A 72,089-nucleotide genomic window follows, 5' to 3' on the forward strand; every position below is an offset into this window, starting at 1 on the left:
GGAAAAAGGCTATAAAGGAAAACTCTATATTTCTAAAATGTACACCAGATGCTGAGTTTAGGAGCAGTGGTTGTTTGTACATTTCTCAATGCATGGATACCCATTTTGACACGTGTTTTAGAGGGCACTTTATAAAATGTCATCTTCGTTACACACTTGCTCACATTTGAAATTCACATACATATAGATATTCAATGGGTAATAACACGTTTTACTATTCTATATTCCCACGTCTCCCTATATAAAGGGTACCCCACTTGTGTAGCTGGGCCTTGCACTTGTGACACAAAACACTCCAATACGTAACCTAAGAGACATGACATTTCCCCCACAAGAATCCATGTGTTTTTTTACAAGGTGGATTGCTGTGGATTTTGGGTCTCAGTTCAGCCGGCACCTAGGGAATCCTATAAAACTAACACATCTTTGAAAATGAGATATCTGTGGGAGTCCAGGGTGGGGTGTCGTGCATGGCTCTCATCAGGTTTTTTTACCCAGAACCCCTTGCAAATCTCAAACTTTGCCTAAAAAACAAATTTTCCTTGCATTTCTGTATCTCATGGAATCTGCATGGAACCACAAATTACCTAGCACCCAGCGTTCCCCCAAGTCTCCCAAGAAAACGGTGCCTCACTTGTGTTGGTAGGCCAAGTGACCACAACAGAAAAAGGGCAAAACGCAACATAGACACATCACATTTTTCCACTAAAATACAGTGGGGCTGATTTACAAGGAACTGAAGCATCTGCATAGATGCATCGGTTTCCTTGCGCCAGTGCCAAATGTCCTTGCGCCACCATGGATGCGCTGTATTTACAATACAGTGCTCCATGGCACAAGGATTAACAGATGCGTCAGAAATAAAGACGCATCTGTTGGCACAAAAGTGACGCATTGCTGGGGTTGCTCATGAAAGTGACGCAACTCCATCAATGTGCCACAACAGATAGGTGAGTCCCAAACAAAAAGCTCTGCTTCATTTCTTATGCCTGGTCTCAGCAGGCGTGGGGATTTTAACGCAGTGAAGGCATAGAGTGATGCAGTGAAATGTTGTAAATTTCACTGCAAAAGACACACAATTGATGGACGGAATGCAGAACAAATCAAAACATTCACCCCCAGTCAAGAGATCTGGGTTAAATCCATCATTCTTTTGCTCACCATGCCACCCCAGTTTAGACCTAGCCATATGCAAATCAGTCTTGACCCTGTGCCTCATGGGAACAGTCTAGCCTGAACTGCCAAGAGAGCGAGGAACAAGATGACTTGTCCTTTTCCCATATAAGATATAGATAAACACAATGGACAAGTTCTATAACGAGGTATGTGCGGTCAAAAGCTTTTTGCCGTTCCCTTCACAAAGAATGAGAAGGAGTGCAAACAACTGTAGATTGTTTTAGGAAACCCCTCACCCACCTACCTGGTAGGTGGCATGTTTCATTATCGGGGCCCAGATGCAATCCAGCTGTGCTACAATGCCTGAGTTACAGCGGAGCAGGTTGTTTGGTGAAGATAAGTGACGTGCTATGTGAAGTGCAGTTATGAGCTAAAAATGTCTCTAGGAATGCCCTTTTTGAAAAAATGTTAATGGAAGGGTCCTAGGACATAAGTAAAAACAAAAGCGGGATCTCTCCGATGATGAAGCATGCCACCTACCAGGTAGGTGGGCGAGGGGTTTCCTAAAACAATCTACAGTTGTTTGCACTCCTTCTCATTCTTTGTGAAGGTAACGGCAAAAAGCTTTTGACCGCAGATACCTCGTTATAGAACTTGTCCATTGTGTTTATCTATAATCTTTCAATCTAGCCACATCCTCTACCACTCCAACTCTAGGAACACTTGCCTGCTTCACTACAACAAGGCTGAAACTGAACAAAAGTATTCTTTGACTCTGGAGAACAAAACCATTGAAGGTTGCCAAAAAAACAAATGGACAGCCAAATTCTTATATCAAATGTATGAACTTATGAAAAGCACCTTAAGGCTCCAATGTCTGATCTACTCTATCTACACCACCCATGTGCTTATTGTAGTCTAAAACGCACACTGATTTGTGCACTTCAGAAATCTGACCTCAAACAGTCACAGGTAAAGTACTTTCATCATGAATGGTTGTCAGTATGTGAACATCTCTCCTGTTCGAAGATTTCATAGCTAGAAGGTCATCACTATGCAAGGCACTGCACTGTCCACTCTCAAGTTTTTTACATACAAGCTCTTTAGGGTACCCTTTACGGTTAGAGTGGATTGTGGCACATGCAACAGTGTCCACTTTGAACAATTCCTTGAACAATTGCACACCAGTGTAGAAGTTATCTACTTATAAATGGTGAGCTTTGTTTGAAAGTCCTCTACCAAGTTCCACTTTATATTCTCACTGACTTCAAAAAAGGACAGACAAACACGGGGGTCAATAGAAGAATCTGTACCAGCGTACACCCTGCATATGCATCTTGCTAGGAGTGTACTGCCTAAAAACCAAATGGCCCATGAACAGGACAAAAGACTCATCCACAGCTATATCTTTCCCTGGATCAAAAATCGCTGAAAAGCGATTTACAAAATGATCAAGAACATGCCGAATCTTTAAGAGATGGTCACAATCAGGGTGATCCCGTGGCAATGCTGAAGCATTATCAACCAAATGCAGCATCCAAAGCAGAAGCAAATATGGATTACGACTCATGGTTGCAGGAAATGAATATATGAAGTTACAACAGATGCCATTACAACGCATGATTTTACAAGGCAGTCTTTACATCGCAACTACCATTACATTGCATGATTTTACAACGCATGCCATTAAAATGCATTTTTTTAAACTACCATTACAATGCATCCCATTAAAACACATACCATTACAACGCATGATACTTATAGGGCAACTGTAGGGTAAGTGTTGGATAGTGTAGGGGTAAAAATGACTATTCCCACTCCAGTGAGTGCAACAGTAGGGTAAGTGTTGGATAGTGTAGGTGGAAAAATTGCTAAGTGTTGGATAGTGTAGGGGTAACAATTACTATTCCCATTCCAGTGGGTGCAACAGTAGGGAAAGTGTTGGATAGTGTGGGGTAAAAATTACTATTCCCATGTGCCCCAAAACCCATACCCACAAAATACTAAAAACAATTCCATTACTTACCTTATAATGAGTTGTAATGGCATGCATTGTATTGGTATGTGGTGTAATGGCATGCGTTGTAATGGCATGCATTGTAATGGCATACATTGTAATGGCATGCGATGTAAAGGCAGTTGCATTTTAACAGTTGTGCTGTAAAGGTAGGTCGTTGTAATGACAGCGCTGTAATGGATCTTTCCTGCAAGAAATATAGCAGTTTCAAGGGACTAATAGAGCAATATAAAGACAGCAACAGCTTTCTTATCAGTCCCATCAACAAAATTAAACCCCAAAACTTCTTCATCTCATGTAGATTTTTGGGAGTTCACCGGCTAGCTCTAGAGTGGGGCTCAAGTCTGGTGCTGTTGTCCCTCAAATACTGCTCAGCATACAAATTAGTCTGGTCAACAATCTCATCCAAAAATACATCGTCTGAAACTGAAAGAAATTTCTTTTTATTTATTTTATTTTACAGAGTTTTATATAGCGCGAACTTGACCCGAATCGGGTATCAGAGCGCTTTACATAGCACCAGTTGCAGTACATGAGGACACATTCATTTTTGTTAGGCACAAGGAGATTAAGAGATTTGCCCAGAATCGCAGGATGTTCAGCGTCATTGCTGAGACTCGAACCCAGTTCCCCGGAATCGAGGTCGACCACCCTAGCCGTTAGGCCAACTCCTTTCTCCATATAGGCAAAACATTTTCTGTATTGACTCTACACCCTCTGGCATCACTAAAGGCAGGAAACGCAGACTGCACCTTGTTTGGGGCAACCCAGAGTTCAGTACTTCCAAATGGAAGCCTTGCAGCCCCAGGTTGCAATCCACATTCCTCTTCCTTCACTACTGGCATATCAGTGTCCTCCTCTAAAAGAGGCACTTCTTCCGCACTGATAGTTGTTTCATTATCATATGAATCCTCTTGGACAGAAAATTCACCGCCAGAATATTGGACTTCGTCATCTGCCTTAGATGCAGAGTCAGCCTCAGAACCATGATCAGTGGAAGATTTGAAAAGCAAACCAATAACCTGCTGAGGGGTCAACCTGTGGTTAGTCATAATCCTTACTAATAAAGTGACACAATAAATAAATCAACAATAACAAACACTGTGTAAAACAAGGAATAAACAAACTGTGGCTTTATCAAACAGAAAGTGAAACTCCTGGCATATGGTAATCTAGAGGGGAAAGTCAATCAATAAAAAAGCAAACAAAGACCTATATACACAAAAACGATACCACTCACTTGCTAGAGACAGAAAGACTAAGGATGAACTGCACCTACTCTACACAGACGCAGCAGGCACCAAAGAAGTCCCACTGGAAATGAAAAAAGAAACAAATTACATATATCACAAGGCAGCATAGAGCGCAAACAATACTTTACTTCGAAAGACAATTACACAGAAAGTTAAAGATTCAAACATTAGTACAGCAGTCAAAACAATTATACAAACAGGCCAAGGATACACATTAGATAAAAGATTACAAAATGAGTTGCTAACCAACCACAATGACACAAACTATAGATCTGCCAAAGCTGCACCCACAAATAGGATTCACCACCATGACAAAGGAAACGATTGGCTGTACAACAAAAAAAAAGAAAATTAAAACACAACTCAATATGATATAACACAATTTCAATCAAAAGACACTGACATTCCCCAAAAAGATAGCATGACAAAGGAAAAAAAAGACACCACCAGATGAAAACAAACCCTACCCCAGAAGAAGATCCCTCACCACATACATAACCTTATTCACAGGTAACCTAAGTGTTGCCACTCACCCTGAGGCCCCATTCATTCAAAAAAGACGAACCCCCCAAAAAAATATTATGACTTCCAAGGGGACGATCCCATACAAAATCCCTAGTGTCTAGTGGCTTCCGCCCCCGAGGGCAAATCAGCCTAAAAACAGCCAATCTGCACTCTGAGGGGGGTGGAATTCCAGAAACAATATCCTCCAAGGGGAGCAAACCCTTGCCCAATGGATTGCACACCTTCAAAATAAATTTCCCTGTGTGTTTAGTGGCTTCTGTTCCCCCCCACTCCTAGAGGGCAGATCGGTTTAAAAACATCCAATCCGCCATCTGAGGGGGGCGGAATACCAAAAGAAATACTCCCCAAAGGGAGAAAACCATTCCCAAGGGGTCGCTCCCTTTCAAAACAAGTTTTCCTGGTGCCAAATAGCTTCTGCTTCCCCATCCAGAGGGCAAATTGTCCTAAAAATGGTTGATCTTCCCTTTTTTGGGGGGGGGGGAGGAGGGGGTGTAGAATTCCCCCAAAAAATTATCCTCAAGGGAAGCGACCCTTGCCCAAGGGGTCACTCCCCACAATTAATTTTAAAATACCACTGTATTCTGTCACACTTTCGTATATGCCAGTTTACTGGTCGACATACACTGCACTGCTCGCAAACGTACACTATTTTATTTTGTAATCTTTGTTTTTTCAGTGAATATATATATATGAACATATATAATATATATATATATATATATATATATATATAAGCATACACTCCTCACTCAGAAAAGGAATGACGACGCCACGTCTTGACAATCTATATTAGATTTTAATCTTCGGCAGTGTCGGACGCGTTTCGCCTGAACCAGCAGGCTTGTTCACCAACAAAGTTTTGTAAAAAAAAACACCATTTTAAAGCTGTGCATATGACAAGTCACATGATAGACTACAAATGTAGTGCAATGGAGAACAGACTCGCAGTTCATTTAAAATTCACCATCAAAGCAAGAACAGACATAACGGAATTTGTGTCAATAAAAAATCAAGATAGTTCATGTACTCTTAAATTACCCTACGTAAATACGCAATGAATACTATACTCCTTATTATTTAATTCAACACAAAATACCGCAAGTATTGCCCTAGTGGGCATGCACAATGGTTCTTGCTACCGTCTGTCATATTCAGCCCTAGTGGGCATGCACTACACATATTTCTGCAACCTCTTATAGCAGATATGAACTCATCTTTTTCTATATAATACTGTGCCACCCAGTGTAAAACTCACAAAACATTACAATTATACAAACATATATAAAAAGAGATTATGAAGAGATAGCAGCAGTAACATCATACTCATGACCTAATTGATACCTTATCTCAGTCCCTTATAGATGTGTATACAGGTCCTCTTGCATGTTATGGCCTGACGGGGCTCTGCTGTTTAGTTCCAAAATATAGCGGGATTCTAGTTTTCTTAGGTTTTTTTCCCTATCACCCCCTCTAATATTTGGAGCAATAGCATCAATGACAAAATATGTGAGGCCTGATACAATATTCTCATGGTTTTTTGCAAAATGCCGAGCCACAGGGTATGCCTTATCCCCGTTTTTAATGGCTCGAAGATGCTGCAGAATTCTTTTATGGACTGGAAGAATTGTGCTGCCCACGTATAATAAATTACATGGACAGCTAAGTACGTATACAGCAAACTCAGTTTTGCAATCAAATTGCCCTTTGATGTTTTTTTCAATTTTAGAGCAACCCGTTACATACTTTGTTGTATTTTTGCCATGATGGCACGCTTTGCACTTAGTGCATTTGATAAAACCATTCTTGCGTTGCAACCAAGAAGCTTTAGGACGTGCAGCTATGGGTTTGGGTGCCATATTGCTCACAAGCATTTGTTTGAAGGATCTAGCTCTTCGGAAGGTTATTAAAGGTCTAGCTGGAACTATCTTGTTTATCACAGGGTCATTGCGGATCAGGTGCCAATGTCTTGCCAGAATATTTCTTACTTGACCATGTTGTTTATTATAGGTTGTTATCATTCTACACTCATTCGATCCCTCTTCCCTGCTCTTGGATTTCTTGCTAGATCCTGTTTTTTTGAATAACATATCTTCCCTTGTTTTATCCTTGACCTTGTGGACAGCTGTTTGAATACACTCATCCCCGTAGCCTCGGGATTTGAAGCGGGAATATAAATTTGCCAGTTCAGTCTCCCTAACTTCATGCTCACTACAATTACGCATGGTTCTCAAGCATTCCCCATAGGGGATGCTTCTGATCAAATTATGCGGATGAAAACTTGTTGCATGAAGCAACGTGTTTCCTGCCGTCGGTTTCCGGTAGATTTTAGTATGCAGCTTAGCATCTTTTACATACACTGTAAAATCAAGGAAATTGACTTCTTCATCACTGATAGTACTTGTGAATTTCAGATTTAGATTATTAGATTGCAATTGTTTGACAAAATGCCTGGCTGATGATTCAGAACCTTTCCAGATGACAAATAAGTCGTCTATATACCGACTCCAATGGAAGATGTTATTATGCCATACCTCCTGGTACTCATGCCGGATCACCTGCTCCTCCCACAAGCCCATATGCAAATTCACATAACTGGAGGCGAAGCAGGTGCCCATTGCAGGTGCCCATTGCAGTCCCACACAACTGATGAAATAGTTCCCCATTAAAAAAAAAAAAATTGTTTTTTAAACAGGTGCCTATCATTGAGATCAACATTTGTGTATGTGACCATAAAGATATTTGACGTGTGCCTAAAAAATGTTTAATGGCATTCAGGCCATCTTCATGCCTGATACTCGTATAAAGTGTTGTGACATCGATAGTTATTAAGAGCATGTCTTTTTCCCACGGTAAATCATAAATGCTTTTCAAAAAGTCACCCGTATCCTATATAAAAGAGGGTAACAATTTTACCATTGGGCATAGAAAGGAGTCAATGAATTTGGTGGTATTTTCCAAGGCACTTCCAATAGCCGAAATAAATAGCCTGCCCGGCGGATTGTTTAGATCTTTATGTACCTTGGGTATTAGATAAAAAACTGGTACTATTGGATTATTGATCTTCAAGTACAAAAACTCCTCACGTGTTAACAAGCTCTGATCATACCATTGTTGTAGTTGTGTATTGTACAGCTGATGCCTCGATATCATGGTATTGGAAGGAACTCTAACATAATTCACTCTGTTCAGTTGTTTATATGCTTCGTCCAGGTATTTCTGTCTGCCCCACAGGACTATATTCCCACCTTTATCAGCGTTTTGCACAATACAATTATCATTTGTGAACAGTTTTTTAATCAGATCCATACACTCTTTCTGCTGTTGTGACCATTTTTTATATCTTGCGCCAGTACATTTCTCCAAGTTTTTTAAATCATTCACTACCAATTCATTAAAGACGTCTATCGAGTCTCTTGCAGACATGGGAATGAATTTTGAACGTGGCCGAAAGTTCGTGATCTCACTTGCGCCGATATTGATCCCTTGTTCATTTGCAATTTCTTCTGTGGTTAAATGTCCATTATCTGATGGCATACTTTTGTCGTTGGTACTACTGGATCCCATTTGTTCCAAATCACACATCAAATCCATATCATGTACTTGTAGATTACAAAGTTCTCCTTGCAAAGCCACACTTCTGTGTACACCTGTTGTTTTATATCTCCCAGGGTCTGACGCAAAATGTTTTTTTAACTTTAACATTCGTGTATATTTAAATGTGTCAATTCTTGTTGACACATAATCAAATTCTTGTGGTGGGCAGAAAGACAATCCCAATTGTAGAAACTTTTTTTCTTTCTCAGATAGGGGAATAGGCGTTAAATTGATCACTGCTGATTGATTCATACTCTGTAATCCATCATTTATTTTCTCTTGTTCTTCCCATCTGTATTGGCGTTGTTTGGCCCCTTTCCGCCTCTGTTTCCTCTGCCTCTTCCCCTTCTTGGTCCTCCGTAGTTTGTCATGGTTCTTGGTCGGAGGTTGAACCTCAGTTCGTCTTGTAAAAAACCAAACTCTTCTATAACGGAAGGTATTTTGTTGCCCATACTACTACTTGCCCCTTCATCTGCTGATGTTTCCACTTCTGAACTTAGAAGACTGCTAAGTCCTGATTGCATGTCGCCTGTCGTTCCAAATTCAGGATTCAATTTTTGCCTGCGGACATTTTCGAATTTCTTGGCGAACGTATATATTTGTCCCCTCCCATAGTCGCCTTTGTCTCGCATACATTTTTCAGCTTTCCGTTCCTTGATCGATATTTCTAGTTTACGCAACCGTTTCATCATATCTTTCTTGTATTTCGTTATTAGCTCTTGATCTAGTTCCTTGTCTAACATTTCCGTTATTCGTCCAAATTCCTCCATTATCTTAATACGGTCTATGTCTGCGTATTTTATCACTATTGCAAGCATTCTGCGTGAAGATTCTTTATTATTTTCCGCCCACTCGGCTAGCATATTGGGGTTTGGGTCTTCGTAAGTTGGGGCCACCAAGATTCTTAACCCTCTTGGGATTCTTTTGACTTTCAAATACCTTTGCAGGGATTTAGCTTCCCACCAATTTGATAATTCTCCACGTTTAAGTTTTTCTAAGCGTTTGAGTCTTGCCATCACATCAGATATTTTGTCATTATTCACGAAGTCACCCGTATTTTTTGTGCCTTTTTTCATGAATTGTTTGGTATCATCAAAAATTGATAAAGCTGCTTCTTCTCTTTCTTGCATCTCTGCAGCCGACATGATAAAATCCAAAGTTTTTTCCGTCAAGAACCGCCAGCGTCCACTTAACTTTGTGAGCGCGGATATAGTATATATACGCTAGCTTTCCCGCTTCCCTTCACGTATCTTCAAATATCTTGAGGACCGCTCACCTGGGGTTACGCTGCTTCCGCGGGCCCTCCGACTCGTCCGGACCGCCGTTCCACACAGGCTAGTTTCCTCGTTCAATCGTATACAGAGTTGCTCACATGAAGGGGGGACGACGGCAAACCAATACTTCCACAGAGTTTGCGAACAGCCACCGCACTCCTGATCAGCGGGCGCGTCGTCGAGCAGACCTCGCAAGCTGGGTCCGTAATATAAGCATACACTCCTCACTCAGAAAAGGAATGACGACTCCACGTCTATACATGGAAGAGGACCTGTATACACATCTATAAGGGACTGAGATAAGGTATCAATTAGGTCATGAGTATGATGTTACTGCTGCTATCTCTTCATAATCTCTTTTTATATATGTTTGTATAATTGTAATGTTTTGTGAGTTTTACACTGGGTGGCACTGTATTATATAGAACAAGATGAGTTCATATCTGCTATAAGAGGTTGCAGAAATATGTGTAGTGCATGCCCACTAGGGCTGAATATGACAGCAAGAACCATTGTGCATGCCCACTAGGGCAATACTTGCGGTATTTTGTGTTGAATTAAATAATAAGGCATATAGTATTCATTGCGTATTTACGTAGGGTAATTTAAGAGTACATGAACTATCTTGATTTTTTATTGACACAAATTCCGTTATGTCTGTTCTTGCTTTGATGGTGAATTTTAAATGAACTGCGAGTCTGTTCTCCATTGCACTACATTTGTAGTCTATCATGTGACTTGTCATATGCACAGCTTTAAAATGGTGTTTTTTTGACAAAACTTTGTTGGTGAACAAGCCTGCTGGTTCAGGCGAAACGCGTCCGACACTTCCAAAGATTAAAATCTAATATAGATTGTCAAGACGTGGCGTCGTCATTCCTTTACTGAGTGAGGAGTGTATGCTTATATTACGGACCCAGCTTGCGAGGACTGCTCGACGACGCGCCCGCTGACCAGGAGTGCGGTGGCTGTTCGCAAACGCTGTGGAAGTATATATATATATATATATATATATATATGTTCACTGAAAAAACCATAGGTTTCAGGGATGTTATGGTTGGTTGGACATTTGAGTCATATAAAACCAGAGAAATAAATTCATCAGTGATGTCATTTGAGATGTCATCAGTGATGTCACTGACCATGTCATGAGTGATGTAATATGTGACGTCATCACCAGTGCATTACGGGCGTGCGAGTTATAGTTAGCTCAACTAACTATAACAGGCGAATTTCTCTGGTTTTATATGAGTCAAATGTTCAACTAACTATAACGTCCCTGAAACCTATGGTTTTTTCAGTGAATTGCTAAGGTTTTGTAAATGCTAATTCCCAACTATAACGTCTGTAAAATTTAGATTTTTCACAGCCTGGTGGGCAGAAAATCTGGATTTTATGGCATGACACGGAGGCCAACATTATGCAAATCTCCTTTATTGCGCAGCTCACAGCAGCAACAATGAAGAGATCTAGAACTTCGTAAACATTCCAACACAGTATAAAGTCCATGTGCACGTAGTCATCTCCCTTCTTTGTGCAGCGAACAAGATAACTTTAAAATTCTTTTCAAATAACATTCTTTTCAAATACCATTCTTTCAAATAACTTTCTTAGAGAAGACATCAGAAAGGTCTCTGAAACCATTTAATCTGAAAGAAAAAGAACAGAATCATATTACAAGGGTGGGTTTAAATGTGGAGGGATAATACTGGCCTCCGTGTCCTTAATAAAATCCAGATTTTCTGCCCACCAGGCTGTGAAAAATCTAAATTTTATGGCATGACACGAAGGCCAACATTACGCAAGTTCAAAGTGTATTCAACACATTATCAATAGCATTTGTTACAGGTTTAAAATAACAACTTTTGAAAATCCATTCATTTGACCAGTCTGCGGCCCTAAGGATATCTTGAAGGCCGCCACCCAAAACAAAAGCTTTTGAAGCTGAAGCACCTCTAAGAGAATGAGCACCAAAAATGGAAGTATCGATCCCAGCTTCTTTCATAACATCCTTAACCCATCTAGCTAAGGTGGGGGAAGAAACCGCTTTATGATGGGGTCTATGAGATATTAATAATTGGTCAACAGAATTTCTTACCCCTAAAGTTCTTTCTTCGTATTCTACCAAACACTTGACAACACACAAGCTTTCGTTCTGAGGAAAAAAGGGATAGAAGACCGAAGTTGACATAGTTTTAGTTCTTTTTTTAAGGAAGAAACAAACTCCCTCAGGGGGAAAAGCCCTACTAGAGATGTCTAGGGCTTTGACGTCCGATGTACTTCTGAAGGAGACAAGACACAATAAAACAGTGAGTTTAGAGGAGAGTCTCTTTAGAGAGAGGGAAGAATTCTCACCCCAACTTATAATTAATCTGAGAACGTCCCTGACATCCCATAATGCAGAATACTTGGGTAAGGGTGGATTTAGGACACGCATACTACGCATGATTTTTTTGGTTAGAAGGTTCTGACCTACCGGGGTACCATCTACTAAGCAGTGGCCTGCTGCAATGGCTGATCTATAGACGTTAACGGTACGATAGGCTAGGCCTGAAGCGAAAATTTCAGACAAGAAATTAATAACTTGAATTAGGTCGACTGAAATGGGATCGTAATTCCGTAGAACGCACCAACAAACCCATTTACGCCAAGCCAGTCTATCAGCTTTCCTTGTCCCAGGTGCACAGGACTCTGATATGAGTCTGAAAGCGTTCTCCGAAATTCCTGGGAGGCGCCATTGTCTCCTGAAATCCTCCAGGCCATCAAAGACAGGAGGCCTTGAATCACAAGGGGGTGGCGTTCTCCGTGAGGACCTGAGATTATCGTCTCAAACGTATGAATGAGTATTGGAAAGTCTATGGACATTTCCATTAGAATTGAGAACGAAGCTTAGGATCTCCAAAGTGGGGTTACTACTACCACTGGATCCTTGTTTCTCCGGACTTGAATAAGAAAGCGAGGGAGCATGGCAAAAGGAGGGAAAGCATAAGGGTTCAGACCAAGCCAGTTCTGAAGGAAGGCATCTACCGCCAATGCCTGAGGGTCTTGTCTCCAGCTGAAGAAATTCGGTAGTTGAGCATTGAGTCTGTCTGCAAACAGATCTATTCCAAAGGGACCCCATAAAGATTGAATGGACAGGAAAACTTGTCTGTTCAGTTTCCAATTGCTGGAATCTTTGAAATTCCTGGAAAACCAGTCTGCGACCCCATTGTTCAGGCATGGAATGTGTTCTGCAACCACTGAGATGCCTTTGTTGAGGCAATAGGCCCAAAAATTCTTGGCCAGGTCCAAAAGACCTTTGGAGTGAGGGCCCCCCATTTTGTTCACGTATCTCACGGCAGAAACATTGTCCATGCGGAGCATGACTGAACACTTCATCATGTCCTTGGTAAAGCTCCGGATTGCAAAGGATCCTGCCAGTAGTTCTAGGCAGTCAATATGTAGCTGTTTCTCTTGAGGAGTCCAAAGGCCCCCTATTGACGAGTTGCTGCATGTGGCACCCCAACCTACTAGGCTCGCATCGGAATCTATTATCAGGTCCGGTTCCTCCCCAAAGATGGCTCTGCCGTTCCACGCTTCTGCATTCCTCAACCACCAAAGTATCTCTTTCCTGGAGTCTAGGTCCAGGTACACGATCTAAGAGTAGAAAGGATTGCTTCTCAGGGCTTTTGCCTTGAGTCTCTGAAGTGCCCGGTAATATAATGGGCCTGGATATATGGCTTGGATAGTCGAGGACAGGAGGCCGAGTATTCTGGCTAGGGATTTTAAGGGAAAGGATTGATTCCTTAGAATTTTCCTTAACTCTTTCCTGAGTTTTCTTAGTTTCTCCCCGGGGAGTTTTAATTCTGCCTGAACTGTATCTACCGTAAAACCAATGAATTGAGTGACTTGGGTTGGAGTTGTTGAAGATTTTTGGGTGTTTATCACAAAACCCAAGTGTTCTAAAAGTTTTATAGTCAGAATTGTGTGTTGAGAGGCTACTTCTTTGGACTGTGCCATTAATAAAATGTCGTCCAGATATAGAATTAGTCTTATCCCTTAATTACTTAGCCAAGCCGCTACTGGGCGGAGAATCTTGGTAAAGCACCAAGGGGCTGATGATAGACCGAAGGGGAGGCTTGAAAACTGCCATAGCTTTCCTTCCCATAGGAATTGGAGGAATATTTGGTGTGCGGGCCATATGGGAATGGTTAGGTAAGCGTCCTTTAGGTCGAGACGAGTGAGCCAATCTCCCTTCCTTAGGATGTCCCTGAGGAGGTATATCCCCTCCATTTTGAAGTGGCGATAGACCACCCATTGGTTTAGTTCTTTTAGATTTATCACAGGTCTCATCTTCATGTCTTTCTTTTCTACTAAGAAGACATTGCTGATGAAGCCAATCTCTTTCCCTTCTCGTATTGCCCCTTTTGTAAAAAGGTTCTTCACCTCTTGAGAGACTAGAGCGGAGTCTTTTTTTGAAAAACGAATTTCCCTGGGGAATCTTTTCTGAATGGGTGAATCTATGAACTCTATTTTGTAGCCCTTGACAGTATCTAACACCCAAGGGTCTTGAGTCACCATATTCCAGTTCCCATAAAATAGGGCTAGTCTCCCTCCCACCTTTATAGGGATATCTAAATGGTCTATGGTTAGGCTTACCTGCTGAGAAACCTCTTTGTCTTCTTTCACCACTGAAGCCTCTTGAGCGGAACCTCTGTCTCTGTGGATAGAATGAGGACTGTCACGTGAAGCCGGAATGGGGGAATCTTCCTCCCCGTCCCATGAAGGATCTTGAAGAAAAATTTCCTTGGCCGGGGAATCGACCCCGCATTCTCCCGTCCCTGTTAAAAACTCTACTATTAAAGACTTTTTTGATGTCCTTTTGGGACTTTTGGATGGAGATGAATACTCCTACATATTTGGCCATTTCTTTGATAAATTCTTCTCCAAAGAGAAGCCCTTGGGAGGACGCTCCTCCTTCTTTATCAGCAAGCTCGATGAGCTTTGGGTCGATCTTTAAGAGTACACTCTTGCGTCTCTCATTAGAAATTGCGGTGTTTGCATTGCCTAACAGGCAGATTGCCCTTTGTGCCCATTGGCGCAGTTCTTTAGGGTCTATGGGACTGTTATTGACATAGGCTGATTCGGCCAATTCGAATATCTTAGTCAGGGGACCGGTAATGTCTAATCGTCTATCTTGACAAGATCTAAGTCCCTTGTCAAGACCTTTTCTGGGGTCTCGTCCTGTTTTGTCAATGAATGCCACCACCTTGGTATCAAGGTCGGGGGTCATAGCTATCTTGTCGGGGAGGGAGGGCCGAGGGCATTCAGATCTAAGTCGTGATCTTACTTCTTTGGGGATCTCCTTACGGAACCAAAATGAGAGATATTCCCCTATGTGCTGGGAGGGGACCCATTCGGGGGAGAGGGGATGCTTAATAAGAAGTGGGTCAAACATGCGCTCTCCAAAGGGATCGAGGATTCCCATGGTAGACCCTGAGGCCTTAGATGCCTCACCTGGTGTATCCACAATTTTGCCTTCCTCCTCGGAGTCAAAGTCTGAGGAGTAGGAAAGGTCGATCTCATCGACCTCTTCGTCACTATCAATGAGGATGGCGTAATTTGGGCCTTTATTCTGCCCATCTGTTTTGCCCAAGGCACTGTCATTATCACCGCCAGCGCGTGAACTCTGAATATTTACGCATTTTGCTTTTTTGTTACCCTTAAGAGGGATGTCGGTAATTGGCCTTTTTCTTTGTGACGTCTCTTTCGGGTCGTGAGTGGATGCCCAGCTCCTATTAGATAGGTTCTCAATTTTTTTGTTAATGGTGTCGTCCAGTGACCCTATAACCTTGTCAAGGGCCTTGTTGATTAGTCCCTCTATTTTCTCCTCCATTGAGCTGGATGAGGGATTTGACGACATGGTAGGATGAGGGGAGCACAGGTCTAGGAAGTGAGTGGAGATAGTTAACCGTGAAGACGGTTTGAAAATATGAGGAATATAAAATGGCTGTTTGAGCTCTTAAAATGGAAGTTTGTACCTAATAAGGGTCTTTCTTCTAAGGAGTTATACATTTGCTAAGGGTCTTTCCTTTAATATGAGAAAGGAGGGTTCTGGGTAGTACTCCCTTTTAGTTTGAAGGGGTTAGGAAGCTCCTTTTTTTTTTTATTTGTCTAGATTAAGGTTGTTGTCTCTGTCTCTCCTCTCTTTTTTTTTGTTTATTTATGAGTATTAGGCGGAGGCAGAAAAAAAACGGCGTTTGAAAGACGCCGGTCCCGTGCGAGAGGGAAGATCCCTCCCCGGCCTTAATGGGCTGAGGAGAGTGGAGAAAAGGGAGCGGGCGGAGGCACGAACATCTCTGTACAGTTCCCTGAGGGGATCAAGGATAAGAAAATGGAGGGTGCTCGCATCCGTGAAAATAGGCGGAGAGAAGCGCTCAAATTGTTATCAAAAATAGATTGGGGAAGAGATGATCGCAAGTCTCGGTTGGAGAAAAAGGGGGGGGGGGAACCCGGCACAGCGTGGGAAGTCGAGGTACGACTACAGTCAAGCTACTATCATATCGCATGACATAATACAGGAAATATAAATACAAATATACACAGTAATGTAAAGAAGGTGGAGAGAAGGAGGAGGGGCACACTCGTGCAGTCAGTAATAGGCCACAACAGACAGCCACATGTTCAAGCAGGCATATAATAAGCATAGCAAGCATAGATAAAGTATAGGTACTTATCTTGTGAGCAGCAGCAACAAGGTTTTTTAAATGCTAATTCCTAACTATAACGTCTGTAAAACCTATGGTTTTTTCAGTGAATTTCAAAGGTTTTTTAAATGTTAATTTCATATTTTAATATTTATAAAACCTATATTTTTTCTATTTTTTTGTGTAATATTTTGCAACTCTATTATCCTTCTTTGTTTAATTTGAAAAATTATGTAATTTTTTATATCTTCCCAAAAAAGTATGTATATATTTTTCAGGTCTCGCCTGAGCGCTAGCGCATGCGCTAGCGCTCAGTCGAGACCTTTAGTAAGCGGGTTTCCAAAGTGCTACCAGACCTCGCTGGCCTAACGCTTGCATTCACGCCAGCGTGCACGCGCGCAGCTGCCAATCACTGCTGCGCGCGCACCACTCGCGTGCTTACCACACAGCGCGTCCCGTCCTCGCGATCACGATCACTTTCGCTTTGATCGTGATTACTTTTGCTTTTACGGCCACGCGGCCAATGCTTGTTTTGTTTGTTTCAATGTCAGCGCTTTGTTGGTGTGGGTATTTAAAACTGGCACAGACCACCAGGGAGTGCTCTGTGTCTCGTGCAATATTTGGTTGTGACATGCTTGTAGATTGATGCCATGACTGCCGATCTTCTATTTTAACTCAAAAATGGAAGAGGTTTATGTTTTTGAAGAAACTCGTATAGTACAAACGAATCAAATTGACCGGTTATTTTACTGAAAAAGTAGCATGAATGTTTCTCTTTCAGCATTAAAAAGAGTAATCTGTGGGATTCCGTCGAGATATTATTAGACCCCCAATGCCCCAGACTCAATCCGGTCAGACTGAGCCGGGAGGTGAGAGTTTCATTGCAAAGGTTGTTGCCTGTCAAAGACGCGTCACTTTTGCAGAACACTACGCTCTTTTTTGTTTTGCATAACATCGTGTTTTTCAGCATTTTACCACAAGTATGAGGCTAGAAAAGCCTCTCTTCAAAGGAACTAGAGTTGTCACTCTTTAGTTGTATTATGAGATGAAAGCCTTGCATATTTTGCTGCTTTAAATGTAGGCTTTTCATCTAACAAAATACCTCTCCGGAAGCTGATAACGGTGTTACTTTAACAGAAGGAGGACTGAACGGAAGGTGAAACAACTGGGATCATGTTGCTCCGGGTCGGGCATCTCCTATTTTTTCTTGTAGTTCAAGATGTAGAAAGTGAATGGAGCAGCTTGCACCCAGGCACAGCGCCATATCCTTGTTTATCTGAATTTAGGTATAGTGGTCCTTTTCAGCAGTAAAATACTTCCGTAATTTGGTGCAGGGGGCCCGGGCCCTCACTTCGCGGGGCCCCAGTGCCATTGCAGCTGCTCAGGGATGGACTAGGAACCAAAGCATCCCTGACAAATACATTCAAACTTCTCTCTCTCTCTCTCTCTCGTTTTCTCTCTCTTTCTATTGCTTTCTTTTTTTCTTTCTATTTCTTTCTTTCTTTCTCTATCTCTTTCTCTCTCTCCTTCCTTGTCTCTCGCCCTCTTTCTCCTCTCTCTCTCTCTCTCTCTCTCTCTCTCTCTCTCTCTCTCTCTCTCTCTTTCTTTCTCTTTCTTTCTCTCCTCCCTCCCTCTCTCTTTCTTTCTCTCTCTCCTTCCCCCTCACTCTCTCCTCCTCTCTATCTCTTTCTCTCTCCTCCCCTGTCTCTCTCTCCTCCTCTCTCTCTTTCTCTCGTTCTCTCTCTCCTCCCCTCTCTCTCTTTCTTTCTCTGTTTCTCTGGGAGAAGAAATGAAGGATGAAGGTAAGAATTTCAAGTCCAATCTAAGTTCAGTGTTCAGTTCAGTTTTCGGTTGGTTCATTCACTTACCTTGCTCCCTTAGACCCACCCCAGCCCCTTTCTATTTTGGAGCCTGCTCAGCCCTTGCAGCTTTAGCCTCTGACTGACTCCATCTCCAGCTCTTCTCCGTCCAGTGTCCCTGAGTGCAACACTGCAGCTGCCTGGTTACCATCTTCTATACCCAGGACACGTCACATTGGAGACTTTCAACGTGTCATCATACATCATCACTTTGCGGGGGAAGCCACGTGTTTCATTTTAACAGGGAGAGCAGGCATTGCACGGGTATTATCCAATTTCTTAAGACAATTAAACTATTTATTCACAGAAATGATCCTGCGGTCAACCTGAAAGAAGATCCCATCCTACCCGACATACTTTACCAACAGTGGTCTCTCCTTTTCCCTCAGCTGCGTAGGAGGCCTCCCCTCTGCACGTACCCTGGGCCTCCTGACGTCACACAGGGTTGCTTATCACGTCATAAGTGTTCTGTTCACAGGATTCTGCTCCTGGTGCTGCTGGGGAGGCAAAAACCTTTCTACATATGAATCTTAGAATGTGGATTTTTCTCAGTATTAGTTTAAAATAAATATTTTCATAACAATGCTCATTGTCACAGCTTACTTGCTCTGCCTTTCGTTGTACATATTACATTATTTTTACTCTGTGTCTGCCTGTTCCTCTCCTCGGGTTGTCCAGGTCTTCCCCTCGCCCCTTCTAAAAAGTGCAAATATCAATAAAAATGATACCTTTAAGAGTTGTCAAAGGGTGATTATTGAATCCAGTGAACAGAATGGAAGAATGTTTGAGTGTGCCCTCTGATGCCTGCAGTTTGAATGAGGGGCAATGGTCAAGGGTTGTGGTCCTGAGGCCACCAAACTGGTTCTCAAACAAAGGTCATCAGTAACTTTCCAATGCTTGTTGCCAGCAGGGGAAACCCCCTTAATGCCTCTTATACCCTGTGACGTGCAAAGGATGTTGACATTGTGGGTGACAAAGACATTAGCAGGTCACAGTGTCCCTTTGGTGCTTTGCGCTTGGGTTTTATTTTATCCATCACCAAGTCTGCCAAAACAGTCTTCCTAAGGAGGCAAAAATGTAAATAAATGATGCCTGTTATCTGTAAATTGTACTTGGACTTGCTCTTGTGGTGCGATATCTAGTGTAGACTCTGGAGAAATTACCTATTTCCATTCGATGAGTTCCTGGAAGAATATTTAACAAGCATTGGCATAGCCAATATGTCTCGCCTTTGGGGCCTTATAAGTTTTTAGCCATGCAACAGTTGATGTTATTGCAACAAGGATATTATGCTGCACAACTAAATACTTATGAGGTCCCAAAAGCGAGACCTATTGGCTATGCCAATGCTTGTTTTTTTTTAGGAAACTAGATTCCCGTACCGGTAGTGTACCAAGCTCCATCACCACGCGAATCCTATCCGCGATATTGCAAAACTCGTTAGGGATGCGCATTTCGCATCCAACGGCTTCGTAGCACCGTGTCCCGCCTAACATCATATACGTATAAGGTCGCGCCAGCTCCAAGTTTGGTATGCGACGGCTGTGCGGTACCAATACGCGCGTTACGTCATCTACGTATAGGGTCGCGCCGGCTGCGCGTTCCGTATGCGACGAGTGCACGCTGCCAGGCCCTGTGTTACATCATAGACGTATGGTATCGCACCGGGCACGCCATTCCCTCATTTATTTCTGTATGTCTCAAAACTATATCTAAATAAGTTTCAAGTGTATATGAGAGCAAGCGATAATCTAAAATATTTTCCTCATTTATATATTTCTAACTGTAATAAACTTATATTATGGTAAATATATTTTCTCAAAATCGCGTCGGGTGCGGCCTCCTTGCGGGCTCGGTGTGCGCTTGCCATGTGACCTTAAAAATAAGCTTTTGATTGGTTCATAACATTTCCCATTGTAACAATTGGAGGACCCCACCCATTTTAGTCATTCTCTCTACACCGTTTGATGAGAGACACCTCTTCTGCTTACAGAGCTTTTTTGAAAACTTTTTTGCTGTGTACACATATCTTATAGTACACACAACATGCAACGATCATCTTGATCAATAATCATGCTCTGTACAGTAGCCTTCCACGTGTGATAGCCATGCATCTGAAATGTTACATAAAAAAACAAATGTGTGTTACACGATGCCCCTGGTGTGTGTGTGCGCGCATTATTGTGCTGCCTTTCGGCCTGGGTATTGTTGGCTCAAAGGGGTATCATCAGCCACGGGCAGAGTGCACATCCTAGATCACATGTGACAAACAGTAAAGAGTAATGTGTAGATTTGTGTTGCAGTATGCTCTGTTGTCAGGCTTTACCAGTATAGTAGTGTGTCATATGTGAGATTTTCAGATTCACGTTTGACATGCATTGCTTGACTGTAATGAGCATTATCACTGTGTATAACGTAGCCTCACTGCTGATCCTCCCTCCATCCGAGCACATTCACATGTGTGCGCTACGGGATAGCAACACTTTCAATAATACCGCACACCATTGACATGCGTGTCTGCGCATATCCACAAGCTTGACAACGACATGTGATGTTGTCCATTCAATGTTTTCGGACAGCATCTCATTAGCAATATTCGCCGTCCTCCCGGTACATGCTACATTAATGTAAATTGCAGATTGTGCGATGTCAAAACTGCAACAGGGACACATACATAGGTACACTTCCTGGCCAGGCAGGAACTGAAAAACGCCCAGGTCCCCGGAATAAATATTCACACCCCTACGCTGGCCTGGCATATGCAAGCCCAGCCCACTTTGCGTACGTATAAATAGGATAACAACGACGCCACATGTCCCAGTTCTTCCACACTGCTTCAGGTGATATGGCCGCATCCACCTCGCATATCACAATGCGCAATAAAAAAAAGGGATCCATGAGGTGTACATCATGCTGGCAATCAAAACTACATCTGAATTGTGAACCCTGCTGGCCGTCATGTTTGGACACAAACCAATAACAGCAGGTGAGCAGTGGGGCCTGGGTGCAAAGGGGCTGCAATTGAGCGCGGTGCAGCGGAAGGGATGAGGTGCATCAGCCTGGGTGCACAGGTGCAAACAAGCGATGTTGCCGTGCGTAATGATGTGATCTCTGACCTCATTCAGTCACATCTCTGTCTCATCTCAGTCTGTAGGCCTGAGCCAGCGGGCAGCGCTGCCCTACAGACACGTGGCGTTGGCTTTTGGGGCACTGTAGTGAGCTGATTACTAAGTGTACATGCACACAGGATTGCCCAACTCCATTGCATGCGCACATTATCCTTCTAGCATGCGCTCTGTTCCTTTGCATGTGAACGTTGGCATAATATATTATTATTTACCCTTGTGTATTCTCGTGCACTCCAACTCCTCTTTGAACCACGATTACCACTAACAGTTGGTAGATCGTATTTCAAGAAGGAAGGATGCACTCAACTGGTGTTCTCTCTTAAGCTTGAAATAAACCTTAATTTACCTTAAGACGTTTCCACCATTATATTATTTCTCCCTTTTCAGACACTGAGTTAGTTGCACGAAAAAGCTCGCAGCAGGTGCTCAACCGGTGCTGGTGCTCTGGCCTTTCTGACGCCTTCCATCATGGTATCAAGACACCGTCCCCGACCGGAGACCTGCTGTGCCACCCTGAGAACAACACCGGCACGTCGTTGGACACACTTGTGGCAGGTGAGCAGTGAAGCCTCGGTGCGCAGGAGCTGCAATTGAGCACAATGCGGGGGAAGGGGCTGGGGTGCAGCAGCCTGGGTGCACAGGTGCAGACAAGTGATGTTGCCGTAGATAATAATATAATCTCTGGCCTCATTCGTATCTCTGTTTCATTTGAAAGACTTGCTGGACCGCACTGTTTCTCGCGGACCCCAGGATCCCAGACACACGGGTGACGGGAGGTGAACAGTGAGAGCTGGGTGCAGTAGGCCGACGCTCTGTCTCCTCCTCACTCCGTTCTTTTGACTCTCCCTCCCCTTCTCCCTTCCACCCACTCGCTCTCTGTCCCATTCTCACTTTCTTCCTTTCATTCTGACTACCTTTCTTTTTAGGTCTCGCCTACGCAGTGCGCATGCACTGCATAGGAGACTTTTAGTCGTCGTGCAGCTCTTTCTACAAAGCACATATTGTGGCGGCATACGGCTTGCGGGAGTGCGCAGCCATGCGCCACAAGCACGAGTATGTGTTTTGAAAATGAACAGGATGCGCGATCACGCACCCGCTCATCGCCAGCGCACTCACTCAAGCGCCTCTGAGCAACACTTGCGTGCTTTTTAAAATGTTCTTTTAGCGTGCGCGCGCACACAACTCCCGGGCTTGTTATTTCATTGTATTTATTTTGACGTTTTTAGAGCGCCTAAGTGGCGCCTTACGAGAACTTCAGGGTGCGTGCTGGTATTGCCTCTTTTCTGATGTCAGCTCATGAGCGCGGCTTAAGGCTGCCTCTGGTCTCATGCGGTGAGCCAATGGTGGTGAGTTTTAGGGATAGGAACCTTATACTGTGTTTCAGGAGCCAGTGTCAGTGGGCAGGGTGCCTTGGGTCTAAGGGCAAGGAACCTTTAGTGTTGTGCAGAGGGCGCTTGCTTGAAACGTACAGTGCACAGGGCTTTAAGTGGGCCGGGTCCCTCCTGGTCGTAGACCTGCCAGCAATTAACAACCATTTGCAATGCAATAGGTCTCGCATTTACCCGAGTTTGAGCTATTGACAATGCAAATAACAATGCCTTTTATTTTTGTTTTCGTTTTTAACCCCTTCGCTGCCAGGCCTTTTCCCCCTCCTGTGCCACGCCCTTTTTTGGCTATTTGGGGTAGTGCGCGCTGAGGCCCCTGTAACTTTTTGACCACATAAGGTATCCACGCCAAATTTGCGTCCTTTTCTTCCAACATCATGGGGATTCTGAGGGTACTCAGGGTTTGTGGATTCCCCTGGAGGGGTCACAGAAATTAGCCAAAATACAGCAAAATTTAGTTTTTTGGGGGGAAAATGGGAAAAACGGGCTGCAAATGAAAGCATCTGGGTTTTTCCCTGCAAGTGTTATCAAAAAAGGGTTTGTGGGGCTGAAATCACCATTTTCCCAGCTTTTAGGGGATATCAGACTTTTGTCAGAAACCCAACATTTTTTACACAGTTTTGGCATTTTTCGGGGACATAGCCTATTTTTGCTATTTTTTGTGCGTTCGACCTCCTTACCGTTAATGGTAGAAATGGGTACAAAATCAATAATGGATCCTGGAAAGCTATACATTTTGGAGTAGTAGACAAAATTCTGAATTCAGCAAGGGGTCATTTGTGTAGATCCATCAAGGTTTCTTTATAGAAACTAACAGTTAAATATAGGATAAATTGAACATTTGTTGAAAAAAAGCGCCTTCTGTGTCAACGTTTTCACCTGTAACTTCTTCTAATTTTGACATCTCTTTGAAAGCAATATACCGTTACATTTGCTGGACATTTCTGGTTGTGGGGATATATAGGACTTGTAGGTTCACCAAGAACCCGACGAACCCAGAGCCAAAAACTGAGCAGCAACTTGCAATGGGTTTTTATTATGTACCGGGTATATAGTTGTAAAAATGTGTATGAAAGACACCTATGTATTTCTGAAATGGGAACAAAATATAGAGTTTAGAAACAGTAGATATTTGCACATTTCCGAAATTGGGAATACTCATACTAGCATGAGAATTATCAGTCATTGTTTAGAATGACTTCTTTTTTACACAATGTCTTTCATTTGGAAGGCAGAAATGCATCGAAAGTCATTAGGTAATAACAGTTCCTTTACAAATCTGAATTACCCTAAGTCTCCCGATAAAAATGGTACCTCACTTGTAGGGGTAGGCATAGTGCCCACGACAGGAAATGGCTCAAAACCCAACGTGAACACACCACATTTTCACAATGCAAAATTGCCCTTTTTTGGCAAAGTGCCTAGCTGTAGTTTTTGAACCATAGCTCTGCCGGCACCTAGGGAAACCTACCAAACCCACACATTTCTGAAAACTAAACACCCGGGGGATTCCATGGAGGTATGGCTTGCGTGGATCCCCCAACGTTTCCTTACCCAGGATGGGGTGACTTGACTGCCTCCCACCACGTTCTGTTACCCAGAATCCCTTGCAAACCTAAATAATTGGCCAAAAAAACACTTTTTCCCCACATTTCTCTGGTGGAAAATTCTGGAATCTGCGTGGATCCACAAATTTCCACCCACCCTGCGTTCCCCAAAGTCTTCTGAGAAAAATGGTACCTCACTTGTGTGGGTCAGCCTAGTGCCCGCGACAGGAAACGGCGCAAAACGCAACGTGGACACACCTCAATTTCGCTGTGAAAAATGACCTTTTTTTGGCAAAGTGCCTAGCTGTAGTTTTAGAACCATAGCTCTGCCGGCACCTAGCGAAACCTAGCAAACCTATACATTTTTGAAAACTAGACACCCAGGGGAATCCAGGATGGGGTGACTTGACTGCCTCCCACCAGGTTCTGTTACCCAGAATCCCTTGCAAACCTAAAAAATTGCCAAAAGAATGCATTTTCCCCACATTTCTGTGGTGGAAAGTTCTGGAATCTGCGTGGATTCACAAATTTCCACCCACCCCGCGTTCCCCAAAGTCTTCCGAGAAAAATGGTACCTCACTTGTGTGGGTCAGCCTAGTGCCCGCGACAGGAAACGGCGCAAAACGTAACGTGGATACACCTAGATTTTGTAGCGAAAAATGACCCTTTTTAGGCAAAGTGCCTTGCTGTACTTTTTTAACCATAGCTCTCCCGGCAAATAGGGAAACCTAGCAAACCTATACATTTTTGAAAACTAGACACCCAGTGGAATCCAGGATGGGGTGACTTGACTGCCTCCCACCAGGTTCTGTTACCCAGAATCCCTTGCAAACCTAAACAATTGCCAAAAAAAACACATTTTCCCCACATTTCTCGGGTGGAAAGTTCTGGAATCTGCGTGGATCCACAAATTTCCACCCACCCCGCATTCCCCAAAGTCTTCCGAGAAAAATGGTACCTCACTTGTGTGGGTCGGCTTAGTGCCCGCGACAGGAAACGGCGCAAAACGTAACGTTGACACACCTCAATTTCACAGCGAAAAATGACCCTTTTTTGGCAAAGTGCCTAGCTGTAGTTTTTGAACCATAGCTCTGCCAGCACCTAGGGAAACCATAGCAAACCTTTACATTTTTGAAAACTAGACACCCAGGGGAATCCAGGATGGGGTGACTTGACTGCCTCCCACCAGGTTCTGCTACCCAGAATCCCTTGCAAACCTAAACAATTGCCAAAAAAACCACATTTTCCCCACATTTCTGTGGTGGAAAGTTCTGGAATCTGCGTGGATCCACAAACTTCCACCCATCCCGTGTTCCCCAGAGTCTTCCGATAAAAATGGTACCTTACTTGTGTGGGTCGGCCTAGTGCCCGCGACAGGAAACGGCGCAAAACGCATCGTGGACACACCTCAATTTCGCAGTGAAAAATGAACCTTTTTTGGCAAAGTGCCTAGCTGTAGTTTTTGAACCCTAGCTCTGCCGGCACCTAGGGAAACCTACCAAACCCACACATTTCTGAAAACTAAACACCCGGGGGATTCCAGGGAGGTATAGCTTGCGTGGATCCCCCAACGTTTCCTTACCCAGAATGCCCTGCAAACCTCAAATTTAGCTGAAAAAATCACCTTTTTCACACATTTTTGTGTGGGAAAGTTGTCGCATCACCGGGCTGACACAAATTTCCTACCATCCTGCATTCCCCCGGGTCTCCCGATAAAAACTGTGCCTCACTCGTGTGGGAGGCCCAAGTACCCGCGACAGGCAAGGGCCCAAAACGTATTGAGGCGACACGAAAATTGCCTACCTCAAAACGACCTGGTTTTGCAAGGGGGTCACCTGGGTTTTTGGCCCGGTGCTCGGCGGCCACCTAGGGGAACCTACCAAACCCACACATTTCTGAAAACTAGACACCCGGGGGATTCCAGGGAGGTATGGCTTGCGTGGATCCCCCAACGTTTCCTTACCCAGAATGCCCTGCAAACCTCAGATTTAGCTGAAAAAATCACCTTTTTCACACATTTTTGTGTGGTAAAGTTGTGGCATCACCGGGCTGACACAAATTTCCTACCACCCAGCGTTCCCCCGGGTCTCCCGATAAAAACGGTGACTCACTCGTGTGGGATGCCCAAGTAGCCGCGACAGGCAAGGGCCCAAAACGTATTGAGGCGACATGAAAATTGCCTACCTCAAAACGACCTGGTTTTGCAAGGGGGGTCACCTGGGTTTTTGGCCGGGTGCTCGGCGGCCACCTAGGGGAACCTACCAAACCCACACATTTCTGAAAACTAGACACCCGGGGGATTCCAGGGAGGTATGGCTTGCGTGGATCCCCCAACGTTTCCTTACCCAGAATGCCCTGCAAACCTCAAATTTAGCTGAAAAAATCACCTTTTTCACACATTTTTGTGTGGGAAAGTTGTGGCATCACTGGGCTGACACAAATTTCCTACAATCCAGCGTTCCCCCGGGTCTCCCGATAAAAACAGTGCCTCACTTGTGTGGGAGGCCCAAGTACCCGCGACAGGCAAAGGCCCAAAACGTATTGAGGCGACATGAAAATTGCCTACCTCAAAACGACCTGGTTTTGCAAGGGGGGTCACCTGGGTTTTTGGCCCGGTGCTCGGCGGCCACCTAGGGGAACCTACCACACCCACACTTTTCTGAAAACTAAACACCCGGGGGATTCCAGGGAGGTATGGCTTGCATGGATCCCCCAACGTTTCCTTACCCAGAATGCCCTGCAAACCTCAAATTTAGCTGAAAAAAATCACCTTTTTCACACATTTTTGTGTGGGAAAGTTGTGGCATCACCGGGCTGACACAAATTTCCTACCACCCAGCGTTCCCCCGGGTCTCCCGATAAAAACGGTGACTCACTCGTGTGGGATGCCCAAGTACCCGCGACAGGCAAGGGCCCAAAACGTATTGAGGCGACATGAAAATTGCATACCTCAAAACGACTTGGTTTTGCAAGGGGGGTCACCTGGGTTTTTGGCCGGGTGCTCGGCGGCCACCTAGGGAAACCTACCAAACCCACACATTTCTGAAAACTAGACACCCGGGGGATTCCAGGGAGGTATGGCTTGCGTGGATCCCCCAACGTTTCCTTACCCAGAATGCACTGCAAACCTCAAATTTAGCTGAAAAAATCACCTTTTTCACACATTTTTGTGTGGGAAAGTTGTGGCATCACTGGGCTGACACAAATTTCCTACAATCCAGCGTTCCCCCGGGTCTCCCGATAAAAACAGTGCCTCACTTGTGTGGGAGGCCCAAGTACCCGCGACAGGCAAAGGCCCAAAACGTATTGAGGCAACATGAAAATTGCCTACCTCAAAACGACCTGGTTTTGCAAGGGGGGTCACCTGGGTTTTTGGCCCGGTGCTCGGCGGCCACCTAGGGGAACCTACCACACCCACACATTTCTGAAAACTAGACACCCGGGGGATTCCAGGGAGGTATGGTTTGCGTGGATCCCCCAACGTTTCCTTACCCAGAATGCCCTGCAAACCTCAAATTTAGCTGAAAAAATCACATTTTTGTGTGGGAAAGTTGTGGCATTACCGGGCTGACACAAATTTCCTACCACCCAGCGAGTTCCCGCGACAGGCAAGGGCCCAAAACATAGTGAGGCGCACTACATTTAGGACCCTTGCCTGTTGAGGCGCCCTACGTTTTTGGATGCGGGTACTTGGGCCTCCCACACGAGTGAGGCACCGTTTTTATCGGGAGACCCGGGGGAACGCTGGGTGGTAGGAAATTTGTGTCAGCCCGGTGATGCCACAACTTTCCCACACAAAAATGTGTGAAAAAGGTGTTTTTTTCAGCTAAATTTGAGGTTTGCAGGGCATTCTGGGTAAGGAAACGTTGGGGGATCCACGCAAGCCATACCTCCCTGGAATCCCCCGGGTGTCTAGTTTTCAGAAATGTGTGGGTTTGGTAGGTTTCCCTAGGTGGCCGCCAAGCCCGGGGCCAAAAAGTCATAGGACCACCTTTGCAAAACCAGGTTGTTTTGTGACAGGTAATTTTGATGTCTCCTCAATAGGTTTTGGGCCCTTGCCAGACGCGGGCACTAGGCCTACCCACGCAAGTGAGGTACCATTTTTCTCTAAAGACTTCGGGGAACGCAGGGTGGGTGGAATTTTGTGGACCCACGCAGATTTCAGAACTTTCCACCACAGAAATGTGAGGAAAATGTGTTATTTTGGACACATTTTTAGGTTTGCAATGAATTCTGGTTAACAGAACCTGGTGAGAGCCAGTGAAGTCACCCCATCCAGGATTCCCCTCGGTGTCTAGTTTTAAAGAATGTACAGGTTTACTAGGTTTGCCTACGTGCCAACTGCGCTAGGGCCCAAAATCCACAGGTATGCACATTGCTGAAAAAAATTCGGAGACCAGTGGGCTTTCTGCCGCCCTGGGGGGGAATCGGGGAAGGGGGTTTCATCCTGATATGCCCCTAAAGGGGCAGAAAGACTGTGGCTATTTTTTCTGGGGGTGGGGGCATTGGTATGACCATTTTGGGCAGCTCCCACCCCCACGCATAAAAAAAGCCTGCGTACTCGCTGGCGCCTAGTGGGCTTTCTGCCCCCCCAGGGGGCAGATCAGGGGCCACTGCCACCATCTGCCCTCCCGGGGGGGCAGAAAGACAGGAATTTCTCTGGGGGTGGGGTATTGTCATGCCCATTTTGGGGAGCCCCTACCCTTACACTAATAAAACAAAAAGTCCATGGTTTCTAGTGGGCATTCTGCGCCCCCAGGCGGGGCCATATTTGGGGCTACAGCTCCCATCTGCCTCCTGGTGGGCAGAAAGACTGTCATTTTTGTGGGGGGGAGGGTGGGGGCATTGGTGTGCCCATTTCGGGCAGCCCACACCCTAAAAACAATTGCGCTAAAAAAAATCCCTGGTGTATAGTGGGCTTTCTGCCCTACCCGAAGGGACAGATTAGGGGCCAATGCCCCATCTGCCCCCCGGGGGGGGGGGGGCAGAAAGACTGTGATAATTGGGGGTGGGGTGGGGGCATGGGCCTGCCCGTTTTGGGCATCCCCCACCCCTGTTTTTTTTTTTACAATTCCCTGGTGTCTAGTGGTCTTTTTGCACCCCCGGGGGGGCAGATTGGGGGCCAATGCCCCATATGCCCTGCAGGGGGGGCAGATAGGCTGTAATGGTGGTGGGTGGGGGCATTGGCGTGCCCGTTTCGGGCAGCCCCCACCCTAAAAAAAACTGAAAAGAAATCCCTGATGTATAGTGGGATGTCTGCCCCCCGAAGGGGCAGGTTAGGGGCCAATGCCCCATCTGCCCCCCGGGGGGGCAGAAAGACTGTGATTATTGGGGGGTGGGGTTGGGGCATGGGCCTGCCCGTTTTTGGCAGCCCCCACCCCTATTGTTGTTTTTTATAAAATTCCCTGGTGTCTAGTGGGCTTTTTGCCACCCCGGGGGGCAGATGGGGGCTACTGCCCCCATCTGCCCCCCAGGGGGGGCAAAAAGACTAAATAATGCCCAAATTAATTGGGGGAGCAAAGGCCCTTGCCCAAGGGGCCGCTCCCCCCTCCCTGGTGTCTAGTGGGTGGATCCCTGCTTGGGGATCGCCCTCCTGTGGCGTTCCCCAAGCAGGGATCCACTGGAGAGAGGTACCATTGGAATGGGGAGATTCTCCCCTTTCCAAAGATACCTCTCCCGTCTTTCTACATGCTCAGGGGGCTGAGATAGCCCCCTGAGCACGTACAAAGTGAAACCTGAAATGAGCCTCTTGGCTCATTTCAGTTTCACTTTCACTGTAATGACGTCGGCGCGACGTGCGCGCCGATCGTCATTACAGTGAAAGGGGGGGGGGGGGCCTCGGGAGCTGGGGAAGCTCGTCCCCAGCTCCCGAGGCTATTTTGGTTTAAAGGGAATCCCTCTGGTGCCCGCACCAGAGGGATTCCCTAGGGAATGCCTCATGACGAGCTGGACTCGTCATGGGCACAGCGCGACTGTGCTCCATGACGAGTCCAGCTCGTCATGGGCATACAAGGGGTTAAACCATCAATAAAAGGCATTGTCATTTACAATGCCAATAGCTTAAACTCGCGTTAATGCCAGACCTATTGCATTGCAAATGCTTGTTCTCTTGGACATGGCACACATACTTATGTTTCTTTTTTTCCCTTGCAGGTTTTGTACGCTGCTTCCGGAGGAGTCCCACCCACTTCTTTCATGTTTTACTGTTGTTCGAATAAAGTTACGTTTCCATTTATTTGTGTTGCTTTAATAAAAAAAAATGTTTTACCAATAAATAAGTGAGTGTATGGGTCTTCTTTTTCTGACAACACTTGTCTGTAGTTTATTGTGAAAATCTGTGGTTGATAGTAGGTTATGAGGGAAAACATTTTAAATTTTGCGGTGTACCTACCAAATATAAACCAACTGACTATTACATAAATGAAGCCTGGGCAATTCTACAACGGCAAGGGTTCTATGAGTTTATCACTTTATAACACCATGAGAACTGCCCGTGTGATTTCCGAACCAATAAGGCACTGCCTAGGGCGAGGCTTCAAGGACTGGCGAGGTCCACCCTGCATATTTAGGTAAAGCCCCGGAGGTTGCCGATTCCCGGTCTTGAGTTGGCCTCAGAATCCCCCGAACAATTCATAAACAATACCCGGGGAGGTGTCGATCCCGTAATCTGCGAAACGTCTCTGTGCCCTCCCGCGCCTAATTTACATGTGAGATTAAGGTCCCCAGTGCTGCATAGACCCCGCAATATAATAATAGGATTGGCCCCGGAACATTGCCCACCAGTGGGCTCATTTAAATGAACGGGTGAGACCCTGCTTCATTTTTTTTCCTCTATTTTTACCATCCGGATCCGCTTTATTGAAGCGATACGAGGTTTTCCTCCTCTCGCTTCAACGAGGCAAACAAGAATTTACTATCACAGGGTGGAAGCAATGCTCCCGCCCTGTAATAGCAAACATCAATGTCCCGCGGATGCACACCCCGGGACATTGTATGACCTGCGCCTGGGAGGTGGCGCTCCATAGGGCCATGATGCATTGGTTAATGCATAACTACAGAATTAGTATAAACATATACTAACACTACTTGCACATGTGTAGTACAGCAACCAAAGTGTAGTGAAGAGGCAGAGAAAGCCCAAAATCAAAAAATATAAATCCTACCAGAGGAAGGGTCATATAGTTCGATCAGCCGACGACCCTGGGATGAGTAGAAACAGCTTCACAAAGAAAACGGGTCTTCAGCAGAACACAAGCAAGCTCAAAATCTTGGTGAGTGCTGCCCTCTTTTTACCTTCTCCCGCTCGTCGCCAAATTTATGAAGTGAAGAGGAAGACAGCAGTGGATCCGATAAGTAGATATATTACAGGAAAAGAAGACAGCTTAAACAGCCACCAACAGGACCAGACAGCAAGGCAACCGTCTTCTCCAACACGTGTACAAACTCCCCAAGATTCCCCTCATGACAGCCCTACATTCGAACATTACATACTTACATTATAGTAGTATAACATACTAACATTCTACTATGACTTACATTGGAATAGTACACAGAGCACATGACTTTACAGCAATGAGCTCATGGTTTCATGCAAGAGTCTTGAGACCGGTAGGGGTGAGTAGTTCGCTTCCCACTCCCTGTATTGTATAAACGCAAACTAACACTACTTCCACAGGTATGCTACAGCGCCCATAGCACATCACTTTATAGCAATGAGCTCACGGTTTAATCCCCGAGTCTTCAGACCAGTAGGGGTGAGTAGTTCGCTTCCCACTCCCTGTATAGTATAAACGCATACTAACACTACTTACACAGTTATACTACAGCGGCCAGTATGCTACAGCACCTACAGCCCATCACTTAACCACAATCAGCTCGGTTTGATCCCCGAGTCTTCACACCGGTGGGCGTGAGTACTTCGCTTCCCACTTCCGGTATAGTATAAACGCACGGTAGAGGTCAGTAGTTCACTTCCCACTCCCTGTATGGTATAAACGCCTACTAACACTACTTCCACAGGTATGCTACAAACACCAGCGCACATCATTTTACAGCAATGACCTCACGGTTTAGGCTCTCAGTTTCATACCCGAGTTTAGCAGCATCTCATCTCAGCACCATGTCACTCTGAGCAACACCGCACTTTCAGTCCGGTAGGAGTGACTACTTCGCTTCGCACTCCCCCACAGAGGTTACAGTGCTCCTATCCTCCAGTTTCCTACTCTTTTTGCCCTATTTCCCCCTTACTCATTTCAACAAAATCACAAAATGGCTGCAAACACTTCCTAGTTGCAACCGCTCACACCCCTCGCAGCAAACTCTTTCTCGTAATGCCTCAGCCAATCAAATGGCAGAATTCCCAAATTACGATATCTGTAAATTTCGATACATCTCCAAAACTACTGAACGGATTTACACCAAATAAACAAAAGCGTACTTTCAAGACCAAGACCCTTCTCCCTGACAAATTTGGCGTAATTCCGTTCACCCGTTCGACCTGTAGCCTTGTCTAAAGTTTCCTATGAAATGAACATGGAGAAAACACGTTTTGGGGTCCCCCTTTTTTCTCGCCCCCCCCCCTTGATGAATCACCCCCAAACTTTCAACATAGGAGCTGATATGAATCAAGAATTAGTTTGGAAACTTTCATGAAGATTCATCAAACGACGCCAAAATTATAAGCAAAACAAAAAATGCTCTTCCTATGGAAACTTGGTCCTAACTATAACTACCTACTCGCGACCGCCAGTAGGTGATATATATATATATATATATACACATACACTGAAAAAATGAAGGTTACAGTGATGTTATAGTTAGGCTCAAATGTTATCTTGTATAAAAACAAAGATATTCAGCAGTTATAGCTATCTGAGGTAACTATAACTTATGCCCCGACAATGCACTTCATATGACCTCACACATTACATCACTCATGATATGGTCAGTGACATCACTGATGATATCTCAAAGGACATCACTGATGACATCATCTAGTGAGTGTAAGTATTTTCCAAGAGTTTATGATTGCTAAACATATATACTAACCTACTGCAAAAGTTCAATTAGTATGCTATGTGCACTACTAATGAATGATTCTACTTCTAACATATATTATGTGAGTGGCTGTGTGACTATGTATCCATGTGAGTGGATCCCTGAGTGGCTGTATGTGTGGGTGAGTGTCTGTATTGGTGTATAAGTGGGTATATGACTAGCTGTATGGGTGAGTGAGTTGCTGTGTGAGTGGCTGCATTGGTGAATGAGTGGGTGTGTCAGTGGTTGTATTGGTGAGTGAGTGACTGTGAGTGGCTCTATGGATGGGTAAGTGGGTATGTGAGCGACTGTATGAGTGAGGCAGTGGGTGTCTGTGTGGCTACATGAGTGGGTGACTGGGTGTGTAAGTGGCTGTATGGGTGAGTGAGTGGATAATTAAGCGCTTGTATGGATGAGTGAATGGGTATGTGAGTGGTTGTGTGGGTGTGTGAGTGTGTGAGTGCGTGTATGTAAGTAAGTAAGTAAATTTTATTTGCACAGTTAATAAAAACCATTGCAATTCCACATTTTAAAATAAAAAAGCAAGTAAAAGCAAGTGCGTACTGTACAATTTCCAACGTAAACTTAATTATCAATCTAAAATGACTTCCAGGTTTAGTTCTTCATTATCCCATTTCCATCAGTGTGGTAATTGTAATAATAATAAGCAGTGTATTATATGTAGTTCATACTAACAAGTGACTACAGGCTAAGTTAAAAGACAAGTTCCTGCATCCTTTTCTCCACCTCCTTCATAAATTTCACCAAGTTGCAGTTTAACTGCAAATCGTCGGGGAAGAAGCATGCAAGCACGGCATTCCTTCACGTGCGTATTCCTCGTTGATTAAACAAAAATTTCAACAAACGTTTTCTTTCTTCTAACAATTTGTCACAGGAGCATAAAAGGTGTGGCATGTCCTCAATTGCCTTGCCGCACAGCCGACATAGGGTGTCCCCTTTATCCCTCTGCCAGTGTGGAAAATGGCATCTGCAAGGAATCAGGCCCATTCTGAGTTTTAAAAACTTCAGCTTTAAAAATCTTGAGTAACCCAGATTGAGGTAACTCTGTTGGCCTTGATTTGAGTAGGAGTTTAAGACAAACCACCCATGTGACCTCCTGGCAACTGACTCCTTATCTTCTATCCATGAAAGGTATTTTGTAGTTTTCTTTACCAGTCTTTTGATAGTGGATTGGTTGGTGGAAGTATTCCACAACTCCTTTAAGCCTAGATTCACCAGGCTTTTGGCCAGATAGTTGGCAGCTTGCGATGCTTGGTTCCGCTGTAGTTCTGACCATAGAAGGCTGTTAAGGGTCCCTTGTTTTGCCTTCCTGATTTTATCCCACGTAATTATGTATGCCCCTTGTCTTGCAAGCATCTGTTTGTGACCTTCAAACTCTAACCTCAGTTGAGCCGGGGATGTGTATTTGGGTAGACCAAAAATAATCCTGTATGCTGATGTCACAGTTTTGTCTAGAATTCCTGCATCTCTTCCTCTTTGAACTTCACTGCCATAAGTAATGGTAGGCAAGAGTTTTGAACGAATGACTTGTACCATGGGGAAAAGAGATGGGCTGGTAAGTTTTTCATTTAGTTTTTTTAACGAGACTGCAATAGCAATGCCTTTTCCTCTGATGCTTTCTTTTTGTAAAATAAACTGGCCACTACTGTCAATTTTGACCCCTAGATACTTGTACATGTTTGTGTCCTCTAAACGATTATTATTCCAGAACCAACTGTTCGATGTTTCTTTTTTTGTTGATTGACATTGTTTTTGACTTATCCAGATTAATTGTCAATTGTTTTTTATCAGAATATCTTTTTGTTGCATCAATAAGATTTTGCATCCCTATTTTCGTGTGACTGATTAAGCCCAAGTCGTCTGCGTATAGTAACGAGGACAATATTTGGCCTCCTAGTTTTGGTGCATGAGAATTACAATTATTGAGCACCGGAGTGAGATCTCCTAGGAACAAGTTGAAGAGTGTTGGGGCCAGGACGCATCCTTGTTTTAGGCCATTGTTTGTTATGATGCGTCTTGACAGATGGGAGCCGTCGCCAAGCTTCACCTGTACCCATGTGTCGCTATGTAAATTAATCAGCAAATCTAATAGAGGCTTTGGTATCCCCCATCTCTTTAGTTTTGCCCATAGAAGGTTTCGGTTAATGTGATCGAAAGCTGCCTTATAATCTATAAAACACAAATGGATTGGCATTTTAGTTGTTTTTGCCTTATCAATTAACAGACCCATAGCCAAGATGTTTGTTGATGTCCCGACAGTTTTAGCAAATCCTGTCTGGTTAGCAGGAATTAGAGAGTGTTCTGTAGCCCAAGCCTGCAGTTCCTCCAAAAGGATTCCAGCAAAATATTTTGCTTCGTTATCCATAAGGGCAACCAGTCTGTAATTGCTTGGAAGAGTTTTGTCCCCTGCCTTAAATATTGGGGAGATGATTGAGCCCTTCCAGGAGGCAGGCAAAACATTGAGATGTTTAATTTCCAAAAACAGTGGTACAAGGGCCCCAGCCCATTCCTTTTCGTTCAGTTTGTACAGAATAGGAGGAATGCCATTCGGGCCTGGTGCCCTGTCCCGCTTCTCTTTTTGATTTGGCGCTCAATTAGTTTTTGGAATTTTGTCGCACCTGTACTCATACTTCGTGCTGGCTGATTATACCTAATATCGCACAAAGGAATTGGTTCATTGTCATCAGCAACTATCGTCAAATTATTGATATTATGTTGTGAAAAGTGACCTTTAACCCCTTCGCCGAGGCGCAAATTCCGCCACGGCGCTGGGGTGGTGCGGGGTGAGCGCGGCGCCGCCATGCTCGTGACGGAACCACGCCGTCATGAGTCACGAGCGAGCTGTGCTCATGATGGCGTGGTTCCGTCACGACTCCGCCCACTCTTTATTTCGCCCGCACAGGCGGGGAATCAGCGATGCGTGGGCGGAGCGGCCGCAGCATGACGGAACCACGGCCGTCATGAGCACATGCCGCCCGTGGCTCATGACGGCGTGGTTCCGTCATGAGCACGCAAGGGGTTAAGATAGTTTACCCATGTTTGTTCGCTGATGTTTGAAGAGACTCCTTCGTGCCTAGGATTCATAAAGGAGTTAATTGTTTTCCAAAATTTTGCCCCATCATTCAGCTTGATATCAGAATGTAATTTTGCCCACAGGTTTTCCTCAATTGCTCTATTGGCTTCCCTTTTAATTCTTTTTAAAGATGATTTTAGTTCTTGCAGATGGGAATGTCTTACCATGTCATTTGGCAGGTGTCTAAGTTGGCGTATTGTTCGTGCGATGTCATTTTTTATACTTTTTATTTTTATTCTATGATCTTTTGTGAGAAGGAGCATATTGCTAGCCTACTTTGTGTATTGGATTTTCAGGGTTGTGGTATAACCTGCCATATTGGTTGTAAAGCTCTCCCATTTCTCAACCTCGCTTACCCCGGTTCTCCCCTCAAAGTGTTGTTTTGCTCTTGCTTCTATGTCTCCATCCATTACTGCCGAATACTTGATCCTTTTATAATTGATGGTGTAAATTAGCTCATTTGGTACCAAGGATTGTTCAAGTTTTGGTTTTGTGATATTAAGTATAATTTCCTGAGGACAGTGATCGCTATCTGCCTTCTCCCCTATTTTAAATGAAGCAATGTGGCGGAATAGGGATAGTGGCATAAAGGTATAATCCAGTGTTTTGCTTACTCTTGTGGAGTAAAATGTACACGCTGGTGGAGTGTCTCCGCTGAATCTCCCATTCAATGCTCTGAGATTACAGTACTCAAGGTTCTCTAAAACCAACTCTCCAAGCTTGGATTGTGAGGATGTTAATATAGCCTCTTGAAATATTCCAGGCTATGTTTTGATTGCGATTCACGTCACTCGTTGAGATTCCCATCAAGTTGAGATTAAAATCCCTGGTAATCATAACATCAGTTGTTAAAGTATCAGTTATGATATCATCAAGGCATTTATATAGATCTTTTGCGACCTTTCCTTTCCTTTTTGGATGAATATAAGCATTTATCAATGTTAGATCAAGACCTTTCTTGCTTTGGGTGGAGGAAGACAAGTTTATTATATTTAGATCTGGAGTAGAGAAGCCTAAATCCTTGACATCATAGCCACTTACAACCGAGACATAAGTCACTAGACCCCCTTGTAGGTGACCAAATTTTGCTGTTTTCACCGCACTGGTAAAAAAGCGAAGAAATCCATGCAAATGTGGAGGTTCTATTTGCCATGTTTCTTGCAGGGATATAATGTCAAAGGATTGTAAGTAGTTAACAAAATCCAAGTCAGTCATTTTGGAAGCAAGACCATTAATGTTCCATGAGCATATTTTTAGTTGGTTTTGCCTTTTTATTTCCTTTTGATTTTCCATTTGTCAGTTTAACTGATTGTTTATTGTTCTTGAGATCCATTTTAGATCGGTAAAGCTTAGTGAAGTGCCGGCAGGGGTACAGCCCCTGACCCTGAGATCTTCCGCACTTCTTACTCCTTCCCTCCCTTTGGCGCCTCTAAGTACTGTTAGTCCCTTCCTGTTAGAGGAGTACTGTTCTCCTTCTCCAGCCACAGGAATTAATAGGTCAGGATATTTTGGTTTTATATATGGGGCAGTTGTTATTCCCCAATCTTTAAAGATCTTAGTTTCTGCCCAAAAATGTTGTGCAACTAAAGATGTTGTCCATGTTGCTTTTGTTTTTTCGACCTTCGTACCGGCTTCTGATTGAAATTGAATAGAATCCAGGTCCTGAGTTGTAACACCTGTTAAAGATGGAATATGAGCTAGCAGCCGTAGGATGTTTCCTCTATTCAATACATCGTACTTGCCTTTTGAGATTTAATCCGGGGTAAACCAAACAATATTTGATGTATCTTTTGATGTATCCATGCAACTAGATTTGTTTTTGCATTCGTTATTTGTGACTTTGTACGAATTCATGTCCTTGCGGTATGCTCACTAGTGCTTGCTCTGGTGAGGGTGGGACAACTTTCCGCCCTCCAAGGCTGAGGATTTCCTCTACAGTAGTTGATTTTAGGTTCCCATTTCCGATTCCTTCTTCCCTTGTATATTCTTTAATATCATTTCTATTCGTTGATCTTATGTCAGTGGGTTGTAATATTTGACTAATGGGGAGCGATCCGTTATCATGTATTTCTTTGAGATCCCCATTCTGTGACGCCTGCTGTGTTATCAGAACGTTTTTTATCGTATGGTTAATTCCATATGTTTTGGTGGAGGTCGTTTCGGTAACCATGGACGATGGATCCGTGATGTTCTGCTTTACTATCTGATTCTGTGCTTGCTCCTTAGTTTTACTACCGTTCGCCGATAACTATGGCGATCTGCTGGATTCTCTAGCTTGTGAAGCATTTAATGTTACAGTTTTGTTGGTTCTTTTGTCAGTCTCTACTTCTTCCTTTTTACTGATCTTTTCCAAAGGATTGGGTTCATATTCGTCAAATTGGGACGTTGACCCAAAGAGACGCCTGAAACCTTCTTGAGCCACATTTGATTTTTGATTTCTACCTTTACGTTTCTTTGCCCTCCTTTGTTTTGCGTTGGATTGCTTCTTGACCTTGTCGTCCGTTTGAACTGCAGGACATTGATCTGTTGTTGCTCCCGTGTCTTTTACTACTTTGTTAGATTTCTTATAGATCAAAATGTCCGTCTCCCCCCGAATACCATTTGTCCCGGTCGATATTGAACCTGTATATTTTGTTTTGTCGATCGAGATTGAAGTGCAAGTTTCAAGGGAGTGCTTGTCTAATTCTACGTCCATTTGTCTGGTGCATGAATAGTTGGCCTTTCTTTGCAGCAGATTTTTTAGTTGTATGCATAGGTCGGACAGCATTGATGGTAGAGTAGCCAGTTTGTCGATAATAGGGCCGCATCCACATCCCACGTCCCTGTTGTGGGTTTGGTCCTGTTTATTTTGTAGCAGTGTCGTTAATGCTCCCAATTTCCCGTCGATAGCAACCACAAAGACAGCCAAAGTGTCTAGAAGAGTCAGTTGGGCGTCCATCTAATCTGACTGGTAGTGGAGTGTTTTTACAAGAAGTTGTATTGTGTTTCGCAAACTGTCCCACGCCATCCCCTGGCTGGGGTTTTTTGATGAGTTGTCTGCGCAAGCTGAGGGTGCCATATCCTTTTGGTATTCCTTTCTCTTTTCCTCTCCGTCCGATAGGTCGTCTGGTAAGTCAATTGCAATGCCTGTGTTTACCATGTTCGGCCCATTCCTATTTGTATCTTGGCTGTAAGCTGCCATTAAGTCATTCCAATCTTCTGTTCCCAAACGTGAGGAGATCTCTATGACATCTGTGTCATTAATAACATTTTCTATTGTGGTTAAATCCTTTATTCCCCCCCCCCCTCCCCTTGCTAGGCTCCGATTGGTAATTTGATAGAACATTGTTTGAGCGAAAGGTAGGTGGTAGCATTTTTAGGCCCTTGACATCCTGTGCCCCGTCCTTCCTTTTTGTAATGTAATCGGTTCCCTTGGAAAATAGTTTTTCCCCAGAACTTGTTTGGTTTAGTTGATATAGTTGGCTTGGTTGGTTATTAAATAAAGATTTGTTAATTGTGTCATAGTCATCAAGGTTGTTTTCGATGTTTATGGATCTCCAATCACCATTTAAACTGAGGCCAGTTACTGATATATCGTAATTTTTATCTTGATCACCATTGGTCGTCTTAGTTTTCTCAATTATCTCCTCTTGTCTGTGAACTTGAGCTTGGACTTGCTCAGTATTTCTGGTTGAAACGCTTCCTGTTGTTATGCAGCTTATCCGTGATTTGCCATTTTGAGGTGTTGATGTTATTTGTAAGGGACTGATGGATGTTATGTTTGCACTTCTTTTTGTGTCAGGGCTTTTCCTCTCATAAGTTGATTTCAGGTCTTCAATAGCTAGTGATGATTGACTTAATTGTACAGGTTGAAGAGGTGATTGAAGGCCTGTGACGTTTGTTATGTTTGAAAATAGGGTATCCCCTGTGTTTTTTAAGAAAAAAACAATTTGTAAAAATCTTAGGTTGATGAGAAAACTGCTTTTTTATTGGGTTTTTTTCTCCAAATTTTGTAGTTGTCCAGAGGCGTTTCCAGCTGCTAATGACTCTATTAGAGAGCAATTATTCATGATTGCTTGCTCTATTTCTGATGGTGGTACAGATCTTTCTTCTTCCAGCATCATGTTTTTCGGCCTCCGTTTTTTGTGTCTTTTTTTAGTATAGCGCTGTCTCGAACACGACCAGACCTCATGGTGCCCTCCACTTAATTATGCTCTAGTTTTTCACCTTTGTCGCACGCGACTTGCCTTGATGGTTCTGCCTTGGTGGTTTTACCTGCAATTTAATTGCAAAATCAAGAGCTAAGAGTGAAGCCCGAAGTCAGTACTGCAGTGGCCCGAGAGCCTGATGGCTCTGTGCTTCTTATTAACCACAATGGTCTGGTTTCAGAGACTACTTTCAATAAGACATACAAAAGGCAAAAGGCAGAAAGCAGAGGACAAGCTCCCCCTTTCTTCTTGCCTCCGCCTCCGCCACCACTGTCCTTATGCCTATTCCGCTTGTTTCCTAAAAGCGCTGCCCAACCTCTGGGACGTCAGCCTGGTTCAGCCAGCACAGCCAGCACAGCACCTCAACTCAGCTCCGCAAGAGGGGGTGCACACTGATACCAGTGAGCTCCCAACAGACACGTGACAAACAAGATAAGTGGTCAGGCCAGAGGAGTCAGAATCCTTGAACTTATTGTGGAGCCTAGATGAACTATAGGCAAAGCTGCCACTCAGTGTCTGTCTACAATTATCCGTGCCTTGCTCCAGTTCCTATCTGAGCATAAATCTATTGCGCCTTATCGAGGCTTGGTCATTCAGATGGTTGTGATGGTGCAGAGGTGCTTGTTCTCACCCAGGTGGATCGATTCCAGTCTCGATGAGTCTTGTGCTTGTGGGCGCGTTCTGAGCGTGTTCTGGCTTTTGAGCAGGTCCCAGGACCTTCAGACAGGCCTGGCGTGCTGATTCTGGGGTCTAGATCTGGGTCTGGGGACTGTCCTGGGGTAATTGCTGTTGGTGTCACTGTTGCAGAGGGGTTGGTAATCCCAGCACCTGCCGCTGTTGTGCTGCTAGAATGGCTGTTTCGGCTCCTCCTCGCGAGCCTCCTCACGGCCGCAGCACGGAGGTCCTCCCGTCCTCGGCACCCTCTCACTCAACAGTCTGTAACAGTCTTTGATGAACTCTAGCAGCCTCCCGCCGCCTCGCGCCGCCGCAGTACTGCCACCGGCACTGGCTAGCTGGAGCCTGCAGCTGCTGCGGGGGAATTGCCCTCACCACTGCTGCCGCCTCTCACCGCTGCCAGGTGAATGACACGGCTCCTACCGCTGACTGGGCGGGTTTTCGTGGCTTTGCGCTGCAGCTCCTGTGGCTGCCGGGCTGTCCCTGCAGCTCCTGTTGATATGCGGTGCCTGCCGCTGCTGGGCTGCCAGGCTGCTCCCACTGCTGAGGTTTCGGGTGCTCGGTGAACTCTTCACTCGCCTCCGCTCTCGTTGGCTAAGGCTTGAGCTCGCACAGGGCAGTCCCGCCGAAGCCGGTGCCGATACTGGGGGCCTCCCGCTTGTCCGCTCCTTCGCCTTCGCCTTCCTCCACTCGCTGCTCACGCCCGGGAAGCCTTTTCTTCTGCTACAGCTACCACAGCCGCTGCCCCGACGTCCACCTCCGGGCTTTCCCGGCAGTCTCTGGGAAAGCAGGCTCTCACAGGTCACACTTTCTCGTCACTTCTCCTGCTAGGGATGGCACCTCGAGCTCTTAGAGTTCTGTCCGCAGTATGTATGCCCCTTGCTAGCAGCAGTGAGTGCGTGTATGGGTGAGTGACGTTGAGAGGCTGTATGGGTGAGTGAGTGGGTGCTTGAGTGGCTGTATAGGTAAATAGCTGGGTGTGTGAGTAGCTATATGGCTGAGTGTGTGGCTATGTGACTGGCTACATGGGTGTGTGACTGGTTGTATGAGTAGATGTATGGGCAAGTGAGTGGCTGTATGAGTGGCGGTATAAGTGAACAAGTGTGTGTGTGACTATGGATGAGTGGGTGGTTTTGTGAGTACATGTCTGGGTCTGAGAATGGGTACTTGAGTGGTTGTGTGGGTGTGTGAGGGGGTGTATGAGAGGTTGTACAGGGTGTGAGTGGTTCTGTGGATGATACACAATTGATGGACGGAATGCAGAACAAATCAAAACATTCACACCCATTCAAGAGATCTGGGTTAAATCCATTATTCTTTTGCTCACCATGCCACCCCAGTTTAGACCTGGCCATATGCAAATCAGTCTTGACCTTGTGCCTCATGGGAACAGTCCTGCCCGAACTGCCTAGCCAGGTCCTCCCTGGACCGGAAACAAGCATCCTAGGACCGGTTTTGGGGTTTCACCCCTCTTCAGCGAGGATGGCTTGATTCCAGTGGCACAATGAGTCCAGGACCGAAGTCTGGGAATATCTGGCACACTTAGGGCGAGAAAGCAAACGACACACAATTGATGGACGGAATGCAGAACAAATCAAAACATTCACCCCAGTCAAGAGATCTGGGTTAAATACATCATTATTTTGCTCACCATGCCACCCCAGTTTAGGCCTGGTCATATGCAAATCAGTCTTGACCCTGTGCCTCATGGGAACTGTCCAGCCTGAACTGCCAAGCCAGGTCCTCCCTGGACCGGAAACAAGCATCCTAGGACTGGTTTCGGGGTTTCACCCCTTTTCAGCCAGGATAGCTTGATTCCAGTGGCACAGTGAGCCCAGGACCCACGTCTGGGCATACCTGGCACACTTAGGGCGAGAAAGCAAAAGCCACACATGGATTTAGGCCCAGATCTCTGTACTGGGGTGAATGTATGACATTTTTCTGCATTCTGTCCATCATCTGTTGTTTTTGCATTTGTCACCCCGAGTGGGACGGGTATGCGCAGACGTGGGTCCCGTGCTCTCCATGCCACTGGAGTCAAGCTATCCTGGCTTAAGAGGGGCGAAACCCCGAAACTGGTCCTAGGATGCTTGTTTCCAGTCCAGGGAGGACCTGGCTTGGCAGTGTGGGCTGGGCTGTTCCCATGAGGCACAGGGCCAAGACTGATTTGCATATAGCTGGGTTCAAACTAGAATGGCATGGTGAGCAAAAAAACTATGGATTTAGGCCCAGATCTCTGTACTGGGATGAATGTATGACATTGTTCTGCATTCTGTCCATCAACTGTTGTTTTTGCATTTGTCACCCCGAGTGGGACAGGTATGCCCAGACGTGGGTCCCATGCTCTCCATGCCACTGGAATCAAGCTATCCTGGCTGAAGAGGGGTGAAACGCCGAAACCGGTCCTAGGATGCTTGTTTCCAGTCCAGGGAGGACCTGGCTTGGCAGTTCGGTCTGGACTGTTCCCATGAGACACAGGGTCAAGACAGATTTGCATATGGCTGGGTTCAAACTGGAATGGCATGGTGAGCAATAAAACGATGGATTTAGGCCCAGATCTCTGTACTGGGGTGTAAGTATGACATTGTTCTGCATTCTGTCCATCAACTGTTGTTTTTGGTTCTGTGTATAATGCCATTTCAGATGTCATCAGTGATGTTACTGACCATGTCATCAGTGATGTAATATGTGAGATCATAAGCAGTGTATTATACGCTTAAGTTATAGTTAGCTCAGGTAACTGTAACTGCTGAATTTGTATGGTTTTGTATGAGAGAACTCTAAGCCCAATTATAGCGTCCCTGTAACCTTTGGCTTTTTAAGTGAGTTTATAAGGTTGTTTTACTTCTATTTTCTAACCATAATGTCCCTGTTAACTTTGTTTTTTGTTTTTAAGTGGTTTTCTACATTTGTTATGCACTTTTTTTTTTTTGCAGAGAATTATATAGCGTGAACTTGACCCGAATCCAATCTGGTATCAGAGCGCTTTACATAGCACCAGTTATGTTACATGAGGACACACATTCGTTTTTTTGTTAGGCACGGGGAGATTAAGTGATTTGCCCAGAATCACAGAATGTTCAGCATCATTACCGAGTCTCAAACCCAGCTTCCCAGGTCCGAGGTCGAGCGCCCTAGCTGTTAGGCCAACTCCTCTCCCCTAAACTTCTTAACTATAATGTCCTTGTAACCTTTCATTTTTTAAGTGAATTTCTAAGGTTTTTTTTTTATTTGATTTCCTAACTGTAACCTTTGAGAGTGAGTGTGTGATTGAGTGTCTCAGTGGGAGTGAGTGCATAAGTCTCAGAGTGGGTCTGTTAGTGCATTGTCTCTGAGTGGGTTTGTGAATGAGTGCATGAGTCTATGATTGGGTCTGTGAGTGGGTGCATAAGTCTTTGTGTGGGTCTGTGAGTGGGTGCACGGGTCTCTGAGTGGGTCTTTGAGTAGGTGCAAGTGTGTCTAAGAGGATCTGTGGCTGGGTGTGTAAGTGTCTAAGTGGATCTGTGAATGGGTGCACGAGTCTCTGAGTGGGTGCATGAGTCTCTGATTGGGTCTGTGAGTAAGTGCATGAGTCTCTGAGTAGGTGTGCGAGTAGGTATGTGAGTCTGAGTGGGTCTGTGAGTGGGTGCGTGAGTTAGTGCATGAGTGTCTAAGTGGGTCTGTGAGTGAGTGAATGAGTGTCTGAGTGGGTCTGTCTGTGGGTGTATGAATTTCTGAGTGGGTGCATGAGTGTCTCAGTGGGTTTGTGAGTGCGTGCATGAGCCTCGGACTGGATCTGTGAGTGGGTGTGTGAGTGGCTCTGTGAGTGGGTGGGTGTGTGACTCTCAGTGGGTCTGTGATTGGATGCATGAGTCTCTAAGCGGGTCTTTGAGTGGGTGCATGAGTCTCTAAATGGGTCTGTGACTGGGTGTGTGAGTGTCTGAGTCAGTTTGTGAATGGGTATGTGAGTATTGCAATGGGTATGTGAGTGGGTGCATGAGCCTCTGAGTCGGTCTGTGAGTGAGTGGATGAGTGTCTCAGTGGGTCTGTAAGTGTGTGCGTGATTCTCTGAGTGGATCTATGAGTGTCTGAGTGCCTTCTGTTTTGCCCACGTGCACTGTTTTGCCTTTTCTCCCCTTTGTTTTACCTATCCTGCTAGCTTTTCCTCCTCTTTTACCTTTCTTGCTCGTTTCTCTGCCCTCTGTTTTGCTCTCTTCTGTTTTGTTTTGCCTTTCCTGCTCGTTTTTCTGTCCTCTGTTTTGCCTTTTCTGCTCATTTTTCTGCCCTCTGTTTTGCCTCTTTTGTTTTTCTACCCTCTGTTTAGCCTTTTCTGACTTTTTCTGCCTTCTGTTTTGCTCTTTCTGCTCTTTTTTCTGCCCTCCCATTTGCCTTTTCTGCTCATTTTTTATCCCTCCTCTGCACACTGGAGGGGGGCCCCTTCCCAGGCCGATTTCGGCCCGGGGGACCCCATCCTCTTGGGACTGCCCTTCATGTATTAGGGGTGGGGCGGCCACATGGCCTCCCTTGCTGGGACAATTTCGACCCTGGGAATCCCATCTCCCAGGGACTGGCCTTAATATATTTATAATCAAAAGGGGATGGTGGCTGTGTGGCCCACCTCCCTAGGCCGGTTTCAGCCCCGGGGACCCCATCCCCCTGGTCCTAGTCAAAATGTGATGGGGAGGGGGCCGTGCAGCCCTTCTCCTTGGATTGATTTTGCCCTCGGAGACCCCATCCCCCAGGACCCAGCCACAATAAAATGGGGGAGTGGGACCAGGCCGACCCCCTCCCATGGCCGATTTTAGCACTGGGGACCCCATCCTCTGGGGCCCGGCCTAAATGTGATGGGGAAGTGGGTCACACGGCCACCCCTTCCTGGGCTGATTTACGTCCCAGGGACCCCATACACCGGGGGTGCGGCCACAAACAAATGAGGTAGTGGGGCCCCAGGAAAGCGGTGGTCCCAGGGGGAGCCCACAGTGCCCTCCCAATAGCTGTTGATTAGCCATGGGGAGGTGGTGGTCCCTGGGGCTTGGGGGTTCTACACGCCCCCATCACTGTTTCTTTTTTTCCGGGGCGGTGGTGGTCCCTGGGGCTTATAGTGCCTCAGAGGGAGGGGCCTGTGCACCCCACTCCTTTTTTATTAATAAAGCCCCAGGGAGGTGGTGGTCCCCGGGGTTCTAAGAGTCTCAGGTGTTAGGCCTTGTGCACCCCCCCTCCTTTATTTAAACAATGCCCCCGACACCTTGTCCACCCAGGGGCTTTTTCCAAAACACTTGCCCCTTGTAACTGCTTTTGAACTGGTAAATGACATCTCCTCGGTTTTTAGGGTTTGTCAGATTCTCTGAGGCATGGAGTGCTTCGCCTATGAGTCTATGTTTGACTGTACCGAGGGTGGTGAAGCGGGGAGGCACAAAAATAATAATAATGAAAATAGACTTACCTTTTATCTTGCAGTGCGACATCTTCCTCCCTCGGGTGTCTTCTCTCCTCATAGAAGTACCTGATGCAGGAAACTGCACTACCTAATCCTGGTGCTGCCTTCACAGCTTGAAAACAGTGACAGGATTGGATAGAGCAGGCTCTCTCAGCTCTACTAAGAGCACTGGAGTCCTGCGCTTTCTGTAACCTAGCTGTCTAAGACAACTAGGTTAGAGAACGTTAAAATGTGCATGTCTGGCTGGCCAGCCCAGCCATGCGCCTTTTAAAGCGCATAGCTCTCTGCTGCTGCCACTCGGCTGCACTGGCTCTGCCCCGTCCTGACACTTTAGCTTGTGACGGGGTGCTGAACAAGAAAACAGTAATCAAGTAACTCTATTACCGTTTTTAGGTCTCGCCTAACCCAGCGTATGCGCTGGTCTGGCGAGACTTTTTGTGAGGGCTCAAAAAAGTGCTACCACTGTAGCCTCGAGCTACAGTGCATGTGCGCGGGCGCGCTCGCCTCACTTTCGCGGGCGCACGGCCGCTTTGATGTTTGATCGCGATTGCGATCACTTTCACTTTCGCGGCCGCTTTGATGTTCTCCATGAGCCCGTTTTTTTTTCTCCTGTTTATTACTTCTATGTAGTAATGGTGGCACCCGTGCGCCGCCATTACTACAGCGCAGTAATAAACAGAAACAAGCATTGGCATAGCCAATAGGTCTCGCTTTTGGGACCTTATAAGTATTTAGTTATGCAACTGTTGCATGGCTAAACACTTATAAGGTCCCAATTTAATTTGCACATGAAAAATCTATCTACAGTTTCTGTTACCTAGCTAAAAAAAACTTGAAAATCATTGTTTGGGCCCATTTCTTTTTTACAATTACTCTTGGGGACTATTGTCTGAATACTTTGGTGGTAGAGATGGTGGCCCATGGCTGGAGGTCAAGCAAGTGATTCAAGGTAAAGTATTACTGTAAAGGTACAGAACCCCTGAGGAAAATGGTGGTGCACTTCTTCAGCATCAGTTGCCACCAAGTGCCTGTCCTCATCTGCATAATGCATGTTCATGGGTTGAGATTTTATTTCCCTGAATTAATTTAAACCCTATAAGCCACATGTTCATGATTGAGTTTTCTATAACCTATCACTAGTACTGCAAGAAGCATTGAGATTTTTTTTCTCAGGGCAGCCAGTAGTGAGCCAAGCACGAGTTTGCAAGCTGGTTATTTGTGCACTTCAACAGCAAGTAGGTAAGGGCGTGAAGATGACTTTGCAGTGGTGTTAAAAGCATGCTCTTATGGCCTGTCTACGTATGACACACCAGGGCTAAATCGAAGGATCAAAGGAGCCCTCAAGGAAGCAAATAATGAACATGTGTGTGTGCGTTGAAAGGAAATATATATAATGTGTAACATACACACACTCACGTGCACCATTTTCTGCCCTCTCACATCTGCGTAGATCCATGCATTTGTTTTTTTAGGTCTCGCTTGACCCAGCGCATGCGCTGGTCTGGCGAGACTTTTTGAGAGGGCTCCAAAAAGTGCTACCAGGCCAGCCTAGAGCTACAGTGCATGTGCGCGGGCGCGCATGCCGCGCTTGACCGCGATTCCTTTCACTTTTGTGGCCGCACCCTTTGATGTTTGATCGCGATCACTTTCGCGGCCGCACAGCCGCTTGGCATAGCCAATATGTCTCGCTTTTGGGACCTTAGTATTTAGTTATGCAACTGTTGCATTGCTAAACACTTATAAGGTCCCAAAGGCGAGACCTATTGGCTATGCCAATGCTTGTCTCCTGAGTGTCAAGTGGTCTCTGCATCCCCACTACTGAAGCTCTTTCCCCTTGAATCAGAATGTGAGTGTGCAGCCATACCACGGATGCAGCGTGCATTGCTTCCACCCTGCATGTGATGTTAGCTCCGACTGGATTTGCTAACCTGGCGCTGCCCTGGCAAGGCCCATTCTTGGTGTGCGCACTTCTACATGAAAGATTTCTGTCACGGAGAAAGCTTTCCTGGCATCCTTCACCGGAGTCCTCAGAACTGGGAGGCTTCTGCTGTAATAGGAATTGGGGCAGCTAATTCGAAGCTCCACATCGAAGATTCAAATTCGGGACCCGGCCCCGGCCTGTCCATTCCAGTGACACACAATGCATACATACACTCACAGGCAGGGTCGGATTTGGTAACGGGGGCACTTGGGAAATGGCAGAGTTCTAGCTGTGGACCGCTTTTTTATCACTCCCTTTCTCTCGCTGGGCCGGCCCATTAATGTATGCTTTTTGAGCGGGGGTAGGCGGCCTGCGCAGAAGTGCTCTCACTTGTGGCTCAGCAGTGTGAACTAATCTGTGCATTTTTTATTACATTTTGGTGAAGTTAATAAAACATTACCCCTTACCCCCTTTCTTTTCATACAACTTCGCTGAAGCAGTGTTTTTCAAAAAGGCAATACGCAATTGTGGGCCACTTTTTTTGGTGTATCCGGGCCGATGTTTGATCCCAATCCAACCCTGCTCACAGGCTTGTACATATGCATACATACCCATACTCACACAAAGCATAAAGATAGGAACACATGCAGACAATATCTGCATGAAACTTTCCTACTACACACAGGGTCCCCACCTCTGCACGTCACAGGGTCCACATGCCAGGGTAAACCACCAGCGTGTCAGGGCCAGGACCTTCTGCCCATTCAGAAGTCAGAACAGAGTGAAAGGCGAATCCTCCATCTCTATCCTGGCTTCTGTTTGAACATGTGTTTGCATGATTGACAAGCCCCTTAGCTCGTTTTGCTGACCTGCTGTACTGCTTTAGACTAGTGGAGCTGTAAGCTATGTATTGTAAATGTGTGAGACTGGTCTCTACCGCCGACACCTGAAACATGGGCAATACAAATGAAGACAGTGGCAACCCCTCTGCTGCTAACAAGAAGCTGCACGTTTACATGAAAACAAACACTTCAGTTTCTTAGGCAAGGTTACATTAGCAACAACAACACTAGAAACCACTTGGTGATGGAGGGTAATTTCCTGGTGGAGTTGCGCCCTGGCGCTCCTATGGGCCAATCGTCACTGATTGTCAGGATCAAAAGCTCAATACCGATTGACCTAATTAGGCATGAGTTTCCACATTAGCATATAAATCCCCAACTTTTCCCAATTTAAGTACACTTGGAATGAGGAGGATGAGTGCCTATTTCCACATTAGTAGAAGCATGAGATGAGGCTGAGATAGCCATCACAGGGCACATGTAGTAAATGTTGTGAAGAAGAGGAGCCGCTGAAAATGGTAAGAAGGTGTGCACAGGGTCATTTCCTGTTGAAGTGGCCTTTCAAAATGGTCAAGACCATATAGTGAGATCAGAAATGAATTGTAAGAAACTGCAGTGGAGAGGTGGTAAGGTGGTTCCTCTAGAGAAACCAACTAGAGGGTAAAGAAGGCCGTAAGAGATATATAAGTGTATGTAAAAGCAAACATATGCTTGAAGATGGATGTTGCTGGTCAGGAAATTATTGGCATGTGGCAAGGCTGCAAGTAAATGTGTTGTATATGAGTCTTGGGACAAGTAGTGAATGTCTCTTAATCAGCTTTGGTACCTCGCCCATGCCCAGACAAGTAATGGTAAAAAGGAGGCTTTGATGTGGGAATACCCAGTCAGTTGGAAAAGTAATTATTTCATGATATTTGAGGAGCAGCTGAGTAAATGGCCAGAGGTGAGAGTGGTTATCAAGCCAGAAGCCAGTGGACTTGTGGAGAAATGTAACAGGACATTTAAAGGAACTGTACAGTTAAAAAATTGGGAGACACTGATTGAATGAGGCATAAGAGACAGTGTTGGTATATCCCCAAATAAAAAATTCAACAGCTGGGTTCTTTATGAGGATATTATCTTTTGAGCTGATGAGGACTACAGCCCCTAATTCAAATAAAATGTAAATATTGAGATTGGTTGGAATGTAGTAAAATTGTATGTTGGAAGGGTGTGTTGTGAGTAGGGTGCCTCCGTGTGGCGAGAACTAGAGGTACTTTAAGGGGAGAGGGGCAGGATAAGTGGAGACAACCAATTGTGTTGCTGGAAGACTATGATTTTGGAGAACTGCAGGATGGAACTAAGCAGAAATTGAAAGCAGTAGCTTGAAGAGTAGACACGCGTTGTGGGGAGAGAAAAGTGGGAAAGTGCTTATTAACCAGGGTAACTATGTTGAGAGGCTGCAGAATGGAATGTCATTGAACCATGCAGGGGCGGAGAACAGCAAACACTCAACACAGTTCTCATAGTTTGAAGAGAAAGAGAGTATCTAAGAAATTCGGTTTTATTTACATTGCTTTTGTTTTTCCTTTGGTGTGTCACGAGGGTGGGAGTGCAGTCGTCTTTCATTCAGTGTGCATTGTATTCATCATGTTACTATGTGACATTTTGCAATGAGTTTAGAGCTGTTAGTGCTGTGTTGCCGGGTGGGTGTGGTTATCCATAGGCTTAATGCCAACGTTTGAAGAGAGTCTGTCGGCATGCTACTGTGGTAGATAATCCGGATGTTAAACAGCTATTTTGGTTGCAAGGAGCTGAGGGAGGCACCTTCAGCAGTTCTGACTCTTCCTGTTGATTGCTTTAAAAAATGTGCTTCATTTGTTGCAAGCTCACCGGACCCCCTTGGGCTAATGATTTGCTAGCACGAGACACTTGCCACCAACGCGCGAGCGCTTCAAGCTTTGGATAATGTCTGGGGAATGTTTGCTCAGTTATTCATTGTTTGTTGTCCCTCTTCACGTAATCACCTCATCTGCCATGCTCTCAAGCAGAACGGAAAGTTTATTTGGTGCCAACATTGTACACATTTCAGATCGCCCGGCCTTTTATACAACTTGCACGCAGACACAAAAGCTATAGAAGTCTTATAAATTCCATATTTTTATTGTATTTGCTTCTGGCTGCGCATGATGCATGGGGCACAAGTGAAGATGACTCACTCCCCTGGCACTGTCATTCTTGTCCAGAGCCCACGAGAAGAAAAGCATGCACAGTGGAACAAAACAAGTGCAGCAGGCCCTAAATCAGAAGCGAGCATCCGTGTCTCTAGAACTTAGTGCGTTTGTAAAGGGGGCTCAAACTGGGCCAGAAACAATAGCGCGCGGGCCACCTACAAATGGTGCATATATGTTGGCTGCAAATATTTAAATCTCACACTTGACAAATGGTGACAAAACGTTCTATGAAGGAGCCCGGGTGGATGAACCGGTAGTCACATGACACCAAAGTTAATAGCAAAACAAAAGCTATCCCAAGAGACCCGATGGAAACTCTGACTTAACTCTAGCTGCACAGTGGTGAGCTTCACTATGTAACAGATGTCTGTGTGTGTGTGTGTGGTTCGGATATTTAAATCGGACTTTGTATGTGTGAATGTATCTATATCTTTTTTATGTAGATATAGATATATACATGCATACATACACAGTCGTATTTAAACATTTTAAGCAAACAACACTGCTTTACAATGGAAGGGTATTTTGACAAATTGTTATGTGTGGCAAGGCGTAGTGTATGGCTTTTGTGCCGCTTCCTGGCACATTCAACAGGTGTGGTGGTGGGGCAAAAGGGATAGGGCAGAACAAATAGACCTGGGTCACGGCCCCACTTGGCCCCCCCTACAGGTGCCACAGGACCTATGAGTTGCCAATAGCGCCTGTCACTGTTTAATGTTCTGTTGATAAGCTGAGGCGTGATGCATGATGCAAATACAATTTTACCACTGTATTATGAAAGCAGGTTTCTACAGGAGGTAATATGTGACAGAGTGTCTGTGCTTATTCCTTGTGTAACATTTTGTTCTCATGGCAATGTGGTTTTTTTTATGCCGTGTTTTGTGCTTCATAATTACAGTGTGGTGTTGTGCTGTACCTTGGCTGCAGTGCTTCCTTTTGTTTTGATTGTTTTGTTGCGCTGTGCCCTCTTATGTTTGTGTTGTTTTGTTGCTTTATGTATGTTACTTTATGTCCCATTCTTTACTAAGGGTATGTCAAGGAATACTGCTCCACTCCCAGGCAAAACCAGAACATGGCTTCAAAATCCCTGTGACAAGCAACCATTTACCTATATCTATGGTGGTACAACAGTTACTGTAATGTGCAAATTGTACAGCGCAACAACTTCAGCCCTTTAAAGTGTGTGCTTACCCAGTGTCTTACATTGCATGCGGCATCAACGTTGGAAGAAAATGTTCTAACCAGACTTTGGGAAGCACCTGCTGGTTGCAACCAATCATATGGAAATATGTGCAGACAGATCTTTAAATAGGATAAAAAAGGTGGGGTGTCTCTAAACATGCAGAATACATTTTCATTCCCATAGTGTGCCATCCGACTGGTATTTTGGTTTGTCTCTGAGATGTAATTGCCTTCAGATATATAACACAACTACTTACATACACCTATACCCTGTCAGTATGATTGGCTTTGTCAATGGTTGTTAGCTGTTTAAGATAAATGAGGATGTATGACGTTACAACGCACACTTTTACAACGCATGCACTTACAATGCATTTTTTACAACGCATAATCCATTACAACGCACTACACTTACAACGCATGACACTACAACGCATTTTTTAAAACTACCATTACAACGCATACCATTACAACGCATAATATTTAATTGCATTTAAGGTAAGTATTAGATAGTATAGGGGTAAAAATTACTTTTCTAACTCCAGGGGGTGCAACAGTAGGGTAAGTGTTGGATAGTATAGGGGTAAAAATTACTATTCTAACTCCAGGGGGTGCAACAGTAGGGTAAGTGTTGGATAGTATAGGGGTAAAAATTACTATTCTAACTCCAGGGGGTGCAACAGTAGGGTAAGTGTTGGATAGTATAGGGGTAAAAATTACTATTCTAACTCCAGGGGGTGCAACAGTAGGGTAAGTGTTGGATAGTATAGGGGTAAAAATTACTATTCTAACTCCAGGGGGTGCAACAGTAGGGTAAGTGTTGGATAGTATAGGGGTAAAAATTGCTATTCTAACTCCAGGGGGTGCAACAGTAGGGTAAGTGTTGGATAGTATAGGGGTAAAAATTACTATTCTAACTCCAGGGGGTGCAACAGTAGGGTAAGTGTTGGATAGTATAGGGGTAAAAATTACTATTCTAACTCCAGAGGGTGCAACAGTAGGGTAAGTGTTGGATAGTATAGGGGTAAAAATTACTATTCTAACTCCAGGGGGTGCAACAGTAGGGTAAGTGTTGGATAGTATAGGGGTAAAAATTACTATTCTAACTCCAGGGGGTGCAACAGTAGGGTAAGTGTTGGATAGTATAGGGGTAAAAATTACTATTCTAACTCCAGAGGGTGCAACAGTAGGGTAAGTGTTGGATAGTATAGGGGTAAAAATTACTATTCTAACTCCAGGGGGTGCAACAGTAGGGTAAGTGTTGGATAGTATAGGGGTAAAAATTACTATTCTAACTCCAGGGGGTGCAACAGTAGGGTAAGTGTTGGATAGTGTAGTGTAATATTATGCGTTGTAATGGTAGGCGTTGTAATGGTATGCGTTGTAAAGGTAGTTTTTAAAAATGCGTTGTAGTGTCATGCGTTGTAAGTGTAGTGCGTTGTAATGGATTATGCGTTGTAAAAAATGCGTTGTAAGTGTAGTGCGTTGTAACAGTTGCGTTGTAAAGGTTGTTCCCCGATAAATGAGTAACAACAATGATTTGTTAAAAATAATTAACACTGGAAAATGTTTAAATTCTGAAATTGTGAGTGTGTGAATTAAATAGTATTGAGGCCAGTAGAAGGAGTTTTAGCCTTCAGTTATGAAGAGAATGCACGCCTAGGGCAAGTAAGTGCTAGTTCGCCCATAAAACGTGCATCTTCTCTACACAGGGCCACAGGGCTCCCTCCCACCCCCACACACAGGGGGCGACAGGTCCCCCTCCCCCATGGTTTAAATGATTAGCCTCGCGCTGTCTGCAGAGAGTATGAAATTAACATAGCATGTGTAAAGGAATGCAGATGGAGAGTCACGAGGGACACGCCAAACAATATTAGGAATTTTCTAGAAGGAAAATTGTTATGGCGATGTTTTCAGGGGTAATTTTCCCTTCTTGGCTATTCTGAAGCTTTTACCAGTATGTTGAAAGCCCGAGAATTTGTGAGATTATGCCAGCGTTTCCACTTAAAAAGACGTATAGTCTTACCGATGCCAAGTACTCTGACAGAGTGTAGCATCTCCTCCACAACAACATTTAAAACTGCGCCCGCTCGCTCCACAGGTAACATCACCGCAAGGCGGGGGACACAGGGTGGAGGTTTTGCGCAAAAAGTGAGCTTGCATCCGTCCGGCCTCCTTCCCATGCGTGTGCAGGCTCAATGGACTGGACCAGGACTGGAAGACCGTAAACCAAGGGTCTCCAACAGGTCGATCGCGAGCTACCAGTAGCTCGCCGACCCTCTGAGAGTAGCTTGCGCTGCTATTTAATTTTTGAGACGTCATTTACAATTTTATTTTGTATCCCGTCATTTTCTTTCACAAATTTCAGCCCTTTTCCACAACTAAACAGCTCTTGCCCGCCCTCACACAAACCAGCTGCTCTGATTGGCTGTAGTGAGCTTGGCTGGGGCAGGCGGGCTGAAGACCATGACGTTTTTCCTCCTACTAACGCGCCACCTGCCTTTTCCAGGCTGGCACCGCGCTTCCCATCATCTTCCACTCCACTGACTTCACTTGGGCCTCCTGGAGGAGCTCAGAGGTAAGAGGGGCCCCTGACCCTGCATGAGCCGAGTCGCCAGGTAAAAGCACTCAGTGCTTGCAAGGACTTTTGATTTTAGCGTTGTCCGCCACTGCACTTTAGATCTGCCTTCAGTAAAAAATCGCAGTGGCAGGCAACGTTAAAATTAAAAGTCCTTTCAGGCATTGACTGGGGCTGGGCCAATATTCAGTGGCGTAGCTAGGGTGGGGTGGTCCGCCCCAGGCAGCACTATTTTGGGGGCGGACAAAGGCATTCAGATAAGGCTCAGCTTGCTTTTGAGGACGTTCGGGGACAGGCAGAGAAGGAATAGGACTCGGGCAATGTCCTCTTCTTTTTTGTGCTGGCAGCTGTCTCCCCCCTCTTCCTATTATTCCCTCTCTTTCTGTCTTGCTCCTCACTTACTGAAAACCGTGACTTGAAGAAACGGTTCACAACCTTTCTTTCCTTCTTTCATTTAGTTGCTTCCCTGTGAAATGGATCCAAAAAAGAAAAACACTCTTGCGAGAAATGCCCTTTTTCTGACATTTTTCTATTCCAAAGTGCAGCGGGATGGAGAGAAATAGACGGTTTTAAATATGAAAAATAAATACATAACTAAATAAAGCAAGACAGAGTGGTTGCAAAGTGGCCAGATTGGTTTTATTTACATCCAAATACATCAGCATCACTTTACAGAGTTTGCCAGTGAAGCGCTACTTTTGTTTTCTCGTCTTTCTTTGAACAGCATTGTTGTCCCCAGGTGGGAACGTGTATCATTCCTGGAGGTACTGCAATACCTGGTTGATGGGTGGATTGGAAAACACAATGTGTACCATGGCTCTGTGTTTATGGATGTGGTCTTTAACCCCTTTGCTGCGGCGGGAATTCCGCCGCAGCGCTGGGGGGGGTTGGGGGGCAGCGCGGTGGCGCTGTGTTCATGACGGAGCCACTCCGTCATGAGCCACGGTTGAGCTGTGCTCATGACGGAGTGGTTCCGTCATGACTCCGCCCACGGCGCTAATCGCCCGCACAGGCGGGGAATTAGCACCGCGTGGGCGGAGCGGCCGCCAACGGCCGCAGCATGACGGAACCACTCCGTCATGAGCACACGGCAACCGTGGCTCATGACGGAATGGCTCCGTCATGAGGAGGGGAGGGGCTAAACCATTCTGCTTACGTTTTGTAAGGATATAAGCAATGGACATTGAAACGGTTCCCTTCAGGGCCCTCTTGTCATGTCCTTAACTTTTCAGGTAAAACCACTTGCTGATTTCTGAATAGTGAGTGAGAGATCGTTAAGGTAACCATGTTGTTTCTGCTTACATTTCACATGCTTTGTTTACTTAATCTTGCATTCCCTATGAGTGGTTTTATAGCTGGCACAATTAGGTTATAGCTGAAGGGAGTGAGAGTTTCTCTCGGTGAGGAAGTATGGTGTTCAGTGGGGGAGAGGATGTGGCACTATGGCCAGAGCTGTCGAATTTGGAACTGGGGAACCAGGTTCAGCCTTCATGACCAGTCCACCAGACCACTCTACTGAGGGAGCACATTCCCATGCTAGACCTTAGAAGGCCCCACTAGAGTTTGCCAGTGAAGCGCTACTTTTGTTTTCTCGTCTTTCTTTGAACAGCATTGTTGTCCCCAGGTGGAAACGTGTATCATTCCTGGAGGTACTGCAATACCTGGTTGATGGGTGTATTGGAAAACACAATGTGTACCATGGCTCTGTGTTTATGGATGTGGTCTTTAAACTATACTGCTTACGTTTTGTAAGGATATAAGCAATGGACATTGAAGCGGTTCCCTTCAGGGCCCTCTTGTCATGTCCTTAACGTTTCAGGTAAAACCACTCCCTGATTTCTGAATAGTGAGTGAGAGATCGTTAAGGTATCCATGTTGTTTCTGCTTACATTTCACATGCTTTGTTTACTTAATCTTGCATTCCCTATGAGTCGTTGCTTTAACTTTTTTTTTTAGGCAGCATATTACTCTTATCAAGTGCATAATTTGAATTGAGCCACATCCAAGTGTTTATAGCTGGCACAATTAGGTTATAGCTGAAGGCAGTGCGAGTTTCTCTTAGTGGGGAAGTATGGTGTTCAGTGGGGGAGAGGATGTGGCACTATGGCCAGAGCTGTCGAATTTGGAACTGGGGAACCGGGTTCAGCGTTCATGACCAGTCCACCAGACCACTCTACTGAGGAAGCACATTCCCATGCTAGACCTTAGAAGGCCCCACTAGACCAATCTAGACGGGAACTCTTTAGTATTTTGTTCAAACCACAGTCTGGGCTCTGAAGAAATTAGGCTTAAAATCAATTAAATTGGGCGTGGGGGGGTCTCTCGGAAAAATGTGCGAGTTGCTTGGGGTTTAGTAGCTCACGACGATTTTCACTGACCAGAAGTAGCTCTCACTGCACAAAAGGTTGGAGACCCCTGCCGTAAACACAGTGGAACAAGGGGGGCATGTTTGTAAATGGACGGTAGCAGTTATGTATTGTGCATGTGTTCTGGAGACTGCCATCTTTTGGTCAGGCAAAATAAGCTGTCAGCAGCGCGTGACACAAAAAAAGAGTGCAAATTCACCCAGCCAATCCCACAACAAACAAGCAATGCAGTAGGACTCGTATTTACGCTAGACCTATTGCATTAAAAATGGGAGTGTGGGCGTCGAAGAAAGCACGAACGGGAGTAGAGGGTGAGGGGGTGAAAAGTCATGGACTGTGGGAGGGGTTGCACAGAGAAGAAAAATAGTGTTGGAGTAAAGGGGCCAATGGCCAGGGAAGGATACAAATAACAACATGGCCGCCAGGAGGAGGGACTAACAAGTCTTAAACCAATCAGAAGGCAGCATTTAGAATCTAAGCCGATCATAAAGATGGGCGGAGAGTGGGTGGAGCTTCCACGGAGCTTCCCCGCTATAGTATATACTGCATGCCTCACGAGCAATGCATGCGCTGCAACGCTAGGCGAGACCTAAAAAAGAGGAGATAATCTTTATTTTTTTGTGCTCTGAGAGCCCTCTTGAAATAACTCCAGCGCTGAAAACAGTGTTCCAGCTTTAACAGAATTTGGAACATATAATGAAAAGAATGCATGCTCAAATATGCAAGCTTTTTTCATGATGCAGATAAAAGCTCTTCCACATTCCATCAACTGGGACCATTAATACTGTCTGAGCAACAGCTCCACTTCATTCATTGTAGTTTAAAACTTCAATACCGCAATCAGCAACTGCAAGGTGACCAGTTACCTATTTGATGATGATGATGAGCTACATTTGTAAAGCACAACTGTTACCCAGCAGGGAAGAACTAGCAAGGGATTAGCTGGACTTACATGAAAAGAATAAAAGAGGTGGGCCTTGAGGTCTTCATGAAATGAGAATGATTGCCAGAAAGGCAAATCACAAGAGGAAATTTTGGATGCCTGGTGAGAAAAAGAACAACCTCCAATTCCAGAAAATCTGATTTCAGGAGTAGATAGAAGTAGTGGTGGCCAGTAATTTTAGCAGGTGGTGGTGGGCGGGCCTCAAACACACACATACACACTCACTCACACCCATGCATTCATCCACGTGCTCACACACATTCACAACACTGACTCCCAAATATTCATACACACACACACATACGCACCAAACATTTTTAAAATTATACTTACCTGCTGCAGCTCTCGGGGAGCGAAGCTTGGGAAGTCCCAGAAGGGTTGGGCGCACTGCCTTCACTCATTGTCTGACCCTATGTCAAAAATGAAGAGCCCAAATCCAAGGCTATCAATAACCCTCCTCCTCGTCAAAAGAGGGAGGACCTCAATTTGCTTTGCCAGATAATGTGTTCATGCCCACAAGACTTTGTACTAGGTTTTTGATTTATGTGATGATCAGAGTCACGAACATAGTTGAAAGTGAGAGGGCATCTAAAGACATTAAGCAGGGCATCAAGACTACAAATAAGCATTCTGTTTTCCGAGCTGCAGTGCTTCGTGTCTTCACCAATGTTACTGGCTCTATGAGCTTTAAAATGCTTAATTTATCAAATATTTTACTAAAAATGTGACTCCTGAAACTAACCAAATGGTATTTCTTGAAACGGCATGCTTCGTTAATGTGTACCACTTTTTGGACAGTATCTGGGCCTGATTGTGATCCCAATCTGGCCCTGATTGAGGGAGGCCAAGTTAAAGTGAGTTACAATGATCCAGCCTGGAAAGAATGTCTGATTTGTACAAGCAGTTGACAAGCGGCCAGTGGGATACAGGGAAGTAGTAGAAATATGAGGAAGATACTTTAAGTACCTAAGTGAAGAGGGTGACTGAATCGTCAAAGCATAAGCACATGTTGCAGACTCTTTATTTGTGGTGGGGTGAGGAAGCGATTTCAGGAGGCCACCATACCAAGTGGTCATATGAGGCCATGGATTTGCCACGGAGTGCAATTACCATTTTGTAATCATTGAAATGGAAGATGATTTGTGTATAGTCTGCATATGAGATTGAGGTGACATGGGCAACGGAAATGCTTAAGAGGGTAGGGATCAATAAGAAGCCCTGGGAATCCCAGTAGAGACTTCAAGAAAAATGTAGGAAAAGGGGGACAGATTAAGAGCGAACTCTGAGGTAATGAAAGTGTCAGGAAAGGTATTGTACTACTAGTGTCATGATTCATTTAGTAACTTTTGATTTATTTGCATTAGAAATTTTCTGTTTAAATCTTCCAACACAGGGAGCAGATTGTGGATTTTGTGACAACAATAGCAAATTCATAATTATGGCGCATACTCCCATATTACCAGTGGGCGTCATATAATTGACTTCCTCTTTATGCCCGAAATGCAATGGGGATGACTGTTACTTTGTTTGACGTTTCACCATTGATGGATATGACGCATGTTTTCACATGGACAATGGGAACAACTCATGATATTGACTAACAGTCATATTGAAGAATAAAAAGTTCAATTGAAGCAATACGGCTAACGTTGAATCAGATTGATTAAAAGATTTTTTCCAGTTGAAATTTGGCAGTGCACCAAAGGGACACTTCCCAGTGGGGCAGAGCAAAAAATTGTCACATGTACATACGTCCAGGTTCAGAGGACGATACCTTGCTGCATACCCACTGAACTGAATACTTGTTCATTAAGTCTGAATTAAAGCTAGGATAATTTACGGAGTGCGTGATCCACTCCCACTGATATTTTTAAAATTAGCATTTTTTTGACACAAGGCTTCTGTCATGCTACATTCTTCTCCTGGTGGAGAAACCATCTGTCCGCAGGCAGATTTCTCAGAGCCGCTGCTGTTCGGTGTCAGAGCTTTGAAACTGTAAAGAAGGGAGCCTGGCGAGCGAGCTGCTGGGCCGACTTAACAGCATAATAGGCCCCCGAACAAAGCAGTGCACTGGACCCTGCCTACACAACCACTCACAGAAATACAACCTTTTTACGGAAAATTTGTGTTAAATTCTGGTCTGCATGGGACCCCCATGCTTGTGGTAACTGCCCAGCATGCCCATGCATTAGGACGGCACTAGTGAGTTGCCCTGAAACCCTCTAGGGTGGGGTGTCAACCCCAAAAAAGGCAGATAAATCGAGAGTTACGTTAAAGGGGTGATTGATGTGTGTAGGAGAGTAGGATCTGCACTTATGTTGCCCCCACTTTTTTTTCTGATGTTTACACTGGTTTCTGGCTATAGTCTGGCTGGGACCCTGCTAATCAGGGCCCCAGCCTCTCTGTTCTCTCTAAACAACTTGGAGTGCATATTAGATGCACTAGTGATTGGATACTGTGGTACCTTATGAGCCCCTAGTATATGGTACCTTAGGTACCAAGAGCATAGGTACTTCACAGGCCCACCAGGGGATGAAGCATGTATTATGCCACCCCTGGGAAGCAGACTAAATCTGACACCACAGGCCTGCTACTGCAGCCTGGGTGAGGTAGTGTTAGCACTCCCTATATCTCACCTTACACACACATATAAACCTAAGGCAGGCCCTATCAATCCTGAGGGCAGGGTGCTTGGTTTCCATGTGAGGGGGTGCCTCTGCCTGAGCAGGGCCCCTCTGCAGCTCTCAGAGTCCATTCTCTGTGGCTGTTTGTGGATGTGGTTAAACCATATATTCTTAACTGCATTATAACCTAGCGGTAAATGCTAACTTTGGGATGGCTGCATCAAAACATGTAGTGTTTGGTGTCAAATGCTTTGGAATCATACCCCCACACCAGTAACTGGTGTGGGAGTATGATCCCACCCTTCTTGAGGGGTGGACATGTACCCACTGTGGAAACACGGTAGAATCCTGAAGAGCCCTGGCATCACAAAATGGATGCTACCAGTCACAGACACTGGGCTGCTCTCCTGCTGCTGACCGAAACTCGCAGTGGAGGAGGCCCAACAATAGGCATCCTGTCATAGGGAGGTGTGGTCACCTCCCAGACAGGGTTTAGTGTATTGGGGCTGGGTGGTCCTGCACTGGGGGAGCAGTAGGCTCCTCTGGGCATATGCCAGCTCAAACCAGTTCAGGGGCTACCAGCCCCTGCTCTGGCGCGAAACTGGACAAAGGGAAGTGGGTGTAGCCACCCACTCCCCTGACCCTCCCATAGGTGGGGTCATAGAGCTAGTCCCTCCCTTCCTTGTAGTATAAGTTAGGGAACCCTTGCCATTGCAAACTGGATATCCCTGGATGACACTCTGAAGAAGAATCCCGGAGCTTCGACGTTTCACTACCTCTGGAAGACTGAAGAATCTCCCTTGGAGTCAAGGAGTGACTCCCCTGCTTGGCAGGCACCAAAACTTTGAATCAATGGTCGCAAACTTTCCCGCTCCTGCCGGAGTCCGAAGTCCCTGTAGCCCCGGAAGTGGAAATCCTGCCTTCTCCAAGGCCATCGTGAGACCCCAGTGATGCTGAGGCAAGTGGACCCCATGAGTGACGAGGAACTGCAATACCTGGGTACCGAGCACTATTTTCAAGTGCAACCCCTTCACGGCATTCTACGAACTTGTGCATTGGACCACGTGTGGTCCAAGCCTCCGGCAGGATTTCCACTGAAGATCAGAGGCCGACCTTGTCCCGAGTGACCGTGGGCTCCTGGTGAGTGAATCCCTCCAAGGCACCTTTGCGATCCCTTGCCGGTTGGCTTGTGGGTCCACAGAAGACTTTTCTACAGAACCAAAGAGCTCCCCTAGTTTCTCCAGGCCTGCCCTGACATACCCTCGCTGGGTGAGTCCCTCAGACCTTGCTGGTCTGCACCGCAGACTTTTTACACTTTCCACAAGACTTGCTGTTGCCAAAGTTTGTTGGCTCCAATCTGGTTGCCGACACTGCAGTAAGCTGCAGACTTTGTGCGACACGCCGAATCCAGCTCCTGGTCATCGTTGACACCTCCTGGACCTCGTGGCTGAAGAGTCAAGACACCTGTGATCCCCTGAAATCACCCAACGACTGTGGGCATCCCTCTTCCTTGCCCCGGGTCACTGCCAAGTGACTTTGAACACTGTCCCTTCTGCTTTCAGTTCTTCTTTCTTCTGAATCCAGCCTTGGATTCCACCGGACACTTCTCCTGTCTTCACAAGCAGCAAGGCTTCTTTGGCTCTCATTGAAAACGACGCCGCGACCCGATACCAAAAGACACCTATGCACCCGGCTTCCCTGGGTGAGGTAACTCCAGCACTACGGTGCTCCTGTGTGTGTTGGCTCTAGAACTACTTACCCTGTAAGTGACTTGCTTGTAGACTCTCCCGAAGTATCCTAAAACTTTAAAATTCCAACCGCGACTTGCTCCATTGAAGTCAATTGGGATCCGCGGCTGTGTTCTCACACTGCATGCGTCTCCCGTGGGTCCTTTACTTACCTGCCTTGGGTGGATTAGTGATGCCCCAGCGCTTCTGAAGGCCCTAGGCCTTGGCCCCTCGCAAGTCGATATTCCTAAGTCTCTTTTTTAGTATATTGTCTGGTACCCCCCTAGGGCCCCAGCCATATTTGTGCTTAACTTGTTGTGAAATGTTGATTTGTGCATATGTCCTTGACTTCTAATCTCATAAAGAGATTAGTAGAGTGTGTCTAGTAATAAATACATATATATTTTATATATATACCTGTGTGGTGTCCTTTGATTTAGTGATTCAAGAGATTGTAAGGTAAAACAAGCTGCTTTACATTCCTCTAAAGACTTAGCCTGAAGTCTGCTCTCCACAGCTACCACTAGGATAGCTTTCTTTAAAAGGTTGTCTTAAACCTATCTACCATAAGAGTCGAATTGTACTGGTGCAAGGTGGCTACTTTAACTAGTGACCAGCATATACCAGGCCAACTTCTCACAATGTGGTTCTCTGAGTCGGTTTTCCGTTATTGTTTGCGTTGTCATTGAGTCCTGTCTGCATTATGCAAATACCATATCCCTATGAATGGCAAAATTACATACTACCATTCTGCAAAAACTCCAAATGACAGGGTTCATCTTTTGAATGTTCAAAAATTACAAAGAGACTATATTGCTTGAAAACAATAAACACTTAAAGAAGGGCGATCCCAATATCAAAAATACTTTTAGTTTTTTATTCAATATTTAATTATTTTATTTACACAGTCATGAAAACTTGATATCATTCTCAAAATACCCATACATTACAAATTACTCATTCAAGTAGCCTATCCCTTCATTTCCCACATCCAATGTATTATTGATTGCTTCTGCCTGATTACATTCATAATTACTTAATTTTCCTTAATTCATTCATAATCATAATGTCTTTCAGTGGAGGTTTCCCAATTTGTCATGTCGACGCATCTTTTAGGCCGCTCTCCTTTTCGTGTAGCCTTCGTTAGGACAAGAACTTTTTTCTATATTTCTTTTACATTAATGGGCATAATTCCTAAGAATGTATGTAAAAAGAATATAAAAATCCAACCTCTATCAATAATAATAAATAAATCATGTTATAGCACTTATTTAATTTTATATCAAATATTACAACAGTATTATCGTAAATTTTCAAAGGACAGGAAAAGAGGAAACTGTAAATTCTTCAAACAAGGACAGACAGAAATCGCAATGAATTTGAAGAAATGTGGCATTCACCACCGGGAACCACGTGATAAAGGAGTCATAAATAGTCACCTGACTGACAATGACACCTTTACTTCCCTATCACTAAAGGACATCACCCCATGTTTTGTTTAGGTAAAATCCACCATATTCCTCATGCCACTGTAATGAATATTTTTTCATTGTTCCTCTTCTCAAACCAGGACGTTTCAGACGGCAGCCACTTCATGTGCCAACCTCTTTATGAAGCAAATATTGCCCCACCTCATTAATGACATTGTTAACGTCTGCCCGGAGGTTAAATCCAGTTTACCTTCCAAGTACACAGCTCATTACGTAAATCATAAATTAAAGAATATCTTAATCATTGGCCCCACTTATTTGTGCTCTTTCCAAAACTCCCTGGATTGAAGGAATTGAAGACAAGCTTCATTTAACCGTATTTTCCAAAGCTTCACTCTTGCCTCGATAAAAACAGGGCCCGAATTGTATTTTTTTTTTTTTTTAGAAAACTCCACTCACTTTCGATAAAGATGTTCCCTGGTGAATTGCCTGTGCAGAATTTGCCAGGATTGCTAGACATTTAGTACACTGGCTAACAGATGGAATCACGGTACAATTGAAATGAATGTGCCTCATACCTATTTTTTGGAATGAATGAGCCCCCACAAAGGTGCCCGATAACCTCTATCACTTGTCCCTGTCTACACACTTGTGTTCCTCAGCTGGGAATTTGTGTGTTCGAGTCTGTAACTGGCTCACTTCATGTGGCCATTGGAGATGACCCTCTCTGCGAGCTAACTTGTGAAACAACCTCCACTACAATATCATGGAGCATGTTCACCACAGCAATTTAGTCCCTCGCTGAAGTCCCACCTCTTTAAATATGTGTTTTCTGGGGCAGGAGCCACTGCAAACATTTCATAGAGATGATTCCAAAGAGTGCGATATATATGTGTTTTGATGTAATTTAATTTCAGGTTATAATCATATATTATGTTATATTATATCACGTCATGTTATGTCATGTTATGTTGTGTTATGTTAAAAAGATTTATACTGCACATGGCTTCCCCAGGTAGGGCTTCCCAGCGTTTAACTGCTATTACTGTAACTTCACACAACAAAACCAAAACCCGGGCTGAAACAGCCAAGGGCCCGATTACGAGTACGATGGTCATGTGATCGCCATAGTCACAGTGGCCGTCCAAACCGCTCTATTATGATGGTGGTGGATCCTATGGCGGTGGCAGTGTGGAAAGCAATCGGGAATTGCGGTGGTGCTGATGCCAGCACCAACGAGCAGATTCCGACCTGCATCTCAACAAAGCATTTCATGGCGTGGACACCGTCATGAAATGCTTGGTGGAAAGGCATGGAAAGAACCCCAACAGAGTCCCCAGACAAATCTGCCCATGGGGGTGCGTGTGGAGAGTACATGATGTGCCTCCCCAAAACTGCACAGTTCTGCATGCACTTTGTGGCATGCATGGCATGGTGCATGCCCCCATGACGAACATGCTATAGGCACTGTCACGGTGGCGGTATGCTGCTTAGGTCCTCTATGAGCCTAACATACCCGCCGCCCTGTATTCAACTCGGAATCCGATCGGTGGGTTCATCACAGGCTTGCCAGTCTTCCTGGGACTGCCGCTGAGGCAGTCCTACATGAAAACCGCCAAACTCACAATAAGGCCCCAAGTCATCAACTGTTTCCTAAAGCTGAGGTGATTGGATACTTTTCTTAACTGTATCGGCAGATTATTCCATAGCACCGGAGCTAAGGCTCGAAAGGAGCCTCCTTGTTTCTAGCCTGTTAAAAGTGGGGATCTACGGCCATGGTGCAAGGGTACCTGCATTTACGCACGGCAGCCATTTGTGCACCAGCGGTGTGGAAGAGGACAGGAATGCACTGTATCTCATAGATACGGCTAATTCCTGCCCTTTTTTTTTTCAGGTAGGGCAGTGCAGCAGGAATGCTTGCTGCGCTGCCCTACGCCAAAATATAGTAAATGAGTACTTGGGTTTGAATGCAAATTAACATCCACCATGTTGGTATCCCACACTGTTGCATCACCTTCACCAGCTTTGCATGCAGCACCACAGACAACATCTGAATGCCTTCACTAATGGCGTTGGATCCGAACACAGACCACAGCTTTCACCGCACTGTCACGCATTTCCATCTACAACCTTTTCAATGCTCTGTTGTTGTGTCTAAGCAAACAAATGTCTTCATCGTGATTAGACCCCTTCATGGTGACAAACCCTAGTATACTGATTTGGGACACTGGGCTCGCCAATACTCATACAATGTCGGTGTGAGCCGGGAATATCAAGCACAACATATTAAATGGTCACACAATCATGGCCATAATATGAAGGGATAAAACATCTAAAGCTACGTTTGTATACATTTTCTATACCTAACTCCACATATACATACCATGGTGATATTTAATAATGTATCTTCAAGGTACGTAGATATGGAGTTAAGAATAGTAAATCCTAACCTCTGTGCACATACCTCTTCAATATTTTGTCTACGGATATTCTGGTCACGATATTGTGACTTTTTGATGTTTTGCCCTTGATATTCCCTACCGCAATCTACCATATGATTCCCAAAACCCTGACTGTCCTGTCATAAAGACAAGCACATGGCTAGGGTCAGGGGCAATGCCAGTCACTACTTCCTAAGTGTTGCTCATTGGCCGATTAAGCAGTCAAACTGGATCCCCATCTCGGAGGATGCTGATGCATTGACATCACTTTGAGGAAGTAGGGGGGGGGTCTCAGCTGTGACCTCTAGCTTGCTCCCTGCTACTCCTGGCACTTCCTTTGCGACCCCTGGCCTCAGAAGAGGCACATGTTTTGACCCTTCTGATGCCAGGGGTCGCAAAGGAAGTGTCAGGAGTAGCAGGAAGCAAGCTAAAGGTCACAGCTGCTAGAGGTCATAGATGCGACCCCTGACTACCTCCAAATGGCGTCCATGTGCTGATGGCAGGTTGGAATTTCCCAGTCAGCTTCCTCTGCTAACGAGCTCGACTGCTTGGCAACGCTTTTGCTGGCACAGGGGTTAAGGCATCTAGAGTTTTCAATTTGGTTTTGCTCAGACTGGCACACTTATTTGAAAAGGAAGCTAAAGAACTGGGGCAGGGTCTACTCTAGTAAAGGAATGTATCAGGAGCCTTCCTGAAATGGCTCAATTGATCATGTTCTAGTGGAAGGTAAACATTTTCTCAAAAGGTGCCTCTAATGGGAAGTTGATTTTCATACCTCACTTCCTACACCGCAATGTCGCAAAGGAGCTTCCTGTTTACCTCTCGCCGCTCTGTAGAGAACAAAAATTATTCTTGATGAGGTATTGAGTATTTGCTGATCTACTCAGATTAGGACATGTGAGCGAGCAAGGGCAAAGGTGTTTGGGCTTTTTATTGCTCGTTATGACTGTAACCGGAAAACAACTGCGCACTTACCAGAACCAAATATGTCACTAATACATCTGGTTCTAGCTGTCTTTACAAGAAATGAGGAAAGATGTGCCCTGGCACGCTTGTAATAAGGATAGGTAGTCTTGCTATGTATAATGTGGCCTCTATCTCTATTTATTCAAATACATCTGCAAGCTATCGACACCCATAAGCCATCCAAACGGAGCAGCCACATCTTGAGTGTCTGCACACCGTTTAAAAAATGGCGGATTTACTTGGCTTGGGCACAAAAGGGACAACTGTTTGTTGTGAAAAGAGAACACTTCTCAAGAAGGTCTCTTTGAGTTTACCATAATAAGGGACAGTGGAACAGGTCATCCTAATTTTGTTTCTGGTTTGATATAGTTACACGAACACCTTCTACAATAGTTGTTAATTCCCAAAATATATGTTATTTTGAACAGTGTGGTTGGCTCAAAGGGTCCAGACATAATTTAATGTTAACAGCTATAGATTTTATTTTAGCTTGTCCTAGTGAGTGAAATTTTACACCAAATGTATTTTTTTCAAAGTCAAGTGTCAACATCAGTCCTTTCTAATATATTTAATTGGAAATTATAATGGAAAGTACATGACAAGATGGGCATCAACGTTACTGGCTGTGTTTAATGCCATTTGCCATTTTCTACTCTAATTAAAAAAGAAAGGTTAACATTGTGAACTTGTATTCGACAATGTTATCTTTACAACTAATTTTTTAAAAAAAATTGTTGCAATCTGCTATAAAAGGTTTTTACTTCATCATGTTTGTACAAGTAATCTAAGGCTATCTACATCTATTGGCCATTCTTAGTAACTGGGATTACAGACCAACAGGTCATAAAGAGAAACAAATGCACTTGTACAGTGTGGTACATGAGACCCAGCAAAGAGCTGCATCCAAAGGATCATATCACACACCACCTACACCCCACCTATCTTTTGATTTTTTGTAGGTTTCTCCAAAAATGGAAGATTATACTTGAGCAAATGTTCAGCTTATTTCCTGGGAATGGGAACCTTTGTGAATTGAGCGTATTGTATCTGCCTCTAAAGTATTACAGTGGAAAGAGGAGTAAGGAGTAGGAGCAAAATGAACAACGAGTAGGTGGAAAGCGAGCAGCATTGTGGGGATATATCAGGGGACCAGCGACTCAAAAACCCATGCAGCGCAAGCAGCATGGCATGCAATTGATGAATAATTCCTTGCAGCTCGTGTGAATTTAAAATAAACCTTCATAAGCTTTCAGAGCGAGCTGTTGTTGACTTTGGCCTTCTTGGAGTGTTTCAAATGCAATGTTGTGCTGATGGATGTGAGAAGACAAAAACCGAGAAAGATACACAAGCAATCAAGAAGGCACTTAAAATAATGCGAGTGTATACACTACAGTGCCAACGTTGGTGAGAACTCTGATATCTATCAACACTTATATTTATGTAAATATATTTTAATAAAATGGCCTAAACACAAAGGGCCTCATTTATGAGGCCCTATTAGCACTTTTGCACCACTGGAACGTCACTTTTTTTGACGTTCCGGTGGCGCAGTATATCACAGCATCTTTATAAGGCCACATAAAGCCACTTTACATGGCTTTTCATGGCCTTATAAATATTTGCCCCTCTCATGCAGAAAACTGTGTGAAAGGGGCGCACCATGGGTGTTGCTGTGGGTGTTACCACACACACCCAGGGAACCTGACACATTCCCTCATTTACGTGAAATCGTAAACCTGGGACTGCATCAGAAACTAACGCCACCCCAGGGGTGGCGTTAGTGAGGCACGACAAGGAGAAATGTTTTCATTTCTCCTCGTGTATTCCTTTATCTATGTGTGCTGCATACCACAGCACACATAGAAAAAGTAAATCACCTGAATTAATTGTTTTGAGCAAGAAGATGTCCCTTCCTGCATAAAATCAATCAGCCCCGCAATGCAGGAAGGGTGCCTGCGTTGGTGCACAGCAGCCCATTATTCGCCGGCATTGGGGAAAAGGACAGGAATGCGCCATATCACATAGACACCGCGCATTTCTTCTCTTTTGCTGACGTAGAGCAGCTCAGAAAGATTCCTTGCGGCGCTGCCCTATGTCAAAACCTCGTAAATGAGGCCCCAAGTATTTGTTTGAGGACTGTTGTTTTGATAATTGGTAGTAATACTGTTTATTATTTTCCTTTTTTGTGACTTATAACTATTTTCCTTAGGTATTCTGCTCAGATTAGCTAAGTGTGGAAAGTGGAGGGCTTTGATAGATGACTATGGCTTAAAACCGGGAGACTAACCATTCTGTAGGATTTCAGGCAGTCTGTCTAGGTTCAAATATATACAGCCCGATTCATGGATCATGGTTCGGGTCATTAAAACAAGAGAGGAGCCCCTTAGACTTGAAAGAGAAAAGAGACCTGCACACAAGTGGAACACTAAAGAAAGAAGTTGCACATTGGTATGAACTGCCATTGGTTCAGAGGAAAATGCTAATGCATCGACTTATCGGAAGTGGACTGGTCATTTGCTGAATGATACCATACCACAGTCTGCTCTTAAAAAATTAAAACAAAACATTTCTTTGTTTATTGTTGAAACACATCCCTTTCAACAACAAAAAACACCTTTATTCAAAGACAATCACAGGCATGGTGGTCTGCTGACCTCAGCAGGCCATCATCCTTGGATGGCAGGTATTCCTAATGGGTCGCAAACTGCGACCTAGTTCATTAATACTCATAAGATAATGATGAGGTGAGTGTTAGGGAAGTGGTTTTATTAATTTTTTTATTTAATTTTACCTATCCCGCCGTCTGTCAACTTCCCACCCTCTACCGCCCTGCTTCACTGCCCACCCCTCTTACCTGTGCCGGATACAACGCAATTCATTATATGCACTTTTTTAGGAATCACATGCAGTAATACTACAATACTAATTGTTTTTTCAGCAGAGTTAGTATCTTATACCCAGTTAAATGGCGCTCATTGTATTACCCTTGTAAGTGGGGAGGTCATCTTTTTGCCCGACCCTTATCCTTTGGAGCAACATTTTACACTTGATGGTGCCTTTAAGAGTACATAGTAACAGTTCCAAAACCATTAAACAGGTTTGCCACTGCATGACCTCAGTAGCTTCTCTGAAGTGAAACTCTGGAGATATAAATACAAATGTTACTGCACATTAATAAAACTAACAGACACAGTACTCTAGTGACTAGCATTAAACAATGGATAAAAGGATGATTCTGAAAGAGAAGATGAATTTTGTGCAAGTTTGAGACAACGTGGTTAGAGAGGCTAGGAGAGAAAACTAACAAAATGAGACTGTGCACATGAAAAGTGTAGGGCAGTTGACCGCAGAACAGAGGGGTACAGTCACTGGAACAGTTAAAGATAACAGCAATAAAGTTAAATCAATGCAAAGATGCTTAGGAGGTTATAGAGGATGGTCTCGAATGGTTTGGGGAACAAGACTTTGGAACTAGCCAGCCACAGATCTCAGCAGATCAGAAAGGTGTCTTCAGGGGGGAAGCGCGCGCGGCGCCAAACAAGATGGCTGCCTAGCTCCGGAGCTCCGTGTCGCGGCGGAAATGTCGCAGTAAAATTCGCTGCAAAAACTCTCTATACACATCGAAACTGAGAGTTTTAGGCATCTAAACTGCTCCTGATCACCCTCATATGCCTGAAATGGGTGACTTCTTTGTATTTTGAGGTAAAACCTCTCTTTATTGTTCTATCTCCTCTGCGGCCGCCATTTTGTTTTCCCTGTGAGGATTTCCTGGCATTACACCTCAATTACTATGCTGCTTTCCTGATTTTTGATGATATTTCTTATTTTTTCTGCCATTCTATGCCTGACCAGTCATTTTTTAAACTTTAATAACAATACAGCTGTATTTTTGAACTGTTTGTGCACCCACTTGTGAAGCTTACCTGACGCACTGTGAGTCATTCTACTTCTTCACTGGTGTTATTTTTTTCTCGCACGTAGTTTTTCCTACTCTATCCTATGGGCAGGAGCAAGAAACTATTACTTACACAGAAGAGATCCACACCTCAGTCTCCAGTGTCAGT

This window comes from Triturus cristatus, chromosome 1_2 (genome assembly GCF_964204655.1).
Source record: "Triturus cristatus chromosome 1_2, aTriCri1.1, whole genome shotgun sequence".
Lineage (NCBI taxonomy): Eukaryota > Metazoa > Chordata > Amphibia > Caudata > Salamandridae > Triturus > Triturus cristatus.